At 56.7% G+C, this 66,625-nt stretch overlaps 6 protein-coding genes across 6 annotated transcripts in view; all 6 read right to left on the bottom strand.

The window, feature by feature from the left end:
- Positions 1–217, bottom strand: part of LOC140699753 (ral guanine nucleotide dissociation stimulator-like) — a 4,579-nt gene extending 4,362 nt beyond the window's left edge. Inside the window, exon 1 of the mRNA XM_072972296.1 lies at positions 37–217. Coding sequence (XP_072828397.1) covers positions 37–174 — 138 coding nt within the window. The 5' untranslated portion in view covers positions 175–217. The remainder of the gene's footprint in view (positions 1–36) is intronic.
- Positions 218–7,818: 7,601 nt separating this feature from the next.
- On the bottom strand, positions 7,819–12,397 carry LOC140699752 (ral guanine nucleotide dissociation stimulator-like). Its single transcript, XM_072972295.1, has 8 exons — positions 12,217–12,397; positions 11,706–11,816; positions 10,876–11,069; positions 10,182–10,241; positions 9,038–9,231; positions 8,696–8,837; positions 8,334–8,427; positions 7,819–7,976 (listed from the first exon to the last, which is right to left on the bottom strand). The coding sequence occupies exons 1-8, from the start codon at positions 12,352–12,354 to the stop codon at positions 7,962–7,964; spliced, it is 948 nt and encodes a 315-aa protein (XP_072828396.1). The 5' UTR covers positions 12,355–12,397; the 3' UTR covers positions 7,819–7,961.
- A 7,558-nt stretch (positions 12,398–19,955) lies between these two features.
- On the bottom strand, positions 19,956–25,852 carry LOC140699907 (ral guanine nucleotide dissociation stimulator-like). Its single transcript, XM_072972394.1, has 7 exons — positions 25,805–25,852; positions 23,007–23,200; positions 22,313–22,372; positions 21,169–21,362; positions 20,833–20,968; positions 20,471–20,564; positions 19,956–20,113 (listed from the first exon to the last, which is right to left on the bottom strand). The coding sequence occupies exons 1-7, from the start codon at positions 25,850–25,852 to the stop codon at positions 20,099–20,101; spliced, it is 741 nt and encodes a 246-aa protein (XP_072828495.1). The 3' UTR covers positions 19,956–20,098.
- Positions 25,853–32,123: 6,271 nt separating this feature from the next.
- On the bottom strand, positions 32,124–38,022 carry LOC140699906 (ral guanine nucleotide dissociation stimulator-like). Its single transcript, XM_072972393.1, has 7 exons — positions 37,975–38,022; positions 35,175–35,368; positions 34,481–34,540; positions 33,337–33,530; positions 33,001–33,136; positions 32,639–32,732; positions 32,124–32,281 (listed from the first exon to the last, which is right to left on the bottom strand). The coding sequence occupies exons 1-7, from the start codon at positions 38,020–38,022 to the stop codon at positions 32,267–32,269; spliced, it is 741 nt and encodes a 246-aa protein (XP_072828494.1). The 3' UTR covers positions 32,124–32,266.
- Positions 38,023–44,285: 6,263 nt separating this feature from the next.
- Positions 44,286–48,858, bottom strand: LOC140699751 (ral guanine nucleotide dissociation stimulator-like). Its single transcript, XM_072972294.1, has 8 exons — positions 48,678–48,858; positions 48,167–48,277; positions 47,337–47,530; positions 46,643–46,702; positions 45,499–45,692; positions 45,163–45,298; positions 44,801–44,894; positions 44,286–44,443 (listed from the first exon to the last, which is right to left on the bottom strand). Exons 1-8 carry the CDS (start codon positions 48,813–48,815, stop codon positions 44,429–44,431), a joined length of 942 nt encoding a protein of 313 aa, XP_072828395.1. The 5' UTR covers positions 48,816–48,858; the 3' UTR covers positions 44,286–44,428.
- A 7,596-nt stretch (positions 48,859–56,454) lies between these two features.
- LOC140699750 (ral guanine nucleotide dissociation stimulator-like) lies at positions 56,455–61,027 on the bottom strand. The gene is made up of 8 exons (XM_072972293.1): positions 60,847–61,027; positions 60,336–60,446; positions 59,506–59,699; positions 58,812–58,871; positions 57,668–57,861; positions 57,332–57,467; positions 56,970–57,063; positions 56,455–56,612 (listed from the first exon to the last, which is right to left on the bottom strand). The coding sequence occupies exons 1-8, from the start codon at positions 60,982–60,984 to the stop codon at positions 56,598–56,600; spliced, it is 942 nt and encodes a 313-aa protein (XP_072828394.1). The 5' UTR covers positions 60,985–61,027; the 3' UTR covers positions 56,455–56,597.
- Positions 61,028–66,625: the final 5,598 nt, after the last annotated feature.

Genomic DNA, 66,625 nt, shown 5'->3' with positions numbered 1-66,625 from the left:
TCCCAGACTGGCCTTCTCCAGGCCACCCAGCGTTACCTTAGGTGACCTCCTCAAAATAGGCCACAGGCGCCTGGGTGGAGGGTTCCACAGACGCCTACAGCCACCGAAGAACCTCGCAGTCCAGGGTTTCCTGGCGGAGAAGCCCCGGGAGACCGGGAAACAAGAGGAGAACATCCTGTGTCTTCAACTGTCTCCAGCCAAGTGCGCTGGCTCTGGAGCTGTTGTCCAAATGTGGGTGCCTGGTAACCAGGTTCCATTTCGGTTGGGGTCTGTTAAGGAGGTGATGTCACTTCCTGGGGTCCACTTCCTGGAACCCCCTCCTCAGAAGACACCTCCACATGAGCCCTCTGGGCTGCTTGCCTGCTCACGCCCTTCTCCACGCAAACCCGCACCTTGCACAGTTAGAGCAGCCCCGCCGTCTCTATAGCTGCCGGGGGAGGTTCTGCAGGCAGCTTTGAGGAGACGCCCTGGCTTCCAGAATCCACTCCTCATCCTTACCTGTTCTCCATCCTGGGGAAGTCCTGGTGTGTGTCCAGGCCGGTGTGTCTCCCCAGCTGCCCAGTGGGAATGATTCTAGAAAGTACTTCTAGGGATGTCCTCAGGTGCAAGTGGAATAAGGCCTAAAAAATTGGAGAGTCATGTCACCTGTAGGTGTTGCCTGCAACCCAAGTTATCTTCCTCTGACTTCCTCCTCCACGTCTGTTCCTCTTATGATGGGATGCGATAATTCTTATTCAATGTCATTGTACACGGGTGTCTATGTGTGTGTCTTTGTATATGTGTGTGTGTGTGTGTGTGTGTGTGTGTGTGTGTGTGTGTCTTTGTAAACCAGTGCTCACACTCTGTGTCGCCAGCAGGAAACTGTCCCCACACAGGAGAAATGGGCAATAGCATCCTGAGGTCTGAGGGTTTCGGTTTTCTAAAGCAAACCGAGTGAGAAAGTCTGAGGCCCTTGCTGGAAGGTTAGAGCTCATGAGTCAAGGCCACGCAGGTAGCAGGGCTGGAACTGGGATCAGAGACAGCCTGTGTCCACTGTGCACACTCAGTAGCACAGTCCTGGGAGCAGGAAAACTGTCCGCTTCTCTGATTACACAGTCTGGCAGGCTGAACTTCTCCAGCTGGATATGCAGTGACCCAGGGACAGATGGGCAGATGGTGGCTGACATCGGTAGAGTGACGTGACCATCTCATAGGCTGCTTCCCTGCATTCAGGGAGCTTCCGTCCAGGTAGGAGGAAGGCCAGCGAGTAAACTGAACGACAAGGAAGGATGTGATCAGGAAGTAATCTTTGTTCTGATGGACTACAATGGGGACGTGAGAGAGAGCAAGGCCACGGGCAGCATGGCATGGAGGAAATGACAGTAGGGGCCTCATGACCGGGGGGCCCAAGATTCTCAACTCGGCATCAGAGATAGCAAGGTCAGGGCGAGAGGGTGCCCACCCACAGGGAGCTGGCCTCTACCTCTAGCTCCGTGTGGCGGTCTGGCCTAGCTGCTTACCAAGGTCACTTCCTCCTGTTCGTGGGCACAGATGCGGCTGGACTCCATTTCCCGGCCTCCCTCACAGTCGGGCACGCTCAGCTGTTGAGGTCTGACGGTGGCATGTGAACTTCAGCACAGCCCATAAAAACCTCCTACACGTTCTCCTTCACGTCCTTGAGACCTGAGAAGCCATACGTCGAAATGATAGATTCAGTGGATAAAAAGAACCTGGATCCCTGAACTCTGGCTAGGAGAAGAGCTACCCACCAAGGAAGATAAGCCCCTTTTGGACGTTACGCAAGTGAAGAAAAGCCCGGGATTGTATTAAGCCACTGAGATATTGGGGGTTCCATGTTCAGGCAGCTCCCACGAGACCGATTCACTGAAGTCACTGTGTCATTGCCACGGCTGCTCATTTGGCCCTTTCTCAGCCTTATCATATTACCACTTACCTTTTGACTTTCAGGTCACTTTTCCTTCCTATAGGTCCCACTCCCTCAAGTGGGATGGCAACAGGGCAGTCAGAGGTCTGCCCTTGTAAGGTGAGTGCTTTCTCTGTTCTCTGCTCCTTAAAGTGGATTCTGCCTTCACTGCTGTAGCATGTCAATGGATGCTCTTAGGGCCCTTGAAGCCATTTGTACTCTTAGGTGCTTTCTCTTTCAGTTCGCTTAGACGACATGCTTTCTGGACTAGCACGAATACAGTCCTTATCTCAGGCCTTCCCCAAATTGTGATCATGTCTGAACTAGCGGGGCCCGGCTGAGTAGGACAGAACTGCCCAGACGCTGCTGTAGCTGCTTATTTCCATGTCCGACTGTATGCTTTTTCAGGACAAGGAGTATTTCTTGGGCACCAGGCACAGTATCAGGCACACAGGAGGCGTTCAACGAACGCTCGCTGAAGGAACGAATAGGGTCACTCCATGTCGTCAAACACACCGGGATGCTATGGAAAGAATCCGCAGCTTTTGTTTTCCCCCTCCACTTTTTGGTATTTTACTTAAAAAGGTTGATTTATATAGACAGGCATTTGGGCAATTGATTAATCTTTCTTCATCATTTTGTCAATTTCCCGTGGAGAGCACAACTTGTCAGTGATACGTGAACATGCATTTATTCTTTGGAACAATGTCTTTGGCTGTGAGCTACCACAAGATCTCGTATGTATTTCCCTGTGCCATACAGTATAATCTTGTTCATCTATTCTGCATCTGCCTGTCAGTATCTGCACATTTCCAACTCCCAGTCTGTCCCGTCCCACGCCCCTGCCCCTTGGCAACCACAAGTTTGTTTTCTATTTCTATGAGTGTGTCTGTTTTGTATTTATGTTCTTTTCTGTTTTTCCTTTTTTTCCCCTTCAAAACCATCTTTAAAGCAGCAGCCTAGGGAAGCCTGCTTCCAAGATGTCGAAGGCGTGGCCTGGGCCGCGCGCAGAATTGGGGCGGGGAGAGTGGCGGTATGGGCTGTGCGGGAAGGGCCAGAACAGGACGGGAGAAATCTGCGGAGCAGGGGCAGGGGAAGGGCTGGGCCAGGAGCGGAGAGCCCGGTTGGGGCGGTCTCGGCTGGGCGGGGTGAGCCGGGGCTGGGGGCGGCGTCGGCTGCGCGGGGAGAGCCGGGGCGGGGGTCGTTCTCGGCCGCGCCGGGAAAGCCGGGGCTTAGGGCGGGGGGCGATCTCGGCTGCGCCGGGACAGCTGGGGTGGGGGGCGTCCTCGGGCGCGCGGGGAGAGCCGGGGTCGGGGTCGGTCTAGGCCTCGCCGGTAAAGCCGGGGCATGTGGCGTGGGGCGATCTCGGCTGCGGCGTGACAGCTGTGGTGGGGGGCGGCCTTGGCCGCGCGGGGAAAGCCGGGGCGCGGGGAGAGCCGGGGCGGGGGTCGGTCTCGGCCGCGCCGGGAAAGCCGTGGTTGGGGCGTGGCGCGATCACGGCTGCGGCTGGACGGTCTGGTCCGGAGGCGTCCTTTGCCGTGTGAGGAGAGCCGCGGCGCGGGGAGAGCCGGGCGTGGGTCGGTCTCGGCCGCGCCGGGCGAGCCGGGGCATGGGGCGTGGGGCGATCTCCGCTGCGGCGGGACAGCTGGGGTGTGGCGCGAACTTGGCGTGGCGGGGAGAGATGGGGCGGGGAGAGCCGGGGCGGGGGTCGTTCTCGGCCGCGGCGGGAAAGCCGGGTTTGGGGCAGGGCGCGATCTCGGCTGTGGCTGGACAGTCTGGTCCGGAGGTGGCCTCTGCCGCGCGGGCAGAGCCGGGGCGCGGGGAGAGCCGGGGCGGGGGTCGGTCTCCGCTGCGCAGATCATGGCGGGTGGGGCCTGCGGGCGGGCGGGATCCTGTGGACAGCGCTGAGACGCCTGCCGAGACTGTTGAGAGGCGCGCGCCTCCCGGATGCTTGGCCTGAGGTGGCGGCTGGGGGCTCGGTGCCTGCCTGGAGGCCGCAGGGTGAAGGCGGGCCTGGGGCTGGGGCTGGGGCTGGCGTCCCTCCAGCTCTGAGAAGGGACCCGCGCCCGCGCACTACCAGCTAGTCATCACCTGCAATGTCTCTGGGACTAGGTCCTCCAAGCATATCTCCAAGCTTGCCTATCACCAGGGTGTGGTCATTGTGACCTGTCCTGGCTGCCAGACACACCACACCATCCCCGACAACCTAGGGTGGTTCTCGGACCTGGATGGGAAGAGGAATATTAAAGAAATGCTGGCAGCCAGAAGGGAGAAGGTATGCCAAGTGGCTGGCAAGGGGGTCCAGGAGCTTCTTTTAGAGGCTGCGGGGTCCCCCAAACCCACCAGTGCTGTGGCAGGGGCTGAGGACCAGGATCCCACCCTACCTGGCAGGAAGGAGGCCAGCTGACCCACCTTCTGCCTTCAAGGAGGATACTCTGGCCCTGGGACGCTCTGGACGTGACTTGTTGTTGTTGTTGTTGTTGTTGTTGTTGTTGTTGTTGTTGTTGTTGTTGTTATCAATAGCTATCAGTTGCAGATGTGGGGCCTGGGAGTCTCCTGCTCTCCCTGGCTCTGGAGTCAAAATGACTCCCGAGAACACTCTGAGGGCTGCAGCTGGGGCCTTCTGCAGCTGCAGGCCATGTCCCAGTGGGAAGGGGCTGGACATGGAGTCTGAGCCCCTCCTGGCTGCGGCTGTGTGGCCTTGGGCAGGTCACTTTGCCCCTGTGAGACTCTGTCTTCCTGTCTCGAGATGAAAATGCTCAGAGCGCCACCTTGTCAGGAGGACAGGCAGAAAGACAAGACTCAGAAGAGACATGGGGTGGCTCAGTCCTGTCCCAAATGTCAAGGCGCCCATCTTGCTGGCTCTCAGGGATTCCAGGAAAGGATGGCCAGTTAGCCAGTGAACTTCCTGGGTGCAGGACCAGCACCCCCACAACCCTCTGCAGATCTTGTCCCTCTGGCCAGACGCAAGGAGGCCCCACAGATCCTTCTGTGGCACCTGCTGTCCCCTGGACAGCCCTGGTGAACAAGTGCCAACCTCAGCCCTGACTTTTGGCCACTGGGCAAGCGGTCAGGAAACCAGGCCTCTCGCTGTCTCCACTGACAGGCCAGGCAGCCGTGGTGACAAAGGGAGTGGGTGCGAGGGGTGCTGTCTGATGGGCGGTGGGCCGCGTGCCCTGCATTTGTCTCCCAGCCTTGTTTGACTGTCTTCTCAGGATGTTCCTGTGTTTATGAGAGCGTGTTTACTTCCAGAAGCCTTCTGGGCAGTGTGAGCTTCAGCATTAAACAGCAGCCACCATCTTACAGGGTCCTGGCAGGATGCGCGCTCCCGGTTGCCGACCCCGTCGGCCCTGGGCCTCAGCATGGTTCTCCAGGCACTGGCAGTCTGTGCTCTGACCCGGTTACCCCTGTCCTTCCCCTTGACGAACAAGCCTGCATTATTCCAGCCCAGAGCCCCCCGTTCCATTTGTGAAGTCCAACCTGGAAGCTGAGCCAGCAGCCCCACCACGGCCTGCTCTCCCACAGAGGCCCCAGGCGACCCACTGGCCTTGAAATGCCTGAGCTGCAGGGCTGGGTAGTGGCTTGGCTGCCTAGCTGACCCCAGACGCTTAGGACCAGAATTTGGGGAGGTCCTGGGAGCTGGCTGGACTCTGAGAGTGCAGGGCTGGGCCTTGGAGGGCCACTGAGACCAATCCCGCCCTCCACGGATGTGGAAACGGAGGCCTGTGGTTTGGATAGGTATGCTAGCTGTTTTTTATTGTCTGTTTTCTGACACTTTGACACCTGGGTCCCACTGAGCCTGGAGGGGCTGCCCCTCCCAGCGCTAGTCAGTTCCTAGAGACAGTAGAAGATGCCAGTGAGCACACCCGGGGGGGGGGGGACAGACAAGTAGGGGCAGCCCCTCCACCCAGAGATGCTGATTCCTCCCACCTGCTAGTCCTGCCTCCCTGTTGCTCCCCATGGAAACCACAGGAGAGGCTCTTGCCACTGTTTCACCTCCCCTGCCTCCTGACCCGCGAGGACCCTGCTGATGCCCCTCCAAGGACAATGCCCCATCTGCACGGATGCTTCTCAGCCCAGCCAGGGCCCAGTGGTCCAAGTGAGCCTACTTTGTGCGAGGCCAGGCTGCCACTGATTTCAAGACTTCAGAAGGACATCTCGGATGCGAAGGGACACATCACAGGAAGGTCCATATATTTTTCCTTCTAAGCCATGACTCAGGAGTAAAAGCAAAATAACATTGTGTTCAGATCCAAGAGACTCAGAGAGTTTGCCGCTCTCAGGCTGTCACTGAGAGTGAGGACGGGTGGTTTGAAGGAAGAAGTGAATGAATCCGAGAAGGAACGAGTGGAGAGTGAGACATGAGGGTGGGAAATGGGTGAGTGCAGGTCTGTCTGACAGTCATGACTGTGTAAATCAAGCATCGGGGGTTAGTAAGAACAATTATCATGACTAATGAGAAGGCAAAAACCTCTGTGGTTCAGTGTTGTGTCCTGGCCATCACCGGCCACCCTACCAGGGCTCAGGAAGCCTGAGCTGAGGTAGAAAGGGCAGAAAAAGTCTATACACTAGTCATTCCTATCCATCTGTGTAAGAAGAATTGCACACCATGAGCAAGTGGGAATGATTCCTGGAATGCAGGATGGCTTCACCCTAGCAAAATGCATGACAGTGTGAGGAGAAAAAACAGGATCATCTCAATGAATGCTGAGAAAGGAATGGATGAATTCACCAGCATCTTCTGAATTTCATGGAAACATGAGAAATTTAAAGGGTCATATTCACACAATGTTTTTTTTTTTCAATAACTCTAGCCCAACTGGATAATAACAATTTTTAGAAGTATCACAGCATTCTATACCACGTTATAGCACAATATCACTTCACTCTGTTCCTCATGCTATGGGTCGGTCTTTTAGAGCCTCATCAGAGAAATGGCTCAATTTAGTAGGGATGCTCATTGCAAGAAAAACATGCTTCTTTTATGCCATCGACTTAACATGGATTGTTGAAGAGAAACCCCCACCCCCATTATGACAGTCATGCAGAGCGGTATTTCTGCATGTGGTGACTGATTCATAAATTCAGTCCCATCGTGAAACTTCAGGTCCGTAGGATCTAATATTCTGACTTTGGATCCCTGAGGGAGTCAGAGGTGTCCCCTGAGACCTAGAGAGCAGAGCCACACAGTAGGAGAGTCAAGGGGGCCAAAATGAGAACAGAAGTGAGAGCAGATGGCGAGATGTGATGTGGGAGAGCCCTGGGATCATGTGGGTCCTGGCTGAGGGGCTCTGTGGGAAGGTCTTCAGGAGTAAAGGGCCTGGCAGGGGAGGAAGGTGCCTAGGTATGATGACCTCCTGTCAGGAAAGCTCCAGGAGAGCCCGCATTTCAAATACATTCCCCTGGCCTGTCCTATCTTCCCTCCCAACTCTATACATTCAGCAATACACGTCCATCTTCTTGGCCAAGTGCTGGGCTAGAGACCTGTAATTTGCTCAAGTCCAAGGTGTAGACTCTGCTCCCAGGTGGCTGAGCGTTCCTTATAATAAAGTCAAGGGTAAGCCATTGTAGGTAGAGGAGCAGGTAATTAAAATCAAAACCTGTCCCTCTCCCACAGTTCTTATCATCACTGTTCTTTCTTCTGACACTTTAGGATACACGGGATTGTAGCAAAGCTCCCCAGGGGAAAGCAGATTCAGTGCTCTGGGGATAGAAGTCGATGAGGACCCACCTTGGCTGTGCTGAGCAGGAGAACTTCCCTGGTGAGTGACTCCCACTGAGACCTACTGCCCCGCTTCAACTGTCTCCTAGGGATTCAGGGACAACCCCACTGTCCTGTGAGCAGACCGCTTTCTACCCAAGTCTACATCACACGCACACAAGGCAACATGAATTACAATATCTCTTGTACATTGCACTGATTGTCAAAGTCTTTTATTTAAGTAGATATTTACAAACGCAGACGGTTGGAGGGAGAGAGGAAGGGACAGAGGTGGACACAGATGGGGGCTGGACACAGAAGAACACACGTCTGTGTATCCCAAGTGACGACTTCCACTCAGTGGCTCAATTTCTGTTTGTGAATTAAAGTGTATTGAGATTAGAGCTGAAACGAGATTGAAGAAAAAAACCAAACCTCTATAGCTTAAAGAAATCCTCACTTTCTAAAACATGTTCTGAGGAGGGCTAAATTGGGAAGGAGCACTTTGGAATGGAACAGTGTTTCTCAGAAGCAGTGACATCCCTCCCTCTGGTGGCCGTACGGGGAATGGCATGTGAGCTGCTGGCTCCATGGATGTCGGACAAACAGGCAACATTCACACAAACACAAAATCAGTCTCACTGCTGGAAGAAAACAAATCCTCTAAGGTCAAAATTTGGGCTTGCCTTCTAAGTCCTTGTCTTGATCATGCCATGAGCGGCCACTTACCAAGGGTGGGGTCTCAGGGAGTGTTGATGGAGGCCCTGAGCTGGGCCCTGGGTCCACAGCAGACAAGAGGGAGGAGGCCGCTGCCTCACAGGACCTGCAGGGAGAGGGTGGGAACGTGTTGGGGCCACTTGTCCACATCCCCGCCCTGTGTGTCTGGTGCAGAGAAGTGAGTCTATCCAAACAGAGACATGTAGGGCACTTTGAAGTTTCTATTAACCATAAAACACAGACACAACAGGCCGCAAGGAATATGTTATCACCTCTAAGAATAATCCGGAATTGTAAATCACAGACACCTCAGGAAGAGTGGGCGGCCCGGCCCTGAAGGCGGCGGGAGGCAGCCGAGCCAGACGGATACTTACAGCGCGTCCCTCTGCTCTGGCTCTGGCTCTGGCTCTGGCTCTGGCTCTGGCTCTGGCTCTGGCTCTGGCGCTGTCGCAGGCAGGAGAGCTGGAGCTGGCGCTCCACCCAGAGGGGTTTCCCCAGCGGGTTCTGGAGCTGGTGCTGTAGCTCCAAGAAGGGAAACTCTCATCAATAGGACTGCTTTCCCACGTGTCTCCCAAAGCCAGGGGAGCCCTCACTGCTACTCAATCAAATCTCACTCCAGGATTCCACCCCCAGGGAGTCTTCCCAGGCTCTGCTCTGTGGGGTCCAGTGCCGTCCCCTCCCCACCCACCAGATCCCCCACCCTGCATCCTCCTCACCATCACTGTCTGCCTCTGGGAGTTCCAGTTGCTCCAGCTGTGCCAGGAGGAGGTGGGCCTGCTGCTCCAGGTCTGAGCCAGGCATGCTGAGCTCTACGTAAGCTACAACGGTCTTCAGGCATGGGAATTCTGGAGGCTGGTGGAAGTCGTCTGGGTACTGGAACAGCCAGGTGCCCAGGATGGAGGCCATGGCCCTGGGTGCAGTCAGGGGGACACCAGAGTCAGAGGCTTAGCCTTTCCTACCACATTGGGCTCCCAGGGTAGCCCTGCAGGGACCGGGGACTTTTTGCCTTTGGCTCCTGCCCATCCAGAGGCCGGCTCTGCTCCATGTCCCATCTCAGCTGGCAGTGTGGGCAGAGGCGGGCTTGGACACAGAGGAGGGGCTGCTACAAGCCTTCTGAAGGGACAGCACTGGCTCAATGGCGTGACCACCTGTCCACTGCTTCAGGGACACCTGTCACACTGCTATGTCCCTCTCCCTGCCCCTCCCCACTGGATGGCACGTCTGTGAGGACAGGCAGGCTGTGTGCTCTGCGCACTGCCCTCTAAGGGACACAGGAGCTGCTCTATGAGTGCCTGAGCCAGGAGGGAACAGACAGGCTGTGTCGGCCATCCAGGCTGCCCACGGGCCTCCTCACTCCTCAGACTTTAGCTCCTGCACCTGCTGGCTGCACAATCCTCCAGGGACCCTGCCTGGGTCTCCTTCTGCCCCTGCCACTCAGCATCATCAGGATGGGCTCAGCTGTCCCCTGAGGCTCCCTGGGTCCCCTGAGCACCAGCTGAGTCCCCACCATTGAGGCTACACTAGTTGGTGGGCACGATGCTCTCTACCCCTTGTGGTCTGTGTCTCCCAAAGGGCGTGTGGGCAGGGATGGGATGGATAGGGGATGCTTGTGGGTTTTCTTCACTTTTGACTCTGTCCTCTGACCTCCCAGATGCCCCTCACAGTGCCACAGTCGCATCCACAGCTCTCTGGGTCTTGTCTCTTCTTTGCCAGGGGAAGCCCTAGGACTTCTGCTCTCAAGCCAGACTCACAGGATATGCGGGATCCAGGATCCCGCCCACCTCTGCCCAACCAGAGAGCCCATAGCTTCACACACTATTTGGGGAAGGAGTCCTTCCCGCTTCAATCCAAGAGACTCACTGCTTCAGCTGGTGCAGGGGTCCCCCGTCCTCTTCCGTAACAGGGAGGACGCATCCGTATCTAGAGGAGAGCAGGAAGGCGTCACATGGACTGTCCCGAACACACTAGCTGGATGTGCTGTCTAGTGTGACAGTGTGACACCCGAGAGAATGGAAGCCCTGGAGGGCAGAGCTGATGTCTGCTCGATGTATTAAATGATGGTTGTTCCTAGAAAAGCCCCTGTCCCTGGGGGCCCTTTCTATACATTTGAGGAATGAGTGAGTGAGCCCACCTGGCCCCAAGGCGCACATCTCAGTGGGCCTGGGACCCCACTTGTCCCTCCCAGGGATCACTGTTCTCACTCTCCCAGGACAGGGACAGCTAATGGCGTCACCGATCCCCTTTGAAATGGGAAAACAGTTCCACCCGTGGCCAAAGTCCCAGTGACACAGGAGGCAGACGCTAGCTCTTGGGCAGGAGGACAATGAAATTCGCACAACCACAGCCCCGCCAGCTGCCCTTTCCGTGAGCCAGGTCCCCGGAGAGCACCTTCCATGAAGATCTCCCTCTGTTCCTACCCTCCTAGGGCCTGATCCTCTCTTGACCCCAGCGTGCAGGGGGGACACTGAGGCTCAGAGAGGTAGAGGAACAATGCCTCATGGCTCTGATGGTAGGTGGCCAGGTCCCCAATGTCCCATGAAGACACAGTGCTCACCTTTGGAACAGATGGTCCAGCACCTGCTGGGCGGTGGCAAGAGCTCGATAATTGCCCAGAAATGTGTTCACGTAAGAGGGGTGCCCGCCCAGGACGGCAGGCACCAGCTTTGCCACCAGCTTCTCCAGCCTGTGTCGCTGGAGGCTCCAAGCCCTGTAGGCCTCATCCCCGCTCCCTGATGGTCCAGCTCCCCCCTGGGGTGGAAAGAGGAAAGACATGGATCAGAGGCAGCACCGGGGACCCCCAGGCACTTGGGGCTGGAGATTAGACCGAATCCTCAAGCCTCAAGCTCTTGTGCCTGAGGTGGAACAGGGGAGCCCTGAAGCAGATCCTAGGTTCTCGGCATCACCAGTACCTGGGGCGAAGGGCGATGATGAAATGCATCAGTGTCTCAGATCCCTGTGTCGGCACCACAGTGCCGGCCCCTCCCTGCATGGACCACATCATCCCCGTGACTGCTGTCACAGCATCCCATTCTAGGGATGAGAACACAGCGGCTGAGCCTGGGGTGGGAGGGCTCAGGATCTTCAGGTTAATGTGGACACGTGGGGATGGAGAAGAAACAGGACAACGTGTAGAAAAATGCAGAAATACCCTTGACTTCACATAGACTGAAGTTCTGTCCGAGTCTCTTTCTGAGATTCGGACTCATATGTGGGCACTGACTTTGCGTCTGGCCAAGGCAGGGCCTGGGTTGTGACGGCAGATGGGGGAGACGGGGCATCAGATGCCTTTGCCAGCAGCTCTCTTAAGAGGCAGCCCAGGGGAGTAGCGGGGCAGCAGCGGGGCCCGGGGCTTCCTGGGTGTGGAGTCTCCTCGCTCGCACTCACCCTGAGCGCGTCCTGGGCTCTGCTGCTCTCGTGGGGCACCTGCGCCTCCTGCAGGGAGGTGGAGCGGGGATCTCCGTGGACCAGGTCCTGTCCCGTCCCGTGTGTGGAGTCCTGTAAATACAGTGCCCAGAGGCCAGGCAGGAGCCTCAGAGCCCTGTCTGGTTCTCCGACCCACTAGACATCTCCAGTCCTGACACACATCCACCACTGTCTGCACAGACCTCCTTCAGGGGCAGAAAAGCTGACAAAGTGGGTGCCTTGTATTCCCGTTGACCCAGAGATGATGCCCCTCAGGAGTCCTCTTTCCCCCTTATCAGCCCTGTCCTTGGGTGCGGCCATGACAGGACCACCGGGTCACCAAGTGTTCAACAAGCCATTCCTGCCCAGAGGGGACACCTCCTCTCAAGTCCCCCTTCAGCGACATGGAGATGAGGGAAAGTGGGCCTGCCCAGGGAGGGCCCCCCATGGAGGCCGGTCCCAGACTGGCCTTCTCCAGGCCACCCAGCGTTACCTTAGGTGACCTCCTCAAAATAGGCCACAGGCGCCTGGGTGGAGGGTTCCACAGACGCCTACAGCCACCGAAGAACCTCGCAGTCCAGGGTTTCCTGGCGGAGAAGCCCCGGGAGACCGGGAAACAAGAGGAGAACATCCTGTGTCTTCAACTGTCTCCAGCCAAGTGCGCTGGCTCTGGAGCTGTTGTCCAAATGTGGGTGCCTGGTAACCAGGTTCCATTTCGGTTGGGGTCTGTTAAGGAGGTGATGTCACTTCCTGGGGTCCACTTCCTGGAACCCCCTCCTCAGAAGACACCTCCACATGAGCCCTCTGGGCTGCTTGCCTGCTCACGCCCTTCTCCACGCAAACCCGCACCTTGCACAGTTAGAGCAGCCCCGCCGTCTCTATAGCTGCCGGGGGAGGTTCTGCAGGCAGCTTTGAGGAGACGCCCTGGCTTCCAGAATCCACTCCTCATCCTTACCTGTTCTCCATCCTGGGGAAGTCCTGGTGTGTGTCCAGGCCGGTGTGTCTCCCCAGCTGCCCAGTGGGAATGATTCTAGAAAGTACTTCTAGGGATGTCCTCAGGTGCAAGTGGAATAAGGCCTAAAAAATTGGAGAGTCATGTCACCTGTAGGTGTTGCCTGCAACCCAAGTTATCTTCCTCTGACTTCCTCCTCCACGTCTGTTCCTCTTATGATGGGATGCGATAATTCTTATTCAATGTCATTGTACACGGGTGTCTATGTGTGTGTCTTTGTATATGTGTGTGTGTGTGTGTGTGTGTGTGTGTGTGTCTTTGTAAACCAGTGCTCACACTCTGTGTCGCCAGCAGGAAACTGTCCCCACACAGGAGAAATGGGCAATAGCATCCTGAGGTCTGAGGGTTTCGGTTTTCTAAAGCAAACCGAGTGAGAAAGTCTGAGGCCCTTGCTGGAAGGTTAGAGCTCATGAGTCAAGGCCACGCAGGTAGCAGGGCTGGAACTGGGATCAGAGACAGCCTGTGTCCACTGTGCACACTCAGTAGCACAGTCCTGGGAGCAGGAAAACTGTCCGCTTCTCTGATTACACAGTCTGGCAGGCTGAACTTCTCCAGCTGGATATGCAGTGACCCAGGGACAGATGGGCAGATGGTGGCTGACATCGGTAGAGTGACGTGACCATCTCATAGGCTGCTTCCCTGCATTCAGGGAGCTTCCGTCCAGGTAGGAGGAAGGCCAGCGAGTAAACTGAACGACAAGGAAGGATGTGATCAGGAAGTAATCTTTGTTCTGATGGACTACAATGGGGACGTGAGAGAGAGCAAGGCCACGGGCAGCATGGCATGGAGGAAATGACAGTAGGGGCCTCATGACCGGGGGGCCCAAGATTCTCAACTCGGCATCAGAGATAGCAAGGTCAGGGCGAGAGGGTGCCCACCCACAGGGAGCTGGCCTCTACCTCTAGCTCCGTGTGGCGGTCTGGCCTAGCTGCTTACCAAGGTCACTTCCTCCTGTTCGTGGGCACAGATGCGGCTGGACTCCATTTCCCGGCCTCCCTCACAGTCGGGCACGCTCAGCTGTTGAGGTCTGACGGTGGCATGTGAACTTCAGCACAGCCCATAAAAACCTCCTACACGTTCTCCTTCACGTCCTTGAGACCTGAGAAGCCATACGTCGAAATGATAGATTCAGTGGATAAAAAGAACCTGGATCCCTGAACTCTGGCTAGGAGAAGAGCTACCCACCAAGGAAGATAAGCCCCTTTTGGACGTTACGCAAGTGAAGAAAAGCCCGGGATTGTATTAAGCCACTGAGATATTGGGGGTTCCATGTTCAGGCAGCTCCCACGAGACCGATTCACTGAAGTCACTGTGTCATTGCCACGGCTGCTCATTTGGCCCTTTCTCAGCCTTATCATATTACCACTTACCTTTTGACTTTCAGGTCACTTTTCCTTCCTATAGGTCCCACTCCCTCAAGTGGGATGGCAACAGGGCAGTCAGAGGTCTGCCCTTGTAAGGTGAGTGCTTTCTCTGTTCTCTGCTCCTTAAAGTGGATTCTGCCTTCACTGCTGTAGCATGTCAATGGATGCTCTTAGGGCCCTTGAAGCCATTTGTACTCTTAGGTGCTTTCTCTTTCAGTTCGCTTAGACGACATGCTTTCTGGACTAGCACGAATACAGTCCTTATCTCAGGCCTTCCCCAAATTGTGATCATGTCTGAACTAGCGGGGCCCGGCTGAGTAGGACAGAACTGCCCAGACGCTGCTGTAGCTGCTTATTTCCATGTCCGACTGTATGCTTTTTCAGGACAAGGAGTATTTCTTGGGCACCAGGCACAGTATCAGGCACACAGGAGGCGTTCAACGAACGCTCGCTGAAGGAACGAATAGGGTCACTCCATGTCGTCAAACACACCGGGATGCTATGGAAAGAATCCGCAGCTTTTGTTTTCCCCCTCCACTTTTTGGTATTTTACTTAAAAAGGTTGATTTATATAGACAGGCATTTGGGCAATTGATTAATCTTTCTTCATCATTTTGTCAATTTCCCGTGGAGAGCACAACTTGTCAGTGATACGTGAACATGCATTTATTCTTTGGAACAATGTCTTTGGCTGTGAGCTACCACAAGATCTCGTATGTATTTCCCTGTGCCATACAGTATAATCTTGTTCATCTATTCTGCATCTGCCTGTCAGTATCTGCACATTTCCAACTCCCAGTCTGTCCCGTCCCACGCCCCTGCCCCTTGGCAACCACAAGTTTGTTTTCTATTTCTATGAGTGTGTCTGTTTTGTATTTATGTTCTTTTCTGTTTTTCCTTTTTTTCCCCTTCAAAACCATCTTTAAAGCAGCAGCCTAGGGAAGCCTGCTTCCAAGATGTCGAAGGCGTGGCCTGGGCCGCGCGCAGAATTGGGGCGGGGAGAGTGGCGGTATGGGCTGTGCGGGAAGGGCCAGAACAGGACGGGAGAAATCTGCGGAGCAGGGGCAGGGGAAGGGCTGGGCCAGGAGCGGAGAGCCCGGTTGGGGCGGTCTCGGCTGCGCGGGGAGAGCCGGGGCGGGGGTCGTTCTCGGCCGCGCCGGGAAAGCCGGGGCTTAGGGCGGGGGGCGATCTCGGCTGCGCCGGGACAGCTGGGGTGGGGGGCGTCCTCGGGCGCGCGGGGAGAGCCGGGGTCGGGGTCGGTCTAGGCCTCGCCGGTAAAGCCGGGGCATGTGGCGTGGGGCGATCTCGGCTGCGGCGTGACAGCTGTGGTGGGGGGCGGCCTTGGCCGCGCGGGGAAAGCCGGGGCGCGGGGAGAGCCGGGGCGGGGGTCGGTCTCGGCCGCGCCAGGAAAGCCGTGGTTGGGGCGTGGCGCGATCACGGCTGCGGCTGGACGGTCTGGTCCGGAGGCGTCCTTTGCCGTGTGAGGAGAGCCGCGGCGCGGGGAGAGCCGGGCGTGGGTCGGTCTCGGCCGCGCCGGGCGAGCCGGGGCATGGGGCGTGGGGCGATCTCCGCTGCGGCGGGACAGCTGGGGTGTGGCGCGAACTTGGCGTGGCGGGGAGAGATGGGGCGGGGAGAGCCGGGGCGGGGGTCGTTCTCGGCCGCGGCGGGAAAGCCGGGTTTGGGGCAGGGCGCGATCTCGGCTGTGGCTGGACAGTCTGGTCCGGAGGTGGCCTCTGCCGCGCGGGCAGAGCCGGGGCGCGGGGAGAGCCGGGGCGGGGGTCGGTCTCCGCTGCGCAGATCATGGCGGGTGGGGCCTGCGGGCGGGCGGGATCCTGTGGACAGCGCTGAGACGCCTGCCGAGACTGTTGAGAGGCGCGCGCCTCCCGGATGCTTGGCCTGAGGTGGCGGCTGGGGGCTCGGTGCCTGCCTGGAGGCCGCAGGGTGAAGGCGGGCCTGGGGCTGGGGCTGGGGCTGGCGTCCCTCCAGCTCTGAGAAGGGACCCGCGCCCGCGCACTACCAGCTAGTCATCACCTGCAATGTCTCTGGGACTAGGTCCTCCAAGCATATCTCCAAGCTTGCCTATCACCAGGGTGTGGTCATTGTGACCTGTCCTGGCTGCCAGACACACCACACCATCCCCGACAACCTAGGGTGGTTCTCGGACCTGGATGGGAAGAGGAATATTAAAGAAATGCTGGCAGCCAGAAGGGAGAAGGTATGCCAAGTGGCTGGCAAGGGGGTCCAGGAGCTTCTTTTAGAGGCTGCGGGGTCCCCCAAACCCACCAGTGCTGTGGCAGGGGCTGAGGACCAGGATCCCACCCTACCTGGCAGGAAGGAGGCCAGCTGACCCACCTTCTGCCTTCAAGGAGGATACTCTGGCCCTGGGACGCTCTGGACGTGACTTGTTGTTGTTGTTGTTGTTGTTGTTGTTGTTGTTGTTGTTGTTGTTGTTGTTATCAATAGCTATCAGTTGCAGATGTGGGGCCTGGGAGTCTCCTGCTTTCCCTGGCTCTGGAGTCAAAATGACTCCCGAGAACACTCTGAGGGCTGCAGCTGGGGCCTTCTGCAGCTGCAGGCCATGTCCCAGTGGGAAGGGGCTGGAAATGGAGTCTGAGCCCCTCCTGGCTGCGGCTGTGTGGCCTTGGGCAGGTCACTTTGCCCCTGTGAGACTCTGTCTTCCTGTCTCGAGATGAAAATGCTCAGAGCGCCACCTTGTCAGGAGGACAGGCAGAAAGACAAGACTCAGAAGAGACATGGGGTGGCTCAGTCCTGTCCCAAATGTCAAGGCGCCCATCTTGCTGGCTCTCAGGGATTCCAGGAAAGGATGGCCAGTTAGCCAGTGAACTTCCTGGGTGCAGGACCAGCACCCCCACAACCCTCTGCAGATCTTGTCCCTCTGGCCAGACGCAAGGAGGCCCCACAGATCCTTCTGTGGCACCTGCTGTCCCCTGGACAGCCCTGGTGAACAAGTGCCAACCTCAGCCCTGACTTTTGGCCACTGGGCAAGCGGTCAGGAAACCAGGCCTCTCGCTGTCTCCACTGACAGGCCAGGCAGCCGTGGTGACAAAGGGAGTGGGTGCGAGGGGTGCTGTCTGATGGGCGGTGGGCCGCGTGCCCTGCATTTGTCTCCCAGCCTTGTTTGACTGTCTTCTCAGGATGTTCCTGTGTTTATGAGAGCGTGTTTACTTCCAGAAGCCTTCTGGGCAGTGTGAGCTTCAGCATTAAACAGCAGCCACCATCTTACAGGGTCCTGGCAGGATGCGCGCTCCCGGTTGCCGACCCCGTCGGCCCTGGGCCTCAGCATGGTTCTCCAGGCACTGGCAGTCTGTGCTCTGACCCGGTTACCCCTGTCCTTCCCCTTGACGAACAAGCCTGCATTATTCCAGCCCAGAGCCCCCCGTTCCATTTGTGAAGTCCAACCTGGAAGCTGAGCCAGCAGCCCCACCACGGCCTGCTCTCCCACAGAGGCCCCAGGCGACCCACTGGCCTTGAAATGCCTGAGCTGCAGGGCTGGGTAGTGGCTTGGCTGCCTAGCTGACCCCAGACGCTTAGGACCAGAATTTGGGGAGGTCCTGGGAGCTGGCTGGACTCTGAGAGTGCAGGGCTGGGCCTTGGAGGGCCACTGAGACCAATCCCGCCCTCCACGGATGTGGAAACGGAGGCCTGTGGTTTGGATAGGTATGCTAGCTGTTTTTTATTGTCTGTTTTCTGACACTTTGACACCTGGGTCCCACTGAGCCTGGAGGGGCTGCCCCTCCCAGCGCTAGTCAGTTCCTAGAGACAGTAGAAGATGCCAGTGAGCACACCCGGGGGGGGGGGGGACAGACAAGTAGGGGCAGCCCCTCCACCCAGAGATGCTGATTCCTCCCACCTGCTAGTCCTGCCTCCCTGTTGCTCCCCATGGAAACCACAGGAGAGGCTCTTGCCACTGTTTCACCTCCCCTGCCTCCTGACCCGCGAGGACCCTGCTGATGCCCCTCCAAGGACAATGCCCCATCTGCACGGATGCTTCTCAGCCCAGCCAGGGCCCAGTGGTCCAAGTGAGCCTACTTTGTGCGAGGCCAGGCTGCCACTGATTTCAAGACTTCAGAAGGACATCTCGGATGCGAAGGGACACATCACAGGAAGGTCCATATATTTTTCCTTCTAAGCCATGACTCAGGAGTAAAAGCAAAATAACATTGTGTTCAGATCCAAGAGACTCAGAGAGTTTGCCGCTCTCAGGCTGTCACTGAGAGTGAGGACGGGTGGTTTGAAGGAAGAAGTGAATGAATCCGAGAAGGAACGAGTGGAGAGTGAGACATGAGGGTGGGAAATGGGTGAGTGCAGGTCTGTCTGACAGTCATGACTGTGTAAATCAAGCATCGGGGGTTAGTAAGAACAATTATCATGACTAATGAGAAGGCAAAAACCTCTGTGGTTCAGTGTTGTGTCCTGGCCATCACCGGCCACCCTACCAGGGCTCAGGAAGCCTGAGCTGAGGTAGAAAGGGCAGAAAAAGTCTATACACTAGTCATTCCTATCCATCTGTGTAAGAAGAATTGCACACCATGAGCAAGTGGGAATGATTCCTGGAATGCAGGATGGCTTCACCCTAGCAAAATGCATGACAGTGTGAGGAGAAAAAACAGGATCATCTCAATGAATGCTGAGAAAGGAATGGATGAATTCACCAGCATCTTCTGAATTTCATGGAAACATGAGAAATTTAAAGGGTCATATTCACACAATGTTTTTTTTTTTCAATAACTCTAGCCCAACTGGATAATAACAATTTTTAGAAGTATCACAGCATTCTATACCACGTTATAGCACAATATCACTTCACTCTGTTCCTCATGCTATGGGTCGGTCTTTTAGAGCCTCATCAGAGAAATGGCTCAATTTAGTAGGGATGCTCATTGCAAGAAAAACATGCTTCTTTTATGCCATCGACTTAACATGGATTGTTGAAGAGAAACCCCCACCCCCATTATGACAGTCATGCAGAGCGGTATTTCTGCATGTGGTGACTGATTCATAAATTCAGTCCCATCGTGAAACTTCAGGTCCGTAGGATCTAATATTCTGACTTTGGATCCCTGAGGGAGTCAGAGGTGTCCCCTGAGACCTAGAGAGCAGAGCCACACAGTAGGAGAGTCAAGGGGGCCAAAATGAGAACAGAAGTGAGAGCAGATGGCGAGATGTGATGTGGGAGAGCCCTGGGATCATGTGGGTCCTGGCTGAGGGGCTCTGTGGGAAGGTCTTCAGGAGTAAAGGGCCTGGCAGGGGAGGAAGGTGCCTAGGTATGATGACCTCCTGTCAGGAAAGCTCCAGGAGAGCCCGCATTTCAAATACATTCCCCTGGCCTGTCCTATCTTCCCTCCCAACTCTATACATTCAGCAATACACGTCCATCTTCTTGGCCAAGTGCTGGGCTAGAGACCTGTAATTTGCTCAAGTCCAAGGTGTAGACTCTGCTCCCAGGTGGCTGAGCGTTCCTTATAATAAAGTCAAGGGTAAGCCATTGTAGGTAGAGGAGCAGGTAATTAAAATCAAAACCTGTCCCTCTCCCACAGTTCTTATCATCACTGTTCTTTCTTCTGACACTTTAGGATACACGGGATTGTAGCAAAGCTCCCCAGGGGAAAGCAGATTCAGTGCTCTGGGGATAGAAGTCGATGAGGACCCACCTTGGCTGTGCTGAGCAGGAGAACTTCCCTGGTGAGTGACTCCCACTGAGACCTACTGCCCCGCTTCAACTGTCTCCTAGGGATTCAGGGACAACCCCACTGTCCTGTGAGCAGACCGCTTTCTACCCAAGTCTACATCACACGCACACAAGGCAACATGAATTACAATATCTCTTGTACATTGCACTGATTGTCAAAGTCTTTTATTTAAGTAGATATTTACAAACGCAGACGGTTGGAGGGAGAGAGGAAGGGACAGAGGTGGACACAGATGGGGGCTGGACACAGAAGAACACACGTCTGTGTATCCCAAGTGACGACTTCCACTCAGTGGCTCAATTTCTGTTTGTGAATTAAAGTGTATTGAGATTAGAGCTGAAACGAGATTGAAGAAAAAAACCAAACCTCTATAGCTTAAAGAAATCCTCACTTTCTAAAACATGTTCTGAGGAGGGCTAAATTGGGAAGGAGCACTTTGGAATGGAACAGTGTTTCTCAGAAGCAGTGACATCCCTCCCTCTGGTGGCCGTACGGGGAATGGCATGTGAGCTGCTGGCTCCATGGATGTCGGACAAACAGGCAACATTCACACAAACACAAAATCAGTCTCACTGCTGGAAGAAAACAAATCCTCTAAGGTCAAAATTTGGGCTTGCCTTCTAAGTCCTTGTCTTGATCATGCCATGAGCGGCCACTTACCAAGGGTGGGGTCTCAGGGAGTGTTGATGGAGGCCCTGAGCTGGGCCCTGGGTCCACAGCAGACAAGAGGGAGGAGGCCGCTGCCTCACAGGACCTGCAGGGAGAGGGTGGGAACGTGTTGGGGCCACTTGTCCACATCCCCGCCCTGTGTGTCTGGTGCAGAGAAGTGAGTCTATCCAAACAGAGACATGTAGGGCACTTTGAAGTTTCTATTAACCATAAAACACAGACACAACAGGCCGCAAGGAATATGTTATCACCTCTAAGAATAATCCGGAATTGTAAATCACAGACACCTCAGGAAGAGTGGGCGGCCCGGCCCTGAAGGCGGCGGGAGGCAGCCGAGCCAGACGGATACTTACAGCGCGTCCCTCTGCTCTGGCTCTGGCTCTGGCTCTGGCTCTGGCTCTGGCTCTGGCTCTGGCGCTGTCGCAGGCAGGAGAGCTGGAGCTGGCGCTCCACCCAGAGGGGTTTCCCCAGCGGGTTCTGGAGCTGGTGCTGTAGCTCCAAGAAGGGAAACTCTCATCAATAGGACTGCTTTCCCACATGTCTCCCAAAGCCAGGGGAGCCCTCACTGCTACTCAATCAAATCTCACTCCAGGATTCCACCCCCAGGGAGTCTTCCCAGGCTCTGCTCTGTGGGGTCCAGTGCCGTCCCCTCCCCACCCACCAGATCCCCCACCCTGCATCCTCCTCACCATCACTGTCTGCCTCTGGGAGTTCCAGTTGCTCCAGCTGTGCCAGGAGGAGGTGGGCCTGCTGCTCCAGGTCTGAGCCAGGCATGCTGAGCTCTACGTAAGCTACAACGGTCTTCAGGCATGGGAATTCTGGAGGCTGGTGGAAGTCGTCTGGGTACTGGAACAGCCAGGTGCCCAGGATGGAGGCCATGGCCCTGGGTGCAGTCAGGGGGACACCAGAGTCAGAGGCTTAGCCTTTCCTACCACATTGGGCTCCCAGGGTAGCCCTGCAGGGACCGGGGACTTTTTGCCTTTGGCTCCTGCCCATCCAGAGGCCGGCTCTGCTCCATGTCCCATCTCAGCTGGCAGTGTGGGCAGAGGCGGGCTTGGACACAGAGGAGGGGCTGCTACAAGCCTTCTGAAGGGACAGCACTGGCTCAATGGCGTGACCACCTGTCCACTGCTTCAGGGACACCTGTCACACTGCTATGTCCCTCTCCCTGCCCCTCCCCACTGGATGGCACGTCTGTGAGGACAGGCAGGCTGTGTGCTCTGCGCACTGCCCTCTAAGGGACACAGGAGCTGCTCTATGAGTGCCTGAGCCAGGAGGGAACAGACAGGCTGTGTCGGCCATCCAGGCTGCCCACGGGCCTCCTCACTCCTCAGACTTTAGCTCCTGCACCTGCTGGCTGCACAATCCTCCAGGGACCCTGCCTGGGTCTCCTTCTGCCCCTGCCACTCAGCATCATCAGGATGGGCTCAGCTGTCCCCTGAGGCTCCCTGGGTCCCCTGAGCACCAGCTGAGTCCCCACCATTGAGGCTACACTAGTTGGTGGGCACGATGCTCTCTACCCCTTGTGGTCTGTGTCTCCCAAAGGGCGTGTGGGCAGGGATGGGATGGATAGGGGATGCTTGTGGGTTTTCTTCACTTTTGACTCTGTCCTCTGACCTCCCAGATGCCCCTCACAGTGCCACAGTCGCATCCACAGCTCTCTGGGTCTTGTCTCTTCTTTGCCAGGGGAAGCCCTAGGACTTCTGCTCTCAAGCCAGACTCACAGGATATGCGGGATCCAGGATCCCGCCCACCTCTGCCCAACCAGAGAGCCCATAGCTTCACACACTATTTGGGGAAGGAGTCCTTCCCGCTTCAATCCAAGAGACTCACTGCTTCAGCTGGTGCAGGGGTCCCCCGTCCTCTTCCGTAACAGGGAGGACGCATCCGTATCTAGAGGAGAGCAGGAAGGCGTCACATGGACTGTCCCGAACACACTAGCTGGATGTGCTGTCTAGTGTGACAGTGTGACACCCGAGAGAATGGAAGCCCTGGAGGGCAGAGCTGATGTCTGCTCGATGTATTAAATGATGGTTGTTCCTAGAAAAGCCCCTGTCCCTGGGGGCCCTTTCTATACATTTGAGGAATGAGTGAGTGAGCCCACCTGGCCCCAAGGCGCACATCTCAGTGGGCCTGGGACCCCACTTGTCCCTCCCAGGGATCACTGTTCTCACTCTCCCAGGACAGGGACAGCTAATGGCGTCACCGATCCCCTTTGAAATGGGAAAACAGTTCCACCCGTGGCCAAAGTCCCAGTGACACAGGAGGCAGACGCTAGCTCTTGGGCAGGAGGACAATGAAATTCGCACAACCACAGCCCCGCCAGCTGCCCTTTCCGTGAGCCAGGTCCCCGGAGAGCACCTTCCATGAAGATCTCCCTCTGTTCCTACCCTCCTAGGGCCTGATCCTCTCTTGACCCCAGCGTGCAGGGGGGACACTGAGGCTCAGAGAGGTAGAGGAACAATGCCTCATGGCTCTGATGGTAGGTGGCCAGGTCCCCAATGTCCCATGAAGACACAGTGCTCACCTTTGGAACAGATGGTCCAGCACCTGCTGGGCGGTGGCAAGAGCTCGATAATTGCCCAGAAATGTGTTCACGTAAGAGGGGTGCCCGCCCAGGACGGCAGGCACCAGCTTTGCCACCAGCTTCTCCAGCCTGTGTCGCTGGAGGCTCCAAGCCCTGTAGGCCTCATCCCCGCTCCCTGATGGTCCAGCTCCCCCCTGGGGTGGAAAGAGGAAAGACATGGATCAGAGGCAGCACCGGGGACCCCCAGGCACTTGGGGCTGGAGATTAGACCGAATCCTCAAGCCTCAAGCTCTTGTGCCTGAGGTGGAACAGGGGAGCCCTGAAGCAGATCCTAGGTTCTCGGCATCACCAGTACCTGGGGCGAAGGGCGATGATGAAATGCATCAGTGTCTCAGATCCCTGTGTCGGCACCACAGTGCCGGCCCCTCCCTGCATGGACCACATCATCCCCGTGACTGCTGTCACAGCATCCCATTCTAGGGATGAGAACACAGCGGCTGAGCCTGGGGTGGGAGGGCTCAGGATCTTCAGGTTAATGTGGACACGTGGGGATGGAGAAGAAACAGGACAACGTGTAGAAAAATGCAGAAATACCCTTGACTTCACATAGACTGAAGTTCTGTCCGAGTCTCTTTCTGAGATTCGGACTCATATGTGGGCACTGACTTTGCGTCTGGCCAAGGCAGGGCCTGGGTTGTGACGGCAGATGGGGGAGACGGGGCATCAGATGCCTTTGCCAGCAGCTCTCTTAAGAGGCAGCCCAGGGGAGAAGCGGGGCAGCAGCGGGGCCCGGGGCTTCCTGGGTGTGGAGTCTCCTCGCTCGCACTCACCCTGAGCGCGTCCTGGGCTCTGCTGCTCTCGTGGGGCACCTGCGCCTCCTGCAGGGAGGTGGAGCGGGGATCTCCGTGGACCAGGTCCTGTCCCGTCCCATGTGTGGAGTCCTGTAAATACAGTGCCCAGAGGCCAGGCAGGAGCCTCAGAGCCCTGTCTGGTTCTCCGACCCACTAGACATCTCCAGTCCTGACACACATCCACCACTGTCTGCACAGACCTCCTTCAGGGGCAGAAAAGCTGACAAAGTGGGTGCCTTGTATTCCCGTTGACCCAGAGATGATGCCCCTCAGGAGTCCTCTTTCCCCCTTATCAGCCCTGTCCTTGGGTGCGGCCATGACAGGACCACCGGGTCACCAAGTGTTCAACAAGCCATTCCTGCCCAGAGGGGACACCTCCTCTCAAGTCCCCCTTCAGCGACATGGAGATGAGGGAAAGTGGGCCTGCCCAGGGAGGGCCCCCCATGGAGGCCGGTCCCAGACTGGCCTTCTCCAGGCCACCCAGCGTTACCTTAGGTGACCTCCTCAAAATAGGCCACAGGCGCCTGGGTGGAGGGTTCCACAGACGCCTACAGCCACCGAAGAACCTCGCAGTCCAGGGTTTCCTGGCGGAGAAGCCCCGGGAGACCGGGAAACAAGAGGAGAACATCCTGTGTCTTCAACTGTCTCCAGCCAAGTGCGCTGGCTCTGGAGCTGTTGTCCAAATGTGGGTGCCTGGTAACCAGGTTCCATTTCGGTTGGGGTCTGTTAAGGAGGTGATGTCACTTCCTGGGGTCCACTTCCTGGAACCCCCTCCTCAGAAGACACCTCCACATGAGCCCTCTGGGCTGCTTGCCTGCTCACGCCCTTCTCCACGCAAACCCGCACCTTGCACAGTTAGAGCAGCCCCGCCGTCTCTATAGCTGCCGGGGGAGGTTCTGCAGGCAGCTTTGAGGAGACGCCCTGGCTTCCAGAATCCACTCCTCATCCTTACCTGTTCTCCATCCTGGGGAAGTCCTGGTGTGTGTCCAGGCCGGTGTGTCTCCCCAGCTGCCCAGTGGGAATGATTCTAGAAAGTACTTCTAGGGATGTCCTCAGGTGCAAGTGGAATAAGGCCTAAAAAATTGGAGAGTCATGTCACCTGTAGGTGTTGCCTGCAACCCAAGTTATCTTCCTCTGACTTCCTCCTCCATGTCTGTTCCTCTTATGATGGGATGCGATAATTCTTATTCAATGTCATTGTACACGGGTGTCTATGTGTGTGTCTTTGTATATGTGTGTGTGTGTGTGTGTGTGTGTGTGTGTGTGTCTTTGTAAACCAGTGCTCACACTCTGTGTCGCCAGCAGGAAACTGTCCCCACACAGGAGAAATGGGCAATAGCATCCTGAGGTCTGAGGGTTTCGGTTTTCTAAAGCAAACCGAGTGAGAAAGTCTGAGGCCCTTGCTGGAAGGTTAGAGCTCATGAGTCAAGGCCACGCAGGTAGCAGGGCTGGAACTGGGATCAGAGACAGCCTGTGTCCACTGTGCACACTCAGTAGCACAGTCCTGGGAGCAGGAAAACTGTCCGCTTCTCTGATTACACAGTCTGGCAGGCTGAACTTCTCCAGCTGGATATGCAGTGACCCAGGGACAGATGGGCAGGTGGTGGCTGACATCGGTAGAGTGACGTGACCATCTCATAGGCTGCTTCCCTGCATTCAGGGAGCTTCCGTCCAGGTAGGAGGAAGGCCAGCGAGTAAACTGAACGACAAGGAAGGATGTGATCAGGAAGTAATCTTTGTTCTGATGGACTACAATGGGGACGTGAGAGAGAGCAAGGCCACGGGCAGCATGGCATGGAGGAAATGACAGTAGGGGCCTCATGACCGGGGGGCCCAAGATTCTCAACTCGGCATCAGAGATAGCAAGGTCAGGGCGAGAGGGTGCCCACCCACAGGGAGCTGGCCTCTACCTCTAGCTCCGTGTGGCGGTCTGGCCTAGCTGCTTACCAAGGTCACTTCCTCCTGTTCGTGGGCACAGATGCGGCTGGACTCCATTTCCCGGCCTCCCTCACAGTCGGGCACGCTCAGCTGTTGAGGTCTGACGGTGGCATGTGAACTTCAGCACAGCCCATAAAAACCTCCTACACGTTCTCCTTCACGTCCTTGAGACCTGAGAAGCCATACGTCGAAATGATAGATTCAGTGGATAAAAAGAACCTGGATCCCTGAACTCTGGCTAGGAGAAGAGCTACCCACCAAGGAAGATAAGCCCCTTTTGGACGTTACGCAAGTGAAGAAAAGCCCGGGATTGTATTAAGCCACTGAGATATTGGGGGTTCCATGTTCAGGCAGCTCCCACGAGACCGATTCACTGAAGTCACTGTGTCATTGCCACGGCTGCTCATTTGGCCCTTTCTCAGCCTTATCATATTACCACTTACCTTTTGACTTTCAGGTCACTTTTCCTTCCTATAGGTCCCACTCCCTCAAGTGGGATGGCAACAGGGCAGTCAGAGGTCTGCCCTTGTAAGGTGAGTGCTTTCTCTGTTCTCTGCTCCTTAAAGTGGATTCTGCCTTCACTGCTGTAGCATGTCAATGGATGCTCTTAGGGCCCTTGAAGCCATTTGTACTCTTAGGTGCTTTCTCTTTCAGTTCGCTTAGACGACATGCTTTCTGGACTAGCACGAATACAGTCCTTATCTCAGGCCTTCCCCAAATTGTGATCATGTCTGAACTAGCGGGGCCCGGCTGAGTAGGACAGAACTGCCCAGACGCTGCTGTAGCTGCTTATTTCCATGTCCGACTGTATGCTTTTTCAGGACAAGGAGTATTTCTTGGGCACCAGGCACAGTATCAGGCACACAGGAGGCGTTCAACGAACGCTCGCTGAAGGAACGAATAGGGTCACTCCATGTCGTCAAACACACCGGGATGCTATGGAAAGAATCCGCAGCTTTTGTTTTCCCCCTCCACTTTTTGGTATTTTACTTAAAAAGGTTGATTTATATAGACAGGCATTTGGGCAATTGATTAATCTTTCTTCATCATTTTGTCAATTTCCCGTGGAGAGCACAACTTGTCAGTGATACGTGAACATGCATTTATTCTTTGGAACAATGTCTTTGGCTGTGAGCTACCACAAGATCTCGTATGTATTTCCCTGTGCCATACAGTATAATCTTGTTCATCTATTCTGCATCTGCCTGTCAGTATCTGCACATTTCCAACTCCCAGTCTGTCCCGTCCCACGCCCCTGCCCCTTGGCAACCACAAGTTTGTTTTCTATTTCTATGAGTGTGTCTGTTTTGTATTTATGTTCTTTTCTGTTTTTCCTTTTTTTCCCCTTCAAAACCATCTTTAAAGCAGCAGCCTAGGGAAGCCTGCTTCCAAGATGTCGAAGGCGTGGCCTGGGCCGCGCGCAGAATTGGGGCGGGGAGAGTGGCGGTATGGGCTGTGCGGGAAGGGCCAGAACAGGACGGGAGAAATCTGCGGAGCAGGGGCAGGGGAAGGGCTGGGCCAGGAGCGGAGAGCCCGGTTGGGGCGGTCTCGGCTGGGCGGGGTGAGCCGGGGCTGGGGGCGGCGTCGGCTGCGCGGGGAGAGCCGGGGCGGGGGTCGTTCTCGGCCGCGCCGGGAAAGCCGGGGCTTAGGGCGGGGGGCGATCTCGGCTGCGCCGGGACAGCTGGGGTGGGGGGCGTCCTCGGGCGCGCGGGGAGAGCCGGGGTCGGGGTCGGTCTAGGCCTCGCCGGTAAAGCCGGGGCATGTGGCGTGGGGCGATCTCGGCTGCGGCGTGACAGCTGTGGTGGGGGGCGGCCTTGGCCGCGCGGGGAAAGCCGGGGCGCGGGGAGAGCCGGGGCGGGGGTCGGTCTCGGCCGCGCCGGGAAAGCCGTGGTTGGGGCGTGGCGCGATCACGGCTGCGGCTGGACGGTCTGGTCCGGAGGCGTCCTTTGCCGTGTGAGGAGAGCCGCGGCGCGGGGAGAGCCGGGCGTGGGTCGGTCTCGGCCGCGCCGGGCGAGCCGGGGCATGGGGCGTGGGGCGATCTCCGCTGCGGCGGGACAGCTGGGGTGTGGCGCGAACTTGGCGTGGCGGGGAGAGATGGGGCGGGGAGAGCCGGGGCGGGGGTCGTTCTCGGCCGCGGCGGGAAAGCCGGGTTTGGGGCAGGGCGCGATCTCGGCTGTGGCTGGACAGTCTGGTCCGGAGGTGGCCTCTGCCGCGCGGGCAGAGCCGGGGCGCGGGGAGAGCCGGGGCGGGGGTCGGTCTCCGCTGCGCAGATCATGGCGGGTGGGGCCTGCGGGCGGGCGGGATCCTGTGGACAGCGCTGAGACGCCTGCCGAGACTGTTGAGAGGCGCGCGCCTCCCGGATGCTTGGCCTGAGGTGGCGGCTGGGGGCTCGGTGCCTGCCTGGAGGCCGCAGGGTGAAGGCGGGCCTGGGGCTGGGGCTGGGGCTGGCGTCCCTCCAGCTCTGAGAAGGGACCCGCGCCCGCGCACTACCAGCTAGTCATCACCTGCAATGTCTCTGGGACTAGGTCCTCCAAGCATATCTCCAAGCTTGCCTATCACCAGGGTGTGGTCATTGTGACCTGTCCTGGCTGCCAGACACACCACACCATCCCCGACAACCTAGGGTGGTTCTCGGACCTGGATGGGAAGAGGAATATTAAAGAAATGCTGGCAGCCAGAAGGGAGAAGGTATGCCAAGTGGCTGGCAAGGGGGTCCAGGAGCTTCTTTTAGAGGCTGCGGGGTCCCCCAAACCCACCAGTGCTGTGGCAGGGGCTGAGGACCAGGATCCCACCCTACCTGGCAGGAAGGAGGCCAGCTGACCCACCTTCTGCCTTCAAGGAGGATACTCTGGCCCTGGGACGCTCTGGACGTGACTTGTTGTTGTTGTTGTTGTTGTTGTTGTTGTTGTTGTTGTTGTTGTTGTTGTTATCAATAGCTATCAGTTGCAGATGTGGGGCCTGGGAGTCTCCTGCTTTCCCTGGCTCTGGAGTCAAAATGACTCCCGAGAACACTCTGAGGGCTGCAGCTGGGGCCTTCTGCAGCTGCAGGCCATGTCCCAGTGGGAAGGGGCTGGACATGGAGTCTGAGCCCCTCCTGGCTGCGGCTGTGTGGCCTTGGGCAGGTCACTTTGCCCCTGTGAGACTCTGTCTTCCTGTCTCGAGATGAAAATGCTCAGAGCGCCACCTTGTCAGGAGGACAGGCAGAAAGACAAGACTCAGAAGAGACATGGGGTGGCTCAGTCCTGTCCCAAATGTCAAGGCGCCCATCTTGCTGGCTCTCAGGGATTCCAGGAAAGGATGGCCAGTTAGCCAGTGAACTTCCTGGGTGCAGGACCAGCACCCCCACAACCCTCTGCAGATCTTGTCCCTCTGGCCAGACGCAAGGAGGCCCCACAGATCCTTCTGTGGCACCTGCTGTCCCCTGGACAGCCCTGGTGAACAAGTGCCAACCTCAGCCCTGACTTTTGGCCACTGGGCAAGCGGTCAGGAAACCAGGCCTCTCGCTGTCTCCACTGACAGGCCAGGCAGCCGTGGTGACAAAGGGAGTGGGTGCGAGGGGTGCTGTCTGATGGGCGGTGGGCCGCGTGCCCTGCATTTGTCTCCCAGCCTTGTTTGACTGTCTTCTCAGGATGTTCCTGTGTTTATGAGAGCGTGTTTACTTCCAGAAGCCTTCTGGGCAGTGTGAGCTTCAGCATTAAACAGCAGCCACCATCTTACAGGGTCCTGGCAGGATGCGCGCTCCCGGTTGCCGACCCCGTCGGCCCTGGGCCTCAGCATGGTTCTCCAGGCACTGGCAGTCTGTGCTCTGACCCGGTTACCCCTGTCCTTCCCCTTGACGAACAAGCCTGCATTATTCCAGCCCAGAGCCCCCCGTTCCATTTGTGAAGTCCAACCTGGAAGCTGAGCCAGCAGCCCCACCACGGCCTGCTCTCCCACAGAGGCCCCAGGCGACCCACTGGCCTTGAAATGCCTGAGCTGCAGGGCTGGGTAGTGGCTTGGCTGCCTAGCTGACCCCAGACGCTTAGGACCAGAATTTGGGGAGGTCCTGGGAGCTGGCTGGACTCTGAGAGTGCAGGGCTGGGCCTTGGAGGGCCACTGAGACCAATCCCGCCCTCCACGGATGTGGAAACGGAGGCCTGTGGTTTGGATAGGTATGCTAGCTGTTTTTTATTGTCTGTTTTCTGACACTTTGACACCTGGGTCCCACTGAGCCTGGAGGGGCTGCCCCTCCCAGCGCTAGTCAGTTCCTAGAGACAGTAGAAGATGCCAGTGAGCACACCCGGGGGGGGGGGGACAGACAAGTAGGGGCAGCCCCTCCACCCAGAGATGCTGATTCCTCCCACCTGCTAGTCCTGCCTCCCTGTTGCTCCCCATGGAAACCACAGGAGAGGCTCTTGCCACTGTTTCACCTCCCCTGCCTCCTGACCCGCGAGGACCCTGCTGATGCCCCTCCAAGGACAATGCCCCATCTGCACGGATGCTTCTCAGCCCAGCCAGGGCCCAGTGGTCCAAGTGAGCCTACTTTGTGCGAGGCCAGGCTGCCACTGATTTCAAGACTTCAGAAGGACATCTCGGATGCGAAGGGACACATCACAGGAAGGTCCATATATTTTTCCTTCTAAGCCATGACTCAGGAGTAAAAGCAAAATAACATTGTGTTCAGATCCAAGAGACTCAGAGAGTTTGCCGCTCTCAGGCTGTCACTGAGAGTGAGGACGGGTGGTTTGAAGGAAGAAGTGAATGAATCCGAGAAGGAACGAGTGGAGAGTGAGACATGAGGGTGGGAAATGGGTGAGTGCAGGTCTGTCTGACAGTCATGACTGTGTAAATCAAGCATCGGGGGTTAGTAAGAACAATTATCATGACTAATGAGAAGGCAAAAACCTCTGTGGTTCAGTGTTGTGTCCTGGCCATCACCGGCCACCCTACCAGGGCTCAGGAAGCCTGAGCTGAGGTAGAAAGGGCAGAAAAAGTCTATACACTAGTCATTCCTATCCATCTGTGTAAGAAGAATTGCACACCATGAGCAAGTGGGAATGATTCCTGGAATGCAGGATGGCTTCACCCTAGCAAAATGCATGACAGTGTGAGGAGAAAAAACAGGATCATCTCAATGAATGCTGAGAAAGGAATGGATGAATTCACCAGCATCTTCTGAATTTCATGGAAACATGAGAAATTTAAAGGGTCATATTCACACAATGTTTTTTTTTTTCAATAACTCTAGCCCAACTGGATAATAACAATTTTTAGAAGTATCACAGCATTCTATACCACGTTATAGCACAATATCACTTCACTCTGTTCCTCATGCTATGGGTCGGTCTTTTAGAGCCTCATCAGAGAAATGGCTCAATTTAGTAGGGATGCTCATTGCAAGAAAAACATGCTTCTTTTATGCCATCGACTTAACATGGATTGTTGAAGAGAAACCCCCACCCCCATTATGACAGTCATGCAGAGCGGTATTTCTGCATGTGGTGACTGATTCATAAATTCAGTCCCATCGTGAAACTTCAGGTCCGTAGGATCTAATATTCTGACTTTGGATCCCTGAGGGAGTCAGAGGTGTCCCCTGAGACCTAGAGAGCAGAGCCACACAGTAGGAGAGTCAAGGGGGCCAAAATGAGAACAGAAGTGAGAGCAGATGGCGAGATGTGATGTGGGAGAGCCCTGGGATCATGTGGGTCCTGGCTGAGGGGCTCTGTGGGAAGGTCTTCAGGAGTAAAGGGCCTGGCAGGGGAGGAAGGTGCCTAGGTATGATGACCTCCTGTCAGGAAAGCTCCAGGAGAGCCCGCATTTCAAATACATTCCCCTGGCCTGTCCTATCTTCCCTCCCAACTCTATACATTCAGCAATACACGTCCATCTTCTTGGCCAAGTGCTGGGCTAGAGACCTGTAATTTGCTCAAGTCCAAGGTGTAGACTCTGCTCCCAGGTGGCTGAGCGTTCCTTATAATAAAGTCAAGGGTAAGCCATTGTAGGTAGAGGAGCAGGTAATTAAAATCAAAACCTGTCCCTCTCCCACAGTTCTTATCATCACTGTTCTTTCTTCTGACACTTTAGGATACACGGGATTGTAGCAAAGCTCCCCAGGGGAAAGCAGATTCAGTGCTCTGGGGATAGAAGTCGATGAGGACCCACCTTGGCTGTGCTGAGCAGGAGAACTTCCCTGGTGAGTGACTCCCACTGAGACCTACTGCCCCGCTTCAACTGTCTCCTAGGGATTCAGGGACAACCCCACTGTCCTGTGAGCAGACCGCTTTCTACCCAAGTCTACATCACACGCACACAAGGCAACATGAATTACAATATCTCTTGTACATTGCACTGATTGTCAAAGTCTTTTATTTAAGTAGATATTTACAAACGCAGACGGTTGGAGGGAGAGAGGAAGGGACAGAGGTGGACACAGATGGGGGCTGGACACAGAAGAACACACGTCTGTGTATCCCAAGTGACGACTTCCACTCAGTGGCTCAATTTCTGTTTGTGAATTAAAGTGTATTGAGATTAGAGCTGAAACGAGATTGAAGAAAAAAACCAAACCTCTATAGCTTAAAGAAATCCTCACTTTCTAAAACATGTTCTGAGGAGGGCTAAATTGGGAAGGAGCACTTTGGAATGGAACAGTGTTTCTCAGAAGCAGTGACATCCCTCCCTCTGGTGGCCGTACGGGGAATGGCATGTGAGCTGCTGGCTCCATGGATGTCGGACAAACAGGCAACATTCACACAAACACAAAATCAGTCTCACTGCTGGAAGAAAACAAATCCTCTAAGGTCAAAATTTGGGCTTGCCTTCTAAGTCCTTGTCTTGATCATGCCATGAGCGGCCACTTACCAAGGGTGGGGTCTCAGGGAGTGTTGATGGAGGCCCTGAGCTGGGCCCTGGGTCCACAGCAGACAAGAGGGAGGAGGCCGCTGCCTCACAGGACCTGCAGGGAGAGGGTGGGAACGTGTTGGGGCCACTTGTCCACATCCCCGCCCTGTGTGTCTGGTGCAGAGAAGTGAGTCTATCCAAACAGAGACATGTAGGGCACTTTGAAGTTTCTATTAACCATAAAACACAGACACAACAGGCCGCAAGGAATATGTTATCACCTCTAAGAATAATCCGGAATTGTAAATCACAGACACCTCAGGAAGAGTGGGCGGCCCGGCCCTGAAGGCGGCGGGAGGCAGCCGAGCCAGACGGATACTTACAGCGCGTCCCTCTGCTCTGGCTCTGGCTCTGGCTCTGGCTCTGGCTCTGGCTCTGGCTCTGGCGCTGTCGCAGGCAGGAGAGCTGGAGCTGGCGCTCCACCCAGAGGGGTTTCCCCAGCGGGTTCTGGAGCTGGTGCTGTAGCTCCAAGAAGGGAAACTCTCATCAATAGGACTGCTTTCCCACGTGTCTCCCAAAGCCAGGGGAGCCCTCACTGCTACTCAATCAAATCTCACTCCAGGATTCCACCCCCAGGGAGTCTTCCCAGGCTCTGCTCTGTGGGGTCCAGTGCCGTCCCCTCCCCACCCACCAGATCCCCCACCCTGCATCCTCCTCACCATCACTGTCTGCCTCTGGGAGTTCCAGTTGCTCCAGCTGTGCCAGGAGGAGGTGGGCCTGCTGCTCCAGGTCTGAGCCAGGCATGCTGAGCTCTACGTAAGCTACAACGGTCTTCAGGCATGGGAATTCTGGAGGCTGGTGGAAGTCGTCTGGGTACTGGAACAGCCAGGTGCCCAGGATGGAGGCCATGGCCCTGGGTGCAGTCAGGGGGACACCAGAGTCAGAGGCTTAGCCTTTCCTACCACATTGGGCTCCCAGGGTAGCCCTGCAGGGACCGGGGACTTTTTGCCTTTGGCTCCTGCCCATCCAGAGGCCGGCTCTGCTCCATGTCCCATCTCAGCTGGCAGTGTGGGCAGAGGCGGGCTTGGACACAGAGGAGGGGCTGCTACAAGCCTTCTGAAGGGACAGCACTGGCTCAATGGCGTGACCACCTGTCCACTGCTTCAGGGACACCTGTCACACTGCTATGTCCCTCTCCCTGCCCCTCCCCACTGGATGGCACGTCTGTGAGGACAGGCAGGCTGTGTGCTCTGCGCACTGCCCTCTAAGGGACACAGGAGCTGCTCTATGAGTGCCTGAGCCAGGAGGGAACAGACAGGCTGTGTCGGCCATCCAGGCTGCCCACGGGCCTCCTCACTCCTCAGACTTTAGCTCCTGCACCTGCTGGCTGCACAATCCTCCAGGGACCCTGCCTGGGTCTCCTTCTGCCCCTGCCACTCAGCATCATCAGGATGGGCTCAGCTGTCCCCTGAGGCTCCCTGGGTCCCCTGAGCACCAGCTGAGTCCCCACCATTGAGGCTACACTAGTTGGTGGGCACGATGCTCTCTACCCCTTGTGGTCTGTGTCTCCCAAAGGGCGTGTGGGCAGGGATGGGATGGATAGGGGATGCTTGTGGGTTTTCTTCACTTTTGACTCTGTCCTCTGACCTCCCAGATGCCCCTCACAGTGCCACAGTCGCATCCACAGCTCTCTGGGTCTTGTCTCTTCTTTGCCAGGGGAAGCCCTAGGACTTCTGCTCTCAAGCCAGACTCACAGGATATGCGGGATCCAGGATCCCGCCCACCTCTGCCCAACCAGAGAGCCCATAGCTTCACACACTATTTGGGGAAGGAGTCCTTCCCGCTTCAATCCAAGAGACTCACTGCTTCAGCTGGTGCAGGGGTCCCCCGTCCTCTTCCGTAACAGGGAGGACGCATCCGTATCTAGAGGAGAGCAGGAAGGCGTCACATGGACTGTCCCGAACACACTAGCTGGATGTGCTGTCTAGTGTGACAGTGTGACACCCGAGAGAATGGAAGCCCTGGAGGGCAGAGCTGATGTCTGCTCGATGTATTAAATGATGGTTGTTCCTAGAAAAGCCCCTGTCCCTGGGGGCCCTTTCTATACATTTGAGGAATGAGTGAGTGAGCCCACCTGGCCCCAAGGCGCACATCTCAGTGGGCCTGGGACCCCACTTGTCCCTCCCAGGGATCACTGTTCTCACTCTCCCAGGACAGGGACAGCTAATGGCGTCACCGATCCCCTTTGAAATGGGAAAACAGTTCCACCCGTGGCCAAAGTCCCAGTGACACAGGAGGCAGACGCTAGCTCTTGGGCAGGAGGACAATGAAATTCGCACAACCACAGCCCCGCCAGCTGCCCTTTCCGTGAGCCAGGTCCCCGGAGAGCACCTTCCATGAAGATCTCCCTCTGTTCCTACCCTCCTAGGGCCTGATCCTCTCTTGACCCCAGCGTGCAGGGGGGACACTGAGGCTCAGAGAGGTAGAGGAACAATGCCTCATGGCTCTGATGGTAGGTGGCCAGGTCCCCAATGTCCCATGAAGACACAGTGCTCACCTTTGGAACAGATGGTCCAGCACCTGCTGGGCGGTGGCAAGAGCTCGATAATTGCCCAGAAATGTGTTCACGTAAGAGGGGTGCCCGCCCAGGACGGCAGGCACCAGCTTTGCCACCAGCTTCTCCAGCCTGTGTCGCTGGAGGCTCCAAGCCCTGTAGGCCTCATCCCCGCTCCCTGATGGTCCAGCTCCCCCCTGGGGTGGAAAGAGGAAAGACATGGATCAGAGGCAGCACCGGGGACCCCCAGGCACTTGGGGCTGGAGATTAGACCGAATCCTCAAGCCTCAAGCTCTTGTGCCTGAGGTGGAACAGGGGAGCCCTGAAGCAGATCCTAGGTTCTCGGCATCACCAGTACCTGGGGCGAAGGGCGATGATGAAATGCATCAGTGTCTCAGATCCCTGTGTCGGCACCACAGTGCCGGCCCCTCCCTGCATGGACCACATCATCCCCGTGACTGCTGTCACAGCATCCCATTCTAGGGATGAGAACACAGCGGCTGAGCCTGGGGTGGGAGGGCTCAGGATCTTCAGGTTAATGTGGACACGTGGGGATGGAGAAGAAACAGGACAACGTGTAGAAAAATGCAGAAATACCCTTGACTTCACATAGACTGAAGTTCTGTCCGAGTCTCTTTCTGAGATTCGGACTCATATGTGGGCACTGACTTTGCGTCTGGCCAAGGCAGGGCCTGGGTTGTGACGGCAGATGGGGGAGACGGGGCATCAGATGCCTTTGCCAGCAGCTCTCTTAAGAGGCAGCCCAGGGGAGAAGCGGGGCAGCAGCGGGGCCCGGGGCTTCCTGGGTGTGGAGTCTCCTCGCTCGCACTCACCCTGAGCGCGTCCTGGGCTCTGCTGCTCTCGTGGGGCACCTGCGCCTCCTGCAGGGAGGTGGAGCGGGGATCTCCGTGGACCAGGTCCTGTCCCGTCCCATGTGTGGAGTCCTGTAAATACAGTGCCCAGAGGCCAGGCAGGAGCCTCAGAGCCCTGTCTGGTTCTCCGACCCACTAGACATCTCCAGTCCTGACACACATCCACCACTGTCTGCACAGACCTCCTTCAGGGGCAGAAAAGCTGACAAAGTGGGTGCCTTGTATTCCCGTTGACCCAGAGATGATGCCCCTCAGGAGTCCTCTTTCCCCCTTATCAGCCCTGTCCTTGGGTGCGGCCATGACAGGACCACCGGGTCACCAAGTGTTCAACAAGCCATTCCTGCCCAGAGGGGACACCTCCTCTCAAGTCCCCCTTCAGCGACATGGAGATGAGGGAAAGTGGGCCTGCCCAGGGAGGGCCCCCCATGGAGGCCGGTCCCAGACTGGCCTTCTCCAGGCCACCCAGCGTTACCTTAGGTGACCTCCTCAAAATAGGCCACAGGCGCCTGGGTGGAGGGTTCCACAGACGCCTACAGCCACCGAAGAACCTCGCAGTCCAGGGTTTCCTGGCGGAGAAGCCCCGGGAGACCGGGAAACAAGAGGAGAACATCCTGTGTCTTCAACTGTCTCCAGCCAAGTGCGCTGGCTCTGGAGCTGTTGTCCAAATGTGGGTGCCTGGTAACCAGGTTCCATTTCGGTTGGGGTCTGTTAAGGAGGTGATGTCACTTCCTGGGGTCCACTTCCTGGAACCCCCTCCTCAGAAGACACCTCCACATGAGCCCTCTGGGCTGCTTGCCTGCTCACGCCCTTCTCCACGCAAACCCGCACCTTGCACAGTTAGAGCAGCCCCGCCGTCTCTATAGCTGCCGGGGGAGGTTCTGCAGGCAGCTTTGAGGAGACGCCCTGGCTTCCAGAATCCACTCCTCATCCTTACCTGTTCTCCATCCTGGGGAAGTCCTGGTGTGTGTCCAGGCCGGTGTGTCTCCCCAGCTGCCCAGTGGGAATGATTCTAGAAAGTACTTCTAGGGATGTCCTCAGGTGCAAGTGGAATAAGGCCTAAAAAATTGGAGAGTCATGTCACCTGTAGGTGTTGCCTGCAACCCAAGTTATCTTCCTCTGACTTCCTCCTCCATGTCTGTTCCTCTTATGATGGGATGCGATAATTCTTATTCAATGTCATTGTACACGGGTGTCTATGTGTGTGTCTTTGTATATGTGTGTGTGTGTGTGTGTGTGTGTGTGTGTGTGTGTCTTTGTAAACCAGTGCTCACACTCTGTGTCGCCAGCAGGAAACTGTCCCCACACAGGAGAAATGGGCAATAGCATCCTGAGGTCTGAGGGTTTCGGTTTTCTAAAGCAAACCGAGTGAGAAAGTCTGAGGCCCTTGCTGGAAGGTTAGAGCTCATGAGTCAAGGCCACGCAGGTAGCAGGGCTGGAACTGGGATCAGAGACAGCCTGTGTCCACTGTGCACACTCAGTAGCACAGTCCTGGGAGCAGGAAAACTGTCCGCTTCTCTGATTACACAGTCTGGCAGGCTGAACTTCTCCAGCTGGATATGCAGTGACCCAGGGACAGATGGGCAGGTGGTGGCTGACATCGGTAGAGTGACGTGACCATCTCATAGGCTGCTTCCCTGCATTCAGGGAGCTTCCGTCCAGGTAGGAGGAAGGCCAGCGAGTAAACTGAACGACAAGGAAGGATGTGATCAGGAAGTAATCTTTGTTCTGATGGACTACAATGGGGACGTGAGAGAGAGCAAGGCCACGGGCAGCATGGCATGGAGGAAATGACAGTAGGGGCCTCATGACCGGGGGGCCCAAGATTCTCAACTCGGCATCAGAGATAGCAAGGTCAGGGCGAGAGGGTGCCCACCCACAGGGAGCTGGCCTCTACCTCTAGCTCCGTGTGGCGGTCTGGCCTAGCTGCTTACCAAGGTCACTTCCTCCTGTTCGTGGGCACAGATGCGGCTGGACTCCATTTCCCGGCCTCCCTCACAGTCGGGCACGCTCAGCTGTTGAGGTCTGACGGTGGCATGTGAACTTCAGCACAGCCCATAAAAACCTCCTACACGTTCTCCTTCACGTCCTTGAGACCTGAGAAGCCATACGTCGAAATGATAGATTCAGTGGATAAAAAGAACCTGGATCCCTGAACTCTGGCTAGGAGAAGAGCTACCCACCAAGGAAGATAAGCCCCTTTTGGACGTTACGCAAGTGAAGAAAAGCCCGGGATTGTATTAAGCCACTGAGATATTGGGGGTTCCATGTTCAGGCAGCTCCCACGAGACCGATTCACTGAAGTCACTGTGTCATTGCCACGGCTGCTCATTTGGCCCTTTCTCAGCCTTATCATATTACCACTTACCTTTTGACTTTCAGGTCACTTTTCCTTCCTATAGGTCCCACTCCCTCAAGTGGGATGGCAACAGGGCAGTCAGAGGTCTGCCCTTGTAAGGTGAGTGCTTTCTCTGTTCTCTGCTCCTTAAAGTGGATTCTGCCTTCACTGCTGTAGCATGTCAATGGATGCTCTTAGGGCCCTTGAAGCCATTTGTACTCTTAGGTGCTTTCTCTTTCAGTTCGCTTAGACGACATGCTTTCTGGACTAGCACGAATACAGTCCTTATCTCAGGCCTTCCCCAAATTGTGATCATGTCTGAACTAGCGGGGCCCGGCTGAGTAGGACAGAACTGCCCAGACGCTGCTGTAGCTGCTTATTTCCATGTCCGACTGTATGCTTTTTCAGGACAAGGAGTATTTCTTGGGCACCAGGCACAGTATCAGGCACACAGGAGGCGTTCAACGAACGCTCGCTGAAGGAACGAATAGGGTCACTCCATGTCGTCAAACACACCGGGATGCTATGGAAAGAATCCGCAGCTTTTGTTTTCCCCCTCCACTTTTTGGTATTTTACTTAAAAAGGTTGATTTATATAGACAGGCATTTGGGCAATTGATTAATCTTTCTTCATCATTTTGTCAATTTCCCGTGGAGAGCACAACTTGTCAGTGATACGTGAACATGCATTTATTCTTTGGAACAATGTCTTTGGCTGTGAGCTACCACAAGATCTCGTATGTATTTCCCTGTGCCATACAGTATAATCTTGTTCATCTATTCTGCATCTGCCTGTCAGTATCTGCACATTTCCAACTCCCAGTCTGTCCCGTCCCACGCCCCTGCCCCTTGGCAACCACAAGTTTGTTTTCTATTTCTATGAGTGTGTCTGTTTTGTATTTATGTTCTTTTCTGTTTTTCCTTTTTTTCCCCTTCAAAACCATCTTTAAAGCAGCAGCCTAGGGAAGCCTGCTTCCAAGATGTCGAAGGCGTGGCCTGGGCCGCGCGCAGAATTGGGGCGGGGAGAGTGGCGGTATGGGCTGTGCGGGAAGGGCCAGAACAGGACGGGAGAAATCTGCGGAGCAGGGGCAGGGGAAGGGCTGGGCCAGGAGCGGAGAGCCCGGTTGGGGCGGTCTCGGCTGGGCGGGGTGAGCCGGGGCTGGGGGCGGCGTCGGCTGCGCGGGGAGAGCCGGGGCGGGGGTCGTTCTCGGCCGCGCCGGGAAAGCCGGGGCTTAGGGCGGGGGGCGATCTCGGCTGCGCCGGGACAGCTGGGGTGGGGGGCGTCCTCGGGCGCGCGGGGAGAGCCGGGGTCGGGGTCGGTCTAGGCCTCGCCGGTAAAGCCGGGGCATGTGGCGTGGGGCGATCTCGGCTGCGGCGTGACAGCTGTGGTGGGGGGCGGCCTTGGCCGCGCGGGGAAAGCCGGGGCGCGGGGAGAGCCGGGGCGGGGGTCGGTCTCGGCCGCGCCGGGAAAGCCGTGGTTGGGGCGTGGCGCGATCACGGCTGCGGCTGGACGGTCTGGTCCGGAGGCGTCCTTTGCCGTGTGAGGAGAGCCGCGGCGCGGGGAGAGCCGGGCGTGGGTCGGTCTCGGCCGCGCCGGGCGAGCCGGGGCATGGGGCGTGGGGCGATCTCCGCTGCGGCGGGACAGCTGGGGTGTGGCGCGAACTTGGCGTGGCGGGGAGAGATGGGGCGGGGAGAGCCGGGGCGGGGGTCGTTCTCGGCCGCGGCGGGAAAGCCGGGTTTGGGGCAGGGCGCGATCTCGGCTGTGGCTGGACAGTCTGGTCCGGAGGTGGCCTCTGCCGCGCGGGCAGAGCCGGGGCGCGGGGAGAGCCGGGGCGGGGGTCGGTCTCCGCTGCGCAGATCATGGCGGGTGGGGCCTGCGGGCGGGCGGGATCCTGTGGACAGCGCTGAGACGCCTGCCGAGACTGTTGAGAGGCGCGCGCCTCCCGGATGCTTGGCCTGAGGTGGCGGCTGGGGGCTCGGTGCCTGCCTGGAGGCCGCAGGGTGAAGGCGGGCCTGGGGCTGGGGCTGGGGCTGGCGTCCCTCCAGCTCTGAGAAGGGACCCGCGCCCGCGCACTACCAGCTAGTCATCACCTGCAATGTCTCTGGGACTAGGTCCTCCAAGCATATCTCCAAGCTTGCCTATCACCAGGGTGTGGTCATTGTGACCTGTCCTGGCTGCCAGACACACCACACCATCCCCGACAACCTAGGGTGGTTCTCGGACCTGGATGGGAAGAGGAATATTAAAGAAATGCTGGCAGCCAGAAGGGAGAAGGTATGCCAAGTGGCTGGCAAGGGGGTCCAGGAGCTTCTTTTAGAGGCTGCGGGGTCCCCCAAACCCACCAGTGCTGTGGCAGGGGCTGAGGACCAGGATCCCACCCTACCTGGCAGGAAGGAGGCCAGCTGACCCACCTTCTGCCTTCAAGGAGGATACTCTGGCCCTGGGACGCTCTGGACGTGACTTGTTGTTGTTGTTGTTGTTGTTGTTGTTGTTGTTGTTGTTGTTATCAATAGCTATCAGTTGCAGATGTGGGGCCTGGGAGTCTCCTGCTTTCCCTGGCTCTGGAGTCAAAATGACTCCCGAGAACACTCTGAGGGCTGCAGCTGGGGCCTTCTGCAGCTGCAGGCCATGTCCCAGTGGGAAGGGGCTGGACATGGAGTCTGAGCCCCTCCTGGCTGCGGCTGTGTGGCCTTGGGCAGGTCACTTTGCCCCTGTGAGACTCTGTCTTCCTGTCTCGAGATGAAAATGCTCAGAGCGCCACCTTGTCAGGAGGACAGGCAGAAAGACAAGACTCAGAAGAGACATGGGGTGGCTCAGTCCTGTCCCAAATGTCAAGGCGCCCATCTTGCTGGCTCTCAGGGATTCCAGGAAAGGATGGCCAGTTAGCCAGTGAACTTCCTGGGTGCAGGACCAGCACCCCCACAACCCTCTGCAGATCTTGTCCCTCTGGCCAGACGCAAGGAGGCCCCACAGATCCTTCTGTGGCACCTGCTGTCCCCTGGACAGCCCTGGTGAACAAGTGCCAACCTCAGCCCTGACTTTTGGCCACTGGGCAAGCGGTCAGGAAACCAGGCCTCTCGCTGTCTCCACTGACAGGCCAGGCAGCCGTGGTGACAAAGGGAGTGGGTGCGAGGGGTGCTGTCTGATGGGCGGTGGGCCGCGTGCCCTGCATTTGTCTCCCAGCCTTGTTTGACTGTCTTCTCAGGATGTTCCTGTGTTTATGAGAGCGTGTTTACTTCCAGAAGCCTTCTGGGCAGTGTGAGCTTCAGCATTAAACAGCAGCCACCATCTTACAGGGTCCTGGCAGGATGCGCGCTCCCGGTTGCCGACCCCGTCGGCCCTGGGCCTCAGCATGGTTCTCCAGGCACTGGCAGTCTGTGCTCTGACCCGGTTACCCCTGTCCTTCCCCTTGACGAACAAGCCTGCATTATTCCAGCCCAGAGCCCCCCGTTCCATTTGTGAAGTCCAACCTGGAAGCTGAGCCAGCAGCCCCACCACGGCCTGCTCTCCCACAGAGGCCCCAGGCGACCCACTGGCCTTGAAATGCCTGAGCTGCAGGGCTGGGTAGTGGCTTGGCTGCCTAGCTGACCCCAGACGCTTAGGACCAGAATTTGGGGAGGTCCTGGGAGCTGGCTGGACTCTGAGAGTGCAGGGCTGGGCCTTGGAGGGCCACTGAGACCAATCCCGCCCTCCACGGATGTGGAAACGGAGGCCTGTGGTTTGGATAGGTATGCTAGCTGTTTTTTATTGTCTGTTTTCTGACACTTTGACACCTGGGTCCCACTGAGCCTGGAGGGGCTGCCCCTCCCAGCGCTAGTCAGTTCCTAGAGACAGTAGAAGATGCCAGTGAGCACACCCGGGGGGGGGGGGGACAGACAAGTAGGGGCAGCCCCTCCACCCAGAGATGCTGATTCCTCCCACCTGCTAGTCCTGCCTCCCTGTTGCTCCCCATGGAAACCACAGGAGAGGCTCTTGCCACTGTTTCACCTCCCCTGCCTCCTGACCCGCGAGGACCCTGCTGATGCCCCTCCAAGGACAATGCCCCATCTGCACGGATGCTTCTCAGCCCAGCCAGGGCCCAGTGGTCCAAGTGAGCCTACTTTGTGCGAGGCCAGGCTGCCACTGATTTCAAGACTTCAGAAGGACATCTCGGATGCGAAGGGACACATCACAGGAAGGTCCATATATTTTTCCTTCTAAGCCATGACTCAGGAGTAAAAGCAAAATAACATTGTGTTCAGATCCAAGAGACTCAGAGAGTTTGCCGCTCTCAGGCTGTCACTGAGAGTGAGGACGGGTGGTTTGAAGGAAGAAGTGAATGAATCCGAGAAGGAACGAGTGGAGAGTGAGACATGAGGGTGGGAAATGGGTGAGTGCAGGTCTGTCTGACAGTCATGACTGTGTAAATCAAGCATCGGGGGTTAGTAAGAACAATTATCATGACTAATGAGAAGGCAAAAACCTCTGTGGTTCAGTGTTGTGTCCTGGCCATCACCGGCCACCCTACCAGGGCTCAGGAAGCCTGAGCTGAGGTAGAAAGGGCAGAAAAAGTCTATACACTAGTCATTCCTATCCATCTGTGTAAGAAGAATTGCACACCATGAGCAAGTGGGAATGATTCCTGGAATGCAGGATGGCTTCACCCTAGCAAAATGCATGACAGTGTGAGGAGAAAAAACAGGATCATCTCAATGAATGCTGAGAAAGGAATGGATGAATTCACCAGCATCTTCTGAATTTCATGGAAACATGAGAAATTTAAAGGGTCATATTCACACAATGTTTTTTTTTTTCAATAACTCTAGCCCAACTGGATAATAACAATTTTTAGAAGTATCACAGCATTCTATACCACGTTATAGCACAATATCACTTCACTCTGTTCCTCATGCTATGGGTCGGTCTTTTAGAGCCTCATCAGAGAAATGGCTCAATTTAGTAGGGATGCTCATTGCAAGAAAAACATGCTTCTTTTATGCCATCGACTTAACATGGATTGTTGAAGAGAAACCCCCACCCCCATTATGACAGTCATGCAGAGCGGTATTTCTGCATGTGGTGACTGATTCATAAATTCAGTCCCATCGTGAAACTTCAGGTCCGTAGGATCTAATATTCTGACTTTGGATCCCTGAGGGAGTCAGAGGTGTCCCCTGAGACCTAGAGAGCAGAGCCACACAGTAGGAGAGTCAAGGGGGCCAAAATGAGAACAGAAGTGAGAGCAGATGGCGAGATGTGATGTGGGAGAGCCCTGGGATCATGTGGGTCCTGGCTGAGGGGCTCTGTGGGAAGGTCTTCAGGAGTAAAGGGCCTGGCAGGGGAGGAAGGTGCCTAGGTATGATGACCTCCTGTCAGGAAAGCTCCAGGAGAGCCCGCATTTCAAATACATTCCCCTGGCCTGTCCTATCTTCCCTCCCAACTCTATACATTCAGCAATACACGTCCATCTTCTTGGCCAAGTGCTGGGCTAGAGACCTGTAATTTGCTCAAGTCCAAGGTGTAGACTCTGCTCCCAGGTGGCTGAGCGTTCCTTATAATAAAGTCAAGGGTAAGCCATTGTAGGTAGAGGAGCAGGTAATTAAAATCAAAACCTGTCCCTCTCCCACAGTTCTTATCATCACTGTTCTTTCTTCTGACACTTTAGGATACACGGGATTGTAGCAAAGCTCCCCAGGGGAAAGCAGATTCAGTGCTCTGGGGATAGAAGTCGATGAGGACCCACCTTGGCTGTGCTGAGCAGGAGAACTTCCCTGGTGAGTGACTCCCACTGAGACCTACTGCCCCGCTTCAACTGTCTCCTAGGGATTCAGGGACAACCCCACTGTCCTGTGAGCAGACCGCTTTCTACCCAAGTCTACATCACACGCACACAAGGCAACATGAATTACAATATCTCTTGTACATTGCACTGATTGTCAAAGTCTTTTATTTAAGTAGATATTTACAAACGCAGACGGTTGGAGGGAGAGAGGAAGGGACAGAGGTGGACACAGATGGGGGCTGGACACAGAAGAACACACGTCTGTGTATCCCAAGTGACGACTTCCACTCAGTGGCTCAATTTCTGTTTGTGAATTAAAGTGTATTGAGATTAGAGCTGAAACGAGATTGAAGAAAAAAACCAAACCTCTATAGCTTAAAGAAATCCTCACTTTCTAAAACATGTTCTGAGGAGGGCTAAATTGGGAAGGAGCACTTTGGAATGGAACAGTGTTTCTCAGAAGCAGTGACATCCCTCCCTCTGGTGGCCGTACGGGGAATGGCATGTGAGCTGCTGGCTCCATGGATGTCGGACAAACAGGCAACATTCACACAAACACAAAATCAGTCTCACTGCTGGAAGAAAACAAATCCTCTAAGGTCAAAATTTGGGCTTGCCTTCTAAGTCCTTGTCTTGATCATGCCATGAGCGGCCACTTACCAAGGGTGGGGTCTCAGGGAGTGTTGATGGAGGCCCTGAGCTGGGCCCTGGGTCCACAGCAGACAAGAGGGAGGAGGCCGCTGCCTCACAGGACCTGCAGGGAGAGGGTGGGAACGTGTTGGGGCCACTTGTCCACATCCCCGCCCTGTGTGTCTGGTGCAGAGAAGTGAGTCTATCCAAACAGAGACATGTAGGGCACTTTGAAGTTTCTATTAACCATAAAACACAGACACAACAGGCCGCAAGGAATATGTTATCACCTCTAAGAATAATCCGGAATTGTAAATCACAGACACCTCAGGAAGAGTGGGCGGCCCGGCCCTGAAGGCGGCGGGAGGCAGCCGAGCCAGACGGATACTTACAGCGCGTCCCTCTGCTCTGGCTCTGGCTCTGGCTCTGGCTCTGGCTCTGGCTCTGGCTCTGGCGCTGTCGCAGGCAGGAGAGCTGGAGCTGGCGCTCCACCCAGAGGGGTTTCCCCAGCGGGTTCTGGAGCTGGTGCTGTAGCTCCAAGAAGGGAAACTCTCATCAATAGGACTGCTTTCCCACGTGTCTCCCAAAGCCAGGGGAGCCCTCACTGCTACTCAATCAAATCTCACTCCAGGATTCCACCCCCAGGGAGTCTTCCCAGGCTCTGCTCTGTGGGGTCCAGTGCCGTCCCCTCCCCACCCACCAGATCCCCCACCCTGCATCCTCCTCACCATCACTGTCTGCCTCTGGGAGTTCCAGTTGCTCCAGCTGTGCCAGGAGGAGGTGGGCCTGCTGCTCCAGGTCTGAGCCAGGCATGCTGAGCTCTACGTAAGCTACAACGGTCTTCAGGCATGGGAATTCTGGAGGCTGGTGGAAGTCGTCTGGGTACTGGAACAGCCAGGTGCCCAGGATGGAGGCCATGGCCCTGGGTGCAGTCAGGGGGACACCAGAGTCAGAGGCTTAGCCTTTCCTACCACATTGGGCTCCCAGGGTAGCCCTGCAGGGACCGGGGACTTTTTGCCTTTGGCTCCTGCCCATCCAGAGGCCGGCTCTGCTCCATGTCCCATCTCAGCTGGCAGTGTGGGCAGAGGCGGGCTTGGACACAGAGGAGGGGCTGCTACAAGCCTTCTGAAGGGACAGCACTGGCTCAATGGCGTGACCACCTGTCCACTGCTTCAGGGACACCTGTCACACTGCTATGTCCCTCTCCCTGCCCCTCCCCACTGGATGGCACGTCTGTGAGGACAGGCAGGCTGTGTGCTCTGCGCACTGCCCTCTAAGGGACACAGGAGCTGCTCTATGAGTGCCTGAGCCAGGAGGGAACAGACAGGCTGTGTCGGCCATCCAGGCTGCCCACGGGCCTCCTCACTCCTCAGACTTTAGCTCCTGCACCTGCTGGCTGCACAATCCTCCAGGGACCCTGCCTGGGTCTCCTTCTGCCCCTGCCACTCAGCATCATCAGGATGGGCTCAGCTGTCCCCTGAGGCTCCCTGGGTCCCCTGAGCACCAGCTGAGTCCCCACCATTGAGGCTACACTAGTTGGTGGGCACGATGCTCTCTACCCCTTGTGGTCTGTGTCTCCCAAAGGGCGTGTGGGCAGGGATGGGATGGATAGGGGATGCTTGTGGGTTTTCTTCACTTTTGACTCTGTCCTCTGACCTCCCAGATGCCCCTCACAGTGCCACAGTCGCATCCACAGCTCTCTGGGTCTTGTCTCTTCTTTGCCAGGGGAAGCCCTAGGACTTCTGCTCTCAAGCCAGACTCACAGGATATGCGGGATCCAGGATCCCGCCCACCTCTGCCCAACCAGAGAGCCCATAGCTTCACACACTATTTGGGGAAGGAGTCCTTCCCGCTTCAATCCAAGAGACTCACTGCTTCAGCTGGTGCAGGGGTCCCCCGTCCTCTTCCGTAACAGGGAGGACGCATCCGTATCTAGAGGAGAGCAGGAAGGCGTCACATGGACTGTCCCGAACACACTAGCTGGATGTGCTGTCTAGTGTGACAGTGTGACACCCGAGAGAATGGAAGCCCTGGAGGGCAGAGCTGATGTCTGCTCGATGTATTAAATGATGGTTGTTCCTAGAAAAGCCCCTGTCCCTGGGGGCCCTTTCTATACATTTGAGGAATGAGTGAGTGAGCCCACCTGGCCCCAAGGCGCACATCTCAGTGGGCCTGGGACCCCACTTGTCCCTCCCAGGGATCACTGTTCTCACTCTCCCAGGACAGGGACAGCTAATGGCGTCACCGATCCCCTTTGAAATGGGAAAACAGTTCCACCCGTGGCCAAAGTCCCAGTGACACAGGAGGCAGACGCTAGCTCTTGGGCAGGAGGACAATGAAATTCGCACAACCACAGCCCCGCCAGCTGCCCTTTCCGTGAGCCAGGTCCCCGGAGAGCACCTTCCATGAAGATCTCCCTCTGTTCCTACCCTCCTAGGGCCTGATCCTCTCTTGACCCCAGCGTGCAGGGGGGACACTGAGGCTCAGAGAGGTAGAGGAACAATGCCTCATGGCTCTGATGGTAGGTGGCCAGGTCCCCAATGTCCCATGAAGACACAGTGCTCACCTTTGGAACAGATGGTCCAGCACCTGCTGGGCGGTGGCAAGAGCTCGATAATTGCCCAGAAATGTGTTCACGTAAGAGGGGTGCCCGCCCAGGACGGCAGGCACCAGCTTTGCCACCAGCTTCTCCAGCCTGTGTCGCTGGAGGCTCCAAGCCCTGTAGGCCTCATCCCCGCTCCCTGATGGTCCAGCTCCCCCCTGGGGTGGAAAGAGGAAAGACATGGATCAGAGGCAGCACCGGGGACCCCCAGGCACTTGGGGCTGGAGATTAGACCGAATCCTCAAGCCTCAAGCTCTTGTGCCTGAGGTGGAACAGGGGAGCCCTGAAGCAGATCCTAGGTTCTCGGCATCACCAGTACCTGGGGCGAAGGGCGATGATGAAATGCATCAGTGTCTCAGATCCCTGTGTCGGCACCACAGTGCCGGCCCCTCCCTGCATGGACCACATCATCCCCGTGACTGCTGTCACAGCATCCCATTCTAGGGATGAGAACACAGCGGCTGAGCCTGGGGTGGGAGGGCTCAGGATCTTCAGGTTAATGTGGACACGTGGGGATGGAGAAGAAACAGGACAACGTGTAGAAAAATGCAGAAATACCCTTGACTTCACATAGACTGAAGTTCTGTCCGAGTCTCTTTCTGAGATTCGGACTCATATGTGGGCACTGACTTTGCGTCTGGCCAAGGCAGGGCCTGGGTTGTGACGGCAGATGGGGGAGACGGGGCATCAGATGCCTTTGCCAGCAGCTCTCTTAAGAGGCAGCCCAGGGGAGTAGCGGGGCAGCAGCGGGGCCCGGGGCTTCCTGGGTGTGGAGTCTCCTCGCTCGCACTCACCCTGAGCGCGTCCTGGGCTCTGCTGCTCTCGTGGGGCACCTGCGCCTCCTGCAGGGAGGTGGAGCGGGGATCTCCGTGGACCAGGTCCTGTCCCGTCCCGTGTGTGGAGTCCTGTAAATACAGTGCCCAGAGGCCAGGCAGGAGCCTCAGAGCCCTGTCTGGTTCTCCGACCCACTAGACATCTCCAGTCCTGACACACATCCACCACTGTCTGCACAGACCTCCTTCAGGGGCAGAAAAGCTGACAAAGTGGGTGCCTTGTATTCCCGTTGACCCAGAGATGATGCCCCTCAGGAGTCCTCTTTCCCCCTTATCAGCCCTGTCCTTGGGTGCGGCCATGACAGGACCACCGGGTCACCAAGTGTTCAACAAGCCATTCCTGCCCAGAGGGGACACCTCCTCTCAAGTCCCCCTTCAGCGACGTGGAGATGAGGGAAAGTGGGCCTGCCCAGGGAGGGCCCCCCATGGAGGCCGGTCCCAGACTGGCCTTCTCCAGGCCACCCAGCGTTACCTTAGGTGACCTCCTCAAAATAGGCCACAGGCGCCTGGGTGGAGGGTTCCACAGACGCCTACAGCCACCGAAGAACCTCGCAGTCCAGGGTTTCCTGGCGGAGAAGCCCCGGGAGACCGGGAAACAAGAGGAGAACATCCTGTGTCTTCAACTGTCTCCAGCCAAGTGCGCTGGCTCTGGAGCTGTTGTCCAAATGTGGGTGCCTGGTAACCAGGTTCCATTTCGGTTGGGGTCTGTTAAGGAGGTGATGTCACTTCCTGGGGTCCACTTCCTGGAACCCCCTCCTCAGAAGACACCTCCACATGAGCCCTCTGGGCTGCTTGCCTGCTCACGCCCTTCTCCACGCAAACCCGCACCTTGCACAGTTAGAGCAGCCCCGCCGTCTCTATAGCTGCCGGGGGAGGTTCTGCAGGCAGCTTTGAGGAGACGCCCTGGCTTCCAGAATCCACTCCTCATCCTTACCTGTTCTCCATCCTGGGGAAGTCCTGGTGTGTGTCCAGGCCGGTGTGTCTCCCCAGCTGCCCAGTGGGAATGATTCTAGAAAGTACTTCTAGGGATGTCCTCAGGTGCAAGTGGAATAAGGCCTAAAAAATTGGAGAGTCATGTCACCTGTAGGTGTTGCCTGCAACCCAAGTTATCTTCCTCTGACTTCCTCCTCCACGTCTGTTCCTCTTATGATGGGATGCGATAATTCTTATTCAATGTCATTGTACACGGGTGTCTATGTGTGTGTCTTTGTATATGTGTGTGTGTGTGTGTGTGTGTGTGTGTGTGTGTCTTTGTAAACCAGTGCTCACACTCTGTGTCGCCAGCAGGAAACTGTCCCCACACAGGAGAAATGGGCAATAGCATCCTGAGGTCTGAGGGTTTCGGTTTTCTAAAGCAAACCGAGTGAGAAAGTCTGAGGCCCTTGCTGGAAGGTTAGAGCTCATGAGTCAAGGCCACGCAGGTAGCAGGGCTGGAACTGGGATCAGAGACAGCCTGTGTCCACTGTGCACACTCAGTAGCACAGTCCTGGGAGCAGGAAAACTGTCCGCTTCTCTGATTACACAGTCTGGCAGGCTGAACTTCTCCAGCTGGATATGCAGTGACCCAGGGACAGATGGGCAGGTGGTGGCTGACATCGGTAGAGTGACGTGACCATCTCATAGGCTGCTTCCCTGCATTCAGGGAGCTTCCGTCCAGGTAGGAGGAAGGCCAGCGAGTAAACTGAACGACAAGGAAGGATGTGATCAGGAAGTAATCTTTGTTCTGATGGACTACAATGGGGACGTGAGAGAGAGCAAGGCCACGGGCAGCATGGCATGGAGGAAATGACAGTAGGGGCCTCATGACCGGGGGGCCCAAGATTCTCAACTCGGCATCAGAGATAGCAAGGTCAGGGCGAGAGGGTGCCCACCCACAGGGAGCTGGCCTCTACCTCTAGCTCCGTGTGGCGGTCTGGCCTAGCTGCTTACCAAGGTCACTTCCTCCTGTTCGTGGGCACAGATGCGGCTGGACTCCATTTCCCGGCCTCCCTCACAGTCGGGCACGCTCAGCTGTTGAGGTCTGACGGTGGCATGTGAACTTCAGCACAGCCCATAAAAACCTCCTACACGTTCTCCTTCACGTCCTTGAGACCTGAGAAGCCATACGTCGAAATGATAGATTCAGTGGATAAAAAGAACCTGGATCCCTGAACTCTGGCTAGGAGAAGAGCTACCCACCAAGGAAGATAAGCCCCTTTTGGACGTTACGCAAGTGAAGAAAAGCCCGGGATTGTATTAAGCCACTGAGATATTGGGGGTTCCATGTTCAGGCAGCTCCCACGAGACCGATTCACTGAAGTCACTGTGTCATTGCCACGGCTGCTCATTTGGCCCTTTCTCAGCCTTATCATATTACCACTTACCTTTTGACTTTCAGGTCACTTTTCCTTCCTATAGGTCCCACTCCCTCAAGTGGGATGGCAACAGGGCAGTCAGAGGTCTGCCCTTGTAAGGTGAGTGCTTTCTCTGTTCTCTGCTCCTTAAAGTGGATTCTGCCTTCACTGCTGTAGCATGTCAATGGATGCTCTTAGGGCCCTTGAAGCCATTTGTACTCTTAGGTGCTTTCTCTTTCAGTTCGCTTAGACGACATGCTTTCTGGACTAGCACGAATACAGTCCTTATCTCAGGCCTTCCCCAAATTGTGATCATGTCTGAACTAGCGGGGCCCGGCTGAGTAGGACAGAACTGCCCAGACGCTGCTGTAGCTGCTTATTTCCATGTCCGACTGTATGCTTTTTCAGGACAAGGAGTATTTCTTGGGCACCAGGCACAGTATCAGGCACACAGGAGGCGTTCAACGAACGCTCGCTGAAGGAACGAATAGGGTCACTCCATGTCGTCAAACACACCGGGATGCTATGGAAAGAATCCGCAGCTTTTGTTTTCCCCCTCCACTTTTTGGTATTTTACTTAAAAAGGTTGATTTATATAGACAGGCATTTGGGCAATTGATTAATCTTTCTTCATCATTTTGTCAATTTCCCGTGGAGAGCACAACTTGTCAGTGATACGTGAACATGCATTTATTCTTTGGAACAATGTCTTTGGCTGTGAGCTACCACAAGATCTCGTATGTATTTCCCTGTGCCATACAGTATAATCTTGTTCATCTATTCTGCATCTGCCTGTCAGTATCTGCACATTTCCAACTCCCAGTCTGTCCCGTCCCACGCCCCTGCCCCTTGGCAACCACAAGTTTGTTTTCTATTTCTATGAGTGTGTCTGTTTTGTATTTATGTTCTTTTCTGTTTTTCCTTTTTTTCCCCTTCAAAACCATCTTTAAAGCAGCAGCCTAGGGAAGCCTGCTTCCAAGATGTCGAAGGCGTGGCCTGGGCCGCGCGCAGAATTGGGGCGGGGAGAGTGGCGGTATGGGCTGTGCGGGAAGGGCCAGAACAGGACGGGAGAAATCTGCGGAGCAGGGGCAGGGGAAGGGCTGGGCCAGGAGCGGAGAGCCCGGTTGGGGCGGTCTCGGCTGGGCGGGGTGAGCCGGGGCTGGGGGCGGCGTCGGCTGCGCGGGGAGAGCCGGGGCGGGGGTCGTTCTCGGCCGCGCCGGGAAAGCCGGGGCTTAGGGCGGGGGGCGATCTCGGCTGCGCCGGGACAGCTGGGGTGGGGGGCGTCCTCGGGCGCGCGGGGAGAGCCGGGGTCGGGGTCGGTCTAGGCCTCGCCGGTAAAGCCGGGGCATGTGGCGTGGGGCGATCTCGGCTGCGGCGTGACAGCTGTGGTGGGGGGCGGCCTTGGCCGCGCGGGGAAAGCCGGGGCGCGGGGAGAGCCGGGGCGGGGGTCGGTCTCGGCCGCGCCGGGAAAGCCGTGGTTGGGGCGTGGCGCGATCACGGCTGCGGCTGGATGGTCTGGTCCGGAGGCGTCCTTTGCCGTGTGAGGAGAGCCGCGGCGCGGGGAGAGCCGGGCGTGGGTCGGTCTCGGCCGCGCCGGGCGAGCCGGGGCATGGGGCGTGGGGCGATCTCCGCTGCGGCGGGACAGCTGGGGTGTGGCGCGAACTTGGCGTGGCGGGGAGAGATGGGGCGGGGAGAGCCGGGGCGGGGGTCGTTCTCGGCCGCGGCGGGAAAGCCGGGTTTGGGGCAGGGCGCGATCTCGGCTGTGGCTGGACAGTCTGGTCCGGAGGTGGCCTCTGCCGCGCGGGCAGAGCCGGGGCGCGGGGAGAGCCGGGGCGGGGGTCGGTCTCCGCTGCGCAGATCATGGCGGGTGGGGCCTGCGGGCGGGCGGGATCCTGTGGACAGCGCTGAGACGCCTGCCGAGACTGTTGAGAGGCGCGCGCCTCCCGGATGCTTGGCCTGAGGTGGCGGCTGGGGGCTCGGTGCCTGCCTGGAGGCCGCAGGGTGAAGGCGGGCCTGGGGCTGGGGCTGGGGCTGGCGTCCCTCCAGCTCTGAGAAGGGACCCGCGCCCGCGCACTACCAGCTAGTCATCACCTGCAATGTCTCTGGGACTAGGTCCTCCAAGCATATCTCCAAGCTTGCCTATCACCAGGGTGTGGTCATTGTGACCTGTCCTGGCTGCCAGACACACCACACCATCCCCGACAACCTAGGGTGGTTCTCGGACCTGGATGGGAAGAGGAATATTAAAGAAATGCTGGCAGCCAGAAGGGAGAAGGTATGCCAAGTGGCTGGCAAGGGGGTCCAGGAGCTTCTTTTAGAGGCTGCGGGGTCCCCCAAACCCACCAGTGCTGTGGCAGGGGCTGAGGACCAGGATCCCACCCTACCTGGCAGGAAGGAGGCCAGCTGACCCACCTTCTGCCTTCAAGGAGGATACTCTGGCCCTGGGACGCTCTGGACGTGACTTGTTGTTGTTGTTGTTGTTGTTGTTGTTGTTGTTGTTGTTGTTGTTGTTGTTGTTATCAATAGCTATCAGTTGCAGATGTGGGGCCTGGGAGTCTCCTGCTTTCCCTGGCTCTGGAGTCAAAATGACTCCCGAGAACACTCTGAGGGCTGCAGCTGGGGCCTTCTGCAGCTGCAGGCCATGTCCCAGTGGGAAGGGGCTGGACATGGAGTCTGAGCCCCTCCTGGCTGCGGCTGTGTGGCCTTGGGCAGGTCACTTTGCCCCTGTGAGACTCTGTCTTCCTGTCTCGAGATGAAAATGCTCAGAGCGCCACCTTGTCAGGAGGACAGGCAGAAAGACAAGACTCAGAAGAGACATGGGGTGGCTCAGTCCTGTCCCAAATGTCAAGGCGCCCATCTTGCTGGCTCTCAGGGATTCCAGGAAAGGATGGCCAGTTAGCCAGTGAACTTCCTGGGTGCAGGACCAGCACCCCCACAACCCTCTGCAGATCTTGTCCCTCTGGCCAGACGCAAGGAGGCCCCACAGATCCTTCTGTGGCACCTGCTGTCCCCTGGACAGCCCTGGTGAACAAGTGCCAACCTCAGCCCTGACTTTTGGCCACTGGGCAAGCGGTCAGGAAACCAGGCCTCTCGCTGTCTCCACTGACAGGCCAGGCAGCCGTGGTGACAAAGGGAGTGGGTGCGAGGGGTGCTGTCTGATGGGCGGTGGGCCGCGTGCCCTGCATTTGTCTCCCAGCCTTGTTTGACTGTCTTCTCAGGATGTTCCTGTGTTTATGAGAGCGTGTTTACTTCCAGAAGCCTTCTGGGCAGTGTGAGCTTCAGCATTAAACAGCAGCCACCATCTTACAGGGTCCTGGCAGGATGCGCGCTCCCGGTTGCCGACCCCGTCGGCCCTGGGCCTCAGCATGGTTCTCCAGGCACTGGCAGTCTGTGCTCTGACCCGGTTACCCCTGTCCTTCCCCTTGACGAACAAGCCTGCATTATTCCAGCCCAGAGCCCCCCGTTCCATTTGTGAAGTCCAACCTGGAAGCTGAGCCAGCAGCCCCACCACGGCCTGCTCTCCCACAGAGGCCCCAGGCGACCCACTGGCCTTGAAATGCCTGAGCTGCAGGGCTGGGTAGTGGCTTGGCTGCCTAGCTGACCCCAGACGCTTAGGACCAGAATTTGGGGAGGTCCTGGGAGCTGGCTGGACTCTGAGAGTGCAGGGCTGGGCCTTGGAGGGCCACTGAGACCAATCCCGCCCTCCACGGATGTGGAAACGGAGGCCTGTGGTTTGGATAGGTATGCTAGCTGTTTTTTATTGTCTGTTTTCTGACACTTTGACACCTGGGTCCCACTGAGCCTGGAGGGGCTGCCCCTCCCAGCGCTAGTCAGTTCCTAGAGACAGTAGAAGATGCCAGTGAGCACACCCGGGGGGGGGGACAGACAAGTAGGGGCAGCCCCTCCACCCAGAGATGCTGATTCCTCCCACCTGCTAGTCCTGCCTCCCTGTTGCTCCCCATGGAAACCACAGGAGAGGCTCTTGCCACTGTTTCACCTCCCCTGCCTCCTGACCCGCGAGGACCCTGCTGATGCCCCTCCAAGGACAATGCCCCATCTGCACGGATGCTTCTCAGCCCAGCCAGGGCCCAGTGGTCCAAGTGAGCCTACTTTGTGCGAGGCCAGGCTGCCACTGATTTCAAGACTTCAGAAGGACATCTCGGATGCGAAGGGACACATCACAGGAAGGTCCATATATTTTTCCTTCTAAGCCATGACTCAGGAGTAAAAGCAAAATAACATTGTGTTCAGATCCAAGAGACTCAGAGAGTTTGCCGCTCTCAGGCTGTCACTGAGAGTGAGGACGGGTGGTTTGAAGGAAGAAGTGAATGAATCCGAGAAGGAACGAGTGGAGAGTGAGACATGAGGGTGGGAAATGGGTGAGTGCAGGTCTGTCTGACAGTCATGACTGTGTAAATCAAGCATCGGGGGTTAGTAAGAACAATTATCATGACTAATGAGAAGGCAAAAACCTCTGTGGTTCAGTGTTGTGTCCTGGCCATCACCGGCCACCCTACCAGGGCTCAGGAAGCCTGAGCTGAGGTAGAAAGGGCAGAAAAAGTCTATACACTAGTCATTCCTATCCATCTGTGTAAGAAGAATTGCACACCATGAGCAAGTGGGAATGATTCCTGGAATGCAGGATGGCTTCACCCTAGCAAAATGCATGACAGTGTGAGGAGAAAAAACAGGATCATCTCAATGAATGCTGAGAAAGGAATGGATGAATTCACCAGCATCTTCTGAATTTCATGGAAACATGAGAAATTTAAAGGGTCATATTCACACAATGTTTTTTTTTTCCAATAACTCTAGCCCAACTGGATAATAACAATTTTTAGAAGTATCACAGCATTCTATACCACGTTATAGCACAATATCACTTCACTCTGTTCCTCATGCTATGGGTCGGTCTTTTAGAGCCTCATCAGAGAAATGGCTCAATTTAGTAGGGATGCTCATTGCAAGAAAAACATGCTTCTTTTATGCCATCGACTTAACATGGATTGTTGAAGAGAAACCCCCACCCCCATTATGACAGTCATGCAGAGCGGTATTTCTGCATGTGGTGACTGATTCATAAATTCAGTCCCATCGTGAAACTTCAGGTCCGTAGGATCTAATATTCTGACTTTGGATCCCTGAGGGAGTCAGAGGTGTCCCCTGAGACCTAGAGAGCAGAGCCACACAGTAGGAGAGTCAAGGGGGCCAAAATGAGAACAGAAGTGAGAGCAGATGGCGAGATGTGATGTGGGAGAGCCCTGGGATCATGTGGGTCCTGGCTGAGGGGCTCTGTGGGAAGGTCTTCAGGAGTAAAGGGCCTGGCAGGGGAGGAAGGTGCCTAGGTATGATGACCTCCTGTCAGGAAAGCTCCAGGAGAGCCCGCATTTCAAATACATTCCCCTGGCCTGTCCTATCTTCCCTCCCAACTCTATACATTCAGCAATACACGTCCATCTTCTTGGCCAAGTGCTGGGCTAGAGACCTGTAATTTGCTCAAGTCCAAGGTGTAGACTCTGCTCCCAGGTGGCTGAGCGTTCCTTATAATAAAGTCAAGGGTAAGCCATTGTAGGTAGAGGAGCAGGTAATTAAAATCAAAACCTGTCCCTCTCCCACAGTTCTTATCATCACTGTTCTTTCTTCTGACACTTTAGGATACACGGGATTGTAGCAAAGCTCCCCAGGGGAAAGCAGATTCAGTGCTCTGGGGATAGAAGTCGATGAGGACCCACCTTGGCTGTGCTGAGCAGGAGAACTTCCCTGGTGAGTGACTCCCACTGAGACCTACTGCCCCGCTTCAACTGTCTCCTAGGGATTCAGGGACAACCCCACTGTCCTGTGAGCAGACCGCTTTCTACCCAAGTCTACATCACACGCACACAAGGCAACATGAATTACAATATCTCTTGTACATTGCACTGATTGTCAAAGTCTTTTATTTAAGTAGATATTTACAAACGCAGACGGTTGGAGGGAGAGAGGAAGGGACAGAGGTGGACACAGATGGGGGCTGGACACAGAAGAACACACGTCTGTGTATCCCAAGTGACGACTTCCACTCAGTGGCTCAATTTCTGTTTGTGAATTAAAGTGTATTGAGATTAGAGCTGAAACGAGATTGAAGAAAAAAACCAAACCTCTATAGCTTAAAGAAATCCTCACTTTCTAAAACATGTTCTGAGGAGGGCTAAATTGGGAAGGAGCACTTTGGAATGGAACAGTGTTTCTCAGAAGCAGTGACATCCCTCCCTCTGGTGGCCGTACGGGGAATGGCATGTGAGCTGCTGGCTCCATGGATGTCGGACAAACAGGCAACATTCACACAAACACAAAATCAGTCTCACTGCTGGAAGAAAACAAATCCTCTAAGGTCAAAATTTGGGCTTGCCTTCTAAGTCCTTGTCTTGATCATGCCATGAGCGGCCACTTACCAAGGGTGGGGTCTCAGGGAGTGTTGATGGAGGCCCTGAGCTGGGCCCTGGGTCCACAGCAGACAAGAGGGAGGAGGCCGCTGCCTCACAGGACCTGCAGGGAGAGGGTGGGAACGTGTTGGGGCCACTTGTCCACATCCCCGCCCTGTGTGTCTGGTGCAGAGAAGTGAGTCTATCCAAACAGAGACATGTAGGGCACTTTGAAGTTTCTATTAACCATAAAACACAGACACAACAGGCCGCAAGGAATATGTTATCACCTCTAAGAATAATCCGGAATTGTAAATCACAGACACCTCAGGAAGAGTGGGCGGCCCGGCCCTGAAGGCGGCGGGAGGCAGCCGAGCCAGACGGATACTTACAGCGCGTCCCTCTGCTCTGGCTCTGGCTCTGGCTCTGGCTCTGGCTCTGGCTCTGGCTCTGGCGCTGTCGCAGGCAGGAGAGCTGGAGCTGGCGCTCCACCCAGAGGGGTTTCCCCAGCGGGTTCTGGAGCTGGTGCTGTAGCTCCAAGAAGGGAAACTCTCATCAATAGGACTGCTTTCCCACGTGTCTCCCAAAGCCAGGGGAGCCCTCACTGCTACTCAATCAAATCTCACTCCAGGATTCCACCCCCAGGGAGTCTTCCCAGGCTCTGCTCTGTGGGGTCCAGTGCCGTCCCCTCCCCACCCACCAGATCCCCCACCCTGCATCCTCCTCACCATCACTGTCTGCCTCTGGGAGTTCCAGTTGCTCCAGCTGTGCCAGGAGGAGGTGGGCCTGCTGCTCCAGGTCTGAGCCAGGCATGCTGAGCTCTACGTAAGCTACAACGGTCTTCAGGCATGGGAATTCTGGAGGCTGGTGGAAGTCGTCTGGGTACTGGAACAGCCAGGTGCCCAGGATGGAGGCCATGGCCCTGGGTGCAGTCAGGGGGACACCAGAGTCAGAGGCTTAGCCTTTCCTACCACATTGGGCTCCCAGGGTAGCCCTGCAGGGACCGGGGACTTTTTGCCTTTGGCTCCTGCCCATCCAGAGGCCGGCTCTGCTCCATGTCCCATCTCAGCTGGCAGTGTGGGCAGAGGCGGGCTTGGACACAGAGGAGGGGCTGCTACAAGCCTTCTGAAGGGACAGCACTGGCTCAATGGCGTGACCACCTGTCCACTGCTTCAGGGACACCTGTCACACTGCTATGTCCCTCTCCCTGCCCCTCCCCACTGGATGGCACGTCTGTGAGGACAGGCAGGCTGTGTGCTCTGCGCACTGCCCTCTAAGGGACACAGGAGCTGCTCTATGAGTGCCTGAGCCAGGAGGGAACAGACAGGCTGTGTCGGCCATCCAGGCTGCCCACGGGCCTCCTCACTCCTCAGACTTTAGCTCCTGCACCTGCTGGCTGCACAATCCTCCAGGGACCCTGCCTGGGTCTCCTTCTGCCCCTGCCACTCAGCATCATCAGGATGGGCTCAGCTGTCCCCTGAGGCTCCCTGGGTCCCCTGAGCACCAGCTGAGTCCCCACCATTGAGGCTACACTAGTTGGTGGGCACGATGCTCTCTACCCCTTGTGGTCTGTGTCTCCCAAAGGGCGTGTGGGCAGGGATGGGATGGATAGGGGATGCTTGTGGGTTTTCTTCACTTTTGACTCTGTCCTCTGACCTCCCAGATGCCCCTCACAGTGCCACAGTCGCATCCACAGCTCTCTGGGTCTTGTCTCTTCTTTGCCAGGGGAAGCCCTAGGACTTCTGCTCTCAAGCCAGACTCACAGGATATGCGGGATCCAGGATCCCGCCCACCTCTGCCCAACCAGAGAGCCCATAGCTTCACACACTATTTGGGGAAGGAGTCCTTCCCGCTTCAATCCAAGAGACTCACTGCTTCAGCTGGTGCAGGGGTCCCCCGTCCTCTTCCGTAACAGGGAGGACGCATCCGTATCTAGAGGAGAGCAGGAAGGCGTCACATGGACTGTCCCGAACACACTAGCTGGATGTGCTGTCTAGTGTGACAGTGTGACACCCGAGAGAATGGAAGCCCTGGAGGGCAGAGCTGATGTCTGCTCGATGTATTAAATGATGGTTGTTCCTAGAAAAGCCCCTGTCCCTGGGGGCCCTTTCTATACATTTGAGGAATGAGTGAGTGAGCCCACCTGGCCCCAAGGCGCACATCTCAGTGGGCCTGGGACCCCACTTGTCCCTCCCAGGGATCACTGTTCTCACTCTCCCAGGACAGGGACAGCTAATGGCGTCACCGATCCCCTTTGAAATGGGAAAACAGTTCCACCCGTGGCCAAAGTCCCAGTGACACAGGAGGCAGACGCTAGCTCTTGGGCAGGAGGACAATGAAATTCGCACAACCACAGCCCCGCCAGCTGCCCTTTCCGTGAGCCAGGTCCCCGGAGAGCACCTTCCATGAAGATCTCCCTCTGTTCCTACCCTCCTAGGGCCTGATCCTCTCTTGACCCCAGCGTGCAGGGGGGACACTGAGGCTCAGAGAGGTAGAGGAACAATGCCTCATGGCTCTGATGGTAGGTGGCCAGGTCCCCAATGTCCCATGAAGACACAGTGCTCACCTTTGGAACAGATGGTCCAGCACCTGCTGGGCGGTGGCAAGAGCTCGATAATTGCCCAGAAATGTGTTCACGTAAGAGGGGTGCCCGCCCAGGACGGCAGGCACCAGCTTTGCCACCAGCTTCTCCAGCCTGTGTCGCTGGAGGCTCCAAGCCCTGTAGGCCTCATCCCCGCTCCCTGATGGTCCAGCTCCCCCCTGGGGTGGAAAGAGGAAAGACATGGATCAGAGGCAGCACCGGGGACCCCCAGGCACTTGGGGCTGGAGATTAGACCGAATCCTCAAGCCTCAAGCTCTTGTGCCTGAGGTGGAACAGGGGAGCCCTGAAGCAGATCCTAGGTTCTCGGCATCACCAGTACCTGGGGCGAAGGGCGATGATGAAATGCATCAGTGTCTCAGATCCCTGTGTCGGCACCACAGTGCCGGCCCCTCCCTGCATGGACCACATCATCCCCGTGACTGCTGTCACAGCATCCCATTCTAGGGATGAGAACACAGCGGCTGAGCCTGGGGTGGGAGGGCTCAGGATCTTCAGGTTAATGTGGACACGTGGGGATGGAGAAGAAACAGGACAACGTGTAGAAAAATGCAGAAATACCCTTGACTTCACATAGACTGAAGTTCTGTCCGAGTCTCTTTCTGAGATTCGGACTCATATGTGGGCACTGACTTTGCGTCTGGCCAAGGCAGGGCCTGGGTTGTGACGGCAGATGGGGGAGACGGGGCATCAGATGCCTTTGCCAGCAGCTCTCTTAAGAGGCAGCCCAGGGGAGTAGCGGGGCAGCAGCGGGGCCCGGGGCTTCCTGGGTGTGGAGTCTCCTCGCTCGCACTCACCCTGAGCGCGTCCTGGGCTCTGCTGCTCTCGTGGGGCACCTGCGCCTCCTGCAGGGAGGTGGAGCGGGGATCTCCGTGGACCAGGTCCTGTCCCGTCCCGTGTGTGGAGTCCTGTAAATACAGTGCCCAGAGGCCAGGCAGGAGCCTCAGAGCCCTGTCTGGTTCTCCGACCCACTAGACATCTCCAGTCCTGACACACATCCACCACTGTCTGCACAGACCTCCTTCAGGGGCAGAAAAGCTGACAAAGTGGGTGCCTTGTATTCCCGTTGACCCAGAGATGATGCCCCTCAGGAGTCCTCTTTCCCCCTTATCAGCCCTGTCCTTGGGTGCGGCCATGACAGGACCACCGGGTCACCAAGTGTTCAACAAGCCATTCCTGCCCAGAGGGGACACCTCCTCTCAAGTCCCCCTTCAGCGACGTGGAGATGAGGGAAAGTGGGCCTGCCCAGGGAGGGCCCCCCATGGAGGCCGGTCCCAGACTGGCCTTCTCCAGGCCACCCAGCGTTACCTTAGGTGACCTCCTCAAAATAGGCCACAGGCGCCTGGGTGGAGGGTTCCACAGACGCCTACAGCCACCGAAGAACCTCGCAGTCCAGGGTTTCCTGGCGGAGAAGCCCCGGGAGACCGGGAAACAAGAGGAGAACATCCTGTGTCTTCAACTGTCTCCAGCCAAGTGCGCTGGCTCTGGAGCTGTTGTCCAAATGTGGGTGCCTGGTAACCAGGTTCCATTTCGGTTGGGGTCTGTTAAGGAGGTGATGTCACTTCCTGGGGTCCACTTCCTGGAACCCCCTCCTCAGAAGACACCTCCACATGAGCCCTCTGGGCTGCTTGCCTGCTCACGCCCTTCTCCACGCAAACCCGCACCTTGCACAGTTAGAGCAGCCCCGCCGTCTCTATAGCTGCCGGGGGAGGTTCTGCAGGCAGCTTTGAGGAGACGCCCTGGCTTCCAGAATCCACTCCTCATCCTTACCTGTTCTCCATCCTGGGGAAGTCCTGGTGTGTGTCCAGGCCGGTGTGTCTCCCCAGCTGCCCAGTGGGAATGATTCTAGAAAGTACTTCTAGGGATGTCCTCAGGTGCAAGTGGAATAAGGCCTAAAAAATTGGAGAGTCATGTCACCTGTAGGTGTTGCCTGCAACCCAAGTTATCTTCCTCTGACTTCCTCCTCCATGTCTGTTCCTCTTATGATGGGATGCGATAATTCTTATTCAATGTCATTGTACACGGGTGTCTATGTGTGTGTCTTTGTATATGTGTGTGTGTGTGTGTGTGTGTGTGTGTGTGTGTCTTTGTAAACCAGTGCTCACACTCTGTGTCGCCAGCAGGAAACTGTCCCCACACAGGAGAAATGGGCAATAGCATCCTGAGGTCTGAGGGTTTCGGTTTTCTAAAGCAAACCGAGTGAGAAAGTCTGAGGCCCTTGCTGGAAGGTTAGAGCTCATGAGTCAAGGCCACGCAGGTAGCAGGGCTGGAACTGGGATCAGAGACAGCCTGTGTCCACTGTGCACACTCAGTAGCACAGTCCTGGGAGCAGGAAAACTGTCCGCTTCTCTGATTACACAGTCTGGCAGGCTGAACTTCTCCAGCTGGATATGCAGTGACCCAGGGACAGATGGGCAGATGGTGGCTGACATCGGTAGAGTGACGTGACCATCTCATAGGCTGCTTCCCTGCATTCAGGGAGCTTCCGTCCAGGTAGGAGGAAGGCCAGCGAGTAAACTGAACGACAAGGAAGGATGTGATCAGGAAGTAATCTTTGTTCTGATGGACTACAATGGGGACGTGAGAGAGAGCAAGGCCACGGGCAGCATGGCATGGAGGAAATGACAGTAGGGGCCTCATGACCGGGGGGCCCAAGATTCTCAACTCGGCATCAGAGATAGCAAGGTCAGGGCGAGAGGGTGCCCACCCACAGGGAGCTGGCCTCTACCTCTAGCTCCGTGTGGCGGTCTGGCCTAGCTGCTTACCAAGGTCACTTCCTCCTGTTCGTGGGCACAGATGCGGCTGGACTCCATTTCCCGGCCTCCCTCACAGTCGGGCACGCTCAGCTGTTGAGGTCTGACGGTGGCATGTGAACTTCAGCACAGCCCATAAAAACCTCCTACACGTTCTCCTTCACGTCCTTGAGACCTGAGAAGCCATACGTCGAAATGATAGATTCAGTGGATAAAAAGAACCTGGATCCCTGAACTCTGGCTAGGAGAAGAGCTACCCACCAAGGAAGATAAGCCCCTTTTGGACGTTACGCAAGTGAAGAAAAGCCCGGGATTGTATTAAGCCACTGAGATATTGGGGGTTCCATGTTCAGGCAGCTCCCACGAGACCGATTCACTGAAGTCACTGTGTCATTGCCACGGCTGCTCATTTGGCCCTTTCTCAGCCTTATCATATTACCACTTACCTTTTGACTTTCAGGTCACTTTTCCTTCCTATAGGTCCCACTCCCTCAAGTGGGATGGCAACAGGGCAGTCAGAGGTCTGCCCTTGTAAGGTGAGTGCTTTCTCTGTTCTCTGCTCCTTAAAGTGGATTCTGCCTTCACTGCTGTAGCATGTCAATGGATGCTCTTAGGGCCCTTGAAGCCATTTGTACTCTTAGGTGCTTTCTCTTTCAGTTCGCTTAGACGACATGCTTTCTGGACTAGCACGAATACAGTCCTTATCTCAGGCCTTCCCCAAATTGTGATCATGTCTGAACTAGCGGGGCCCGGCTGAGTAGGACAGAACTGCCCAGACGCTGCTGTAGCTGCTTATTTCCATGTCCGACTGTATGCTTTTTCAGGACAAGGAGTATTTCTTGGGCACCAGGCACAGTATCAGGCACACAGGAGGCGTTCAACGAACGCTCGCTGAAGGAACGAATAGGGTCACTCCATGTCGTCAAACACACCGGGATGCTATGGAAAGAATCCGCAGCTTTTGTTTTCCCCCTCCACTTTTTGGTATTTTACTTAAAAAGGTTGATTTATATAGACAGGCATTTGGGCAATTGATTAATCTTTCTTCATCATTTTGTCAATTTCCCGTGGAGAGCACAACTTGTCAGTGATACGTGAACATGCATTTATTCTTTGGAACAATGTCTTTGGCTGTGAGCTACCACAAGATCTCGTATGTATTTCCCTGTGCCATACAGTATAATCTTGTTCATCTATTCTGCATCTGCCTGTCAGTATCTGCACATTTCCAACTCCCAGTCTGTCCCGTCCCACGCCCCTGCCCCTTGGCAACCACAAGTTTGTTTTCTATTTCTATGAGTGTGTCTGTTTTGTATTTATGTTCTTTTCTGTTTTTCCTTTTTTTCCCCTTCAAAACCATCTTTAAAGCAGCAGCCTAGGGAAGCCTGCTTCCAAGATGTCGAAGGCGTGGCCTGGGCCGCGCGCAGAATTGGGGCGGGGAGAGTGGCGGTATGGGCTGTGCGGGAAGGGCCAGAACAGGACGGGAGAAATCTGCGGAGCAGGGGCAGGGGAAGGGCTGGGCCAGGAGCGGAGAGCCCGGTTGGGGCGGTCTCGGCTGGGCGGGGTGAGCCGGGGCTGGGGGCGGCGTCGGCTGCGCGGGGAGAGCCGGGGCGGGGGTCGTTCTCGGCCGCGCCGGGAAAGCCGGGGCTTAGGGCGGGGGGCGATCTCGGCTGCGCCGGGACAGCTGGGGTGGGGGGCGTCCTCGGGCGCGCGGGGAGAGCCGGGGTCGGGGTCGGTCTAGGCCTCGCCGGTAAAGCCGGGGCATGTGGCGTGGGGCGATCTCGGCTGCGGCGTGACAGCTGTGGTGGGGGGCGGCCTTGGCCGCGCGGGGAAAGCCGGGGCGCGGGGAGAGCCGGGGCGGGGGTCGGTCTCGGCCGCGCCGGGAAAGCCGTGGTTGGGGCGTGGCGCGATCACGGCTGCGGCTGGACGGTCTGGTCCGGAGGCGTCCTTTGCCGTGTGAGGAGAGCCGCGGCGCGGGGAGAGCCGGGCGTGGGTCGGTCTCGGCCGCGCCGGGCGAGCCGGGGCATGGGGCGTGGGGCGATCTCCGCTGTGGCGGGACAGCTGGGGTGTGGCGCGAACTTGGCGTGGCGGGGAGAGATGGGGCGGGGAGAGCCGGGGCGGGGGTCGTTCTCGGCCGCGGCGGGAAAGCCGGGTTTGGGGCAGGGCGCGATCTCGGCTGTGGCTGGACAGTCTGGTCCGGAGGTGGCCTCTGCCGCGCGGGCAGAGCCGGGGCGCGGGGAGAGCCGGGGCGGGGGTCGGTCTCCGCTGCGCAGATCATGGCGGGTGGGGCCTGCGGGCGGGCGGGATCCTGTGGACAGCGCTGAGACGCCTGCCGAGACTGTTGAGAGGCGCGCGCCTCCCGGATGCTTGGCCTGAGGTGGCGGCTGGGGGCTCGGTGCCTGCCTGGAGGCCGCAGGGTGAAGGCGGGCCTGGGGCTGGGGCTGGGGCTGGCGTCCCTCCAGCTCTGAGAAGGGACCCGCGCCCGCGCACTACCAGCTAGTCATCACCTGCAATGTCTCTGGGACTAGGTCCTCCAAGCATATCTCCAAGCTTGCCTATCACCAGGGTGTGGTCATTGTGACCTGTCCTGGCTGCCAGACACACCACACCATCCCCGACAACCTAGGGTGGTTCTCGGACCTGGATGGGAAGAGGAATATTAAAGAAATGCTGGCAGCCAGAAGGGAGAAGGTATGCCAAGTGGCTGGCAAGGGGGTCCAGGAGCTTCTTTTAGAGGCTGCGGGGTCCCCCAAACCCACCAGTGCTGTGGCAGGGGCTGAGGACCAGGATCCCACCCTACCTGGCAGGAAGGAGGCCAGCTGACCCACCTTCTGCCTTCAAGGAGGATACTCTGGCCCTGGGACGCTCTGGACGTGACTTGTTGTTGTTGTTGTTGTTGTTGTTGTTGTTGTTGTTGTTGTTGTTGTTGTTGTTGTTATCAATAGCTATCAGTTGCAGATGTGGGGCCTGGGAGTCTCCTGCTTTCCCTGGCTCTGGAGTCAAAATGACTCCCGAGAACACTCTGAGGGCTGCAGCTGGGGCCTTCTGCAGCTGCAGGCCATGTCCCAGTGGGAAGGGGCTGGACATGGAGTCTGAGCCCCTCCTGGCTGCGGCTGTGTGGCCTTGGGCAGGTCACTTTGCCCCTGTGAGACTCTGTCTTCCTGTCTCGAGATGAAAATGCTCAGAGCGCCACCTTGTCAGGAGGACAGGCAGAAAGACAAGACTCAGAAGAGACATGGGGTGGCTCAGTCCTGTCCCAAATGTCAAGGCGCCCATCTTGCTGGCTCTCAGGGATTCCAGGAAAGGATGGCCAGTTAGCCAGTGAACTTCCTGGGTGCAGGACCAGCACCCCCACAACCCTCTGCAGATCTTGTCCCTCTGGCCAGACGCAAGGAGGCCCCACAGATCCTTCTGTGGCACCTGCTGTCCCCTGGACAGCCCTGGTGAACAAGTGCCAACCTCAGCCCTGACTTTTGGCCACTGGGCAAGCGGTCAGGAAACCAGGCCTCTCGCTGTCTCCACTGACAGGCCAGGCAGCCGTGGTGACAAAGGGAGTGGGTGCGAGGGGTGCTGTCTGATGGGCGGTGGGCCGCGTGCCCTGCATTTGTCTCCCAGCCTTGTTTGACTGTCTTCTCAGGATGTTCCTGTGTTTATGAGAGCGTGTTTACTTCCAGAAGCCTTCTGGGCAGTGTGAGCTTCAGCATTAAACAGCAGCCACCATCTTACAGGGTCCTGGCAGGATGCGCGCTCCCGGTTGCCGACCCCGTCGGCCCTGGGCCTCAGCATGGTTCTCCAGGCACTGGCAGTCTGTGCTCTGACCCGGTTACCCCTGTCCTTCCCCTTGACGAACAAGCCTGCATTATTCCAGCCCAGAGCCCCCCGTTCCATTTGTGAAGTCCAACCTGGAAGCTGAGCCAGCAGCCCCACCACGGCCTGCTCTCCCACAGAGGCCCCAGGCGACCCACTGGCCTTGAAATGCCTGAGCTGCAGGGCTGGGTAGTGGCTTGGCTGCCTAGCTGACCCCAGACGCTTAGGACCAGAATTTGGGGAGGTCCTGGGAGCTGGCTGGACTCTGAGAGTGCAGGGCTGGGCCTTGGAGGGCCACTGAGACCAATCCCGCCCTCCACGGATGTGGAAACGGAGGCCTGTGGTTTGGATAGGTATGCTAGCTGTTTTTTATTGTCTGTTTTCTGACACTTTGACACCTGGGTCCCACTGAGCCTGGAGGGGCTGCCCCTCCCAGCGCTAGTCAGTTCCTAGAGACAGTAGAAGATGCCAGTGAGCACACCCGGGGGGGGGGACAGACAAGTAGGGGCAGCCCCTCCACCCAGAGA

Source organism: Vicugna pacos, chromosome 11 (genome assembly GCF_048564905.1).
Source record: "Vicugna pacos chromosome 11, VicPac4, whole genome shotgun sequence".
Taxonomy (NCBI): Eukaryota; Metazoa; Chordata; class Mammalia; order Artiodactyla; family Camelidae; genus Vicugna; species Vicugna pacos.
Note: the sequence above shows the minus strand (reverse complement) of the source record. Positions and strands in the feature narration are given on the sequence as shown.

Bases quoted from the DNA above. Each gene is read 5' to 3' on its own strand.
- LOC140699750 (XM_072972293.1), bottom strand. From the start codon at position 60,984: ATGTTCTCCTCTTGTTTCCCGGTCTCCCGGGGCTTCTCCGCCAGGAAA. The intron at 60,447-60,846 runs GTAACGCTGGGT...CTGTATTTACAG, and splicing joins TTTTGAGGAGGTCACCTAAG to GACTCCACACACGGGACGGG. The intron at 59,700-60,335 runs GTGAGTGCGAGC...TTTCCACCCCAG, and splicing joins GAGCCCAGGACGCGCTCAGG to GGGGGAGCTGGACCATCAGG.
- LOC140699907 (XM_072972394.1), bottom strand. From the start codon at position 25,852: ATGGAGTCCAGCCGCATCTGTGCCCACGAACAGGAGGAAGTGACCTTG. The intron at 21,363-22,312 runs GTGAGTCTCTTG...GACTGCACCCAG, and splicing joins CCCCTGCACCAGCTGAAGCA to GGCCATGGCCTCCATCCTGG. The intron at 20,969-21,168 runs GTGAGGAGGATG...TTGGAGCTACAG, and splicing joins CCCAGAGGCAGACAGTGATG to CACCAGCTCCAGAACCCGCT.
- LOC140699751 (XM_072972294.1), bottom strand. From the start codon at position 48,815: ATGTTCTCCTCTTGTTTCCCGGTCTCCCGGGGCTTCTCCGCCAGGAAA. The intron at 47,531-48,166 runs GTGAGTGCGAGC...TTTCCACCCCAG, and splicing joins GAGCCCAGGACGCGCTCAGG to GGGGGAGCTGGACCATCAGG. The intron at 46,703-47,336 runs GTGAGCACTGTG...GCTCTCCTCTAG, and splicing joins CTGGACCATCTGTTCCAAAG to ATACGGATGCGTCCTCCCTG.
- LOC140699906 (XM_072972393.1), bottom strand. From the start codon at position 38,022: ATGGAGTCCAGCCGCATCTGTGCCCACGAACAGGAGGAAGTGACCTTG. The intron at 34,541-35,174 runs GTGAGCACTGTG...GCTCTCCTCTAG, and splicing joins CTGGACCATCTGTTCCAAAG to ATACGGATGCGTCCTCCCTG. The intron at 33,531-34,480 runs GTGAGTCTCTTG...GACTGCACCCAG, and splicing joins CCCCTGCACCAGCTGAAGCA to GGCCATGGCCTCCATCCTGG.
- LOC140699752 (XM_072972295.1), bottom strand. From the start codon at position 12,354: ATGTTCTCCTCTTGTTTCCCGGTCTCCCGGGGCTTCTCCGCCAGGAAA. The intron at 11,817-12,216 runs GTAACGCTGGGT...CTGTATTTACAG, and splicing joins TTTTGAGGAGGTCACCTAAG to GACTCCACACACGGGACGGG. The intron at 10,242-10,875 runs GTGAGCACTGTG...GCTCTCCTCTAG, and splicing joins CTGGACCATCTGTTCCAAAG to ATACGGATGCGTCCTCCCTG.